Consider the following 72,089-nt stretch of genomic DNA (forward strand, 5'->3'; position numbering starts at 1 on the left):
GAGCTCTGCACCGCACTCTACACTTCATTTTTTTAAAAATAATTTTTTAATTAAATTATGCTTAATGAACAGTTACAAATGTAATAAAGGTAGATATTATACAACGATATCAAATAAGTATTCTATTACAGATGGCCTATGACATCTTTCCAATGTTTACTACCTATAAAAATAGTTAAATAAATGAGTAAATTTTTTCCAAAGGCCTGACATTATCCAAAGGCCTGACATTATTATTATTATTTTTTAATAATAATTTTCATTTTATTGTATTTTTTCATTCAATCTTACAAGCAGTAAACGTATTGTCATTAATGTTTCAAGAACTATAAGTGATATCAACAGTTCAACAATATTCAACAGAAGAAAAGAGAAGAAAAATAGTAACAACAGCTTTTTATGAACGGCTTCACATCTCTCAATTGCAATAATACCGCGTCTTCTAGTCTGCACTTAAAAGATTTAAGATACTTGTTTACGTGAACTAACATCGTATAATTAGAGGTAAGCCATTGAATAGTAAAGATCTTGTTTCACCTTATTATTTGTCCAATTGTCATTCTTAGTCAAATAGTCTAGTATTGGGAGCCATTGCTCTAAGAGATAAGATTTATGGTGTATATTTTCTCTCTGAGCTAGTTGATCTGTGATTTTCTTCATGATAAAATGATCCCAAATGTGGGCTCTCCAATTTTTGACTGAAGGGACTGTTTTTTGTTTCCAGCATGCGGCTATCGTCATTTTAGCTAGTGTCAAGAGAGAAAAAATAATATTGAGGCTCACTTTCGGTATTTCTGAATTCTCCCAAAGGCTTAACAAGATTACTTCGGGAGATTTTGGTATGGAATATCCTGTTATTGTTCTTAGTTCTTCAATTATTTTGTCCCAAAATGAACCTATGTGTTTGCATCCCCACCAGCAATGTAAGTATGTGCCCAGTTCCCCACACTGCTTCCAACAGTTGGCTGACGTAGTGTGGTTTATATGATGGAGCTTGACCGGGGTCATATACCACCTAGAGATCAGCTTTATTGTCTGCATTTTTATATTTACTATATTTGATCTGAAATTTGACGATTTCTATATTGAATTCCAATCCTCGCCTGATATATCTAGATTGCATTCTTTAGTCCAGATCTTTTGATAAGATAGCATTTTACATTCCTGTGTTTTTTCTAAAGGATTGAGTAGATCTTAGAAAGTACTCCCTTTTGCTGGTCGGGTTTGTCAATCAGAATCCTTTCAAATTTCGTGAATGGTTTGTCCAATGAATCTTTGATTTTAGGTGATTAAAGATGATGTTGGACCTGTAGATACTCTAACCACGGAACCTGTGACCCTGAATTTTGTTCTAATTTTGCCTTTTCTTGTATTTTGCCCCTCTCTATGACATCTAGAATCCGGGTTTTGCTATTGAGTCTCCACCACTTAAATGAATGGGGACTAAGAGCCAGTACAAACCAGTGTTGCCCCACAAAAGGTGAGACTAAAGATAATGATTGAGTTAGTTTGCCTCTGTATTTATCCCATGTCTTAATATCGCTCAACAAGAAAGGGTTATTTTTTAAGCTGGATGGGTGTTCAGATTTTTTATTCCATAGGCATTCCTCTATTGGACTGTCTTGCAGATAAGTCTGTTCAAGGTTTTTCCAGTCTGGCCTCCATTGATTGTTAGATATAAACACAAGATTCTTAAGATGAGTGGCTTCGTAATAGGTTCGCAGGTCTGGTAAATTTAGGCCTCCCCTGATTGTGGGTCTTTTAAGGGTTTCCATTGAGATTCTGGGCTTTTTATTATTCCATATAAATTTACTGATTTTTGATTGCCATCGAATCATAGACTTGTCTGGTATTATTATGAGAATGGCTCAAAACAGAAAGAGGAATTTGGGAAATAGAAATGATTTGATAAGGTTAATTCTTTCTAATAAAGAAAGAGCAGCTTTACCCCATTCCTCCAACAATGAATTAATATTTTGATTAATTTCTGAGTAATTGGTGTTCATTAAATCATTTAGATTAATAGGTATTCTGATTCCTAAGTATTTCCAAGATTTTTTGACCCATTTATAGTTGAATTTGGTTTTAAGAATATTTGTAAAGCTAGACTGTATATATATTGGATAAATTTCACTTTTTTTTACTATTAATGCTGAGGCCTGACACTTTTGAAAATTCTTTAGTTATCTTCTCTAGTTCTATTATAGAGTTTAGGGGATCAGAGATATATACTGCCATATCGTCTGCAAACATAGATAATTTATATTCCTTTTTGTTGATAGTTATACCTTTGGTTCCGGGGGATGATCTATTATGGTTGGCAAGGGGTTCAATTGCTATTGCAAAAAGGATGGGGGAGAGCGGACATCTTTGTCTTGTTCCTCTTGTTAAGTTGATTTTTCCTGATTTGTACCCGTTAATTTTGATTTGGGTTGTGGGGGTGGCATATAAAGAATTTATTGCTCTTAGAAATTTGCCGCCAAAATTCATTTTAATCAGTAGCTCTTTGAGATAAGGGATTTCCACTTTGTCAAAGGTTTTTTCCACATCAAGGGCCAGAACAAGGGAATTGATCTTATTTATTTTACCATACTGAATAATATTTAAGGTCTTCCGTATATTATCTGTTAATTGTCTGTTTGGGATGAATCCGGCTTGGCCTATATTTATATAATTAGAAACAAATTTGTTTAATCTGGCCATCAAAATTGCAGTGAAGATTTTCATATCCTGGTTCAACAAGGATATTGGGCAATAAGAAGCAGGATTAGTGGCATCCTTTTCAGGTTTTAAAATAACAACCATATTCGATTCTGTCCAAGAGAGGGGCATTTTCCCCTCTTCTAGGATTGCGTTACATACCTTAGTAAGGTGAGGGGCGAGCTGGAAAGAGTATTTCTTATAAAATTCCGCAGGAAATCCATCATTCCCTGCAGACGTTGTTTTTAAAATTTTTGATTATGTCCTGCATTTCTCTAATTGAAATACTTTGGTCCAGCAGTTGTCTATGAACTTCTGCTAGTCTATTATGAACTCCAACCCTATCTAGGTAACTATTAATTGAGTTCAAATTTGGGGAGTCCGAGGTGTATAAAGTTATGTATAGGGGTGTGCAAGCCAAAAATTTTCGGCTATAGCCGAAAGTAGAAAGCCGAAAGAAAATTCTCTATCGTTAAAGCTGAAAGCCGAAACAAGAATCTCTTTCGGGATTCGGGATTCGGGATTCTTTCGGCATTATTTCGGCATTCTTTCGGCTTTTTTCTATGGGAAAATGCCTCCGTCTTCCAGGACGCCTGGAGGAGGCATTTTCCCACCGAATAAGCCCAAAATTGGTGGGGACCTTCCTCTAACCCTTCTCTAACAACCACCCAAGTTTCAGACAGATTGGACTTTGGGGGGCCATGTTATGGCCCCCCAAAGCAGGTCCCCCCATCCTCCCATAAAGGAGCATCTTCTTCATTATTTCCTATGGGGAAAAAATGAAGAAGCAGGCTTCCTTTGCCAGGGGTGGCATTTTGCATGCAAAATGCCCCCTTACCCTCAAGGGCCCTTCTCCCACCCCTCCTCCCACCCCCCACCAAGGCTCAGCCTGCTCCCACTTGGGGGGGCCATTTCATGGCCTCCCCAAGTAGGTGCTCTAATCTCTACCACTGACAGCTGGGGGAGGCTTGTGTTGCCAGGGGTGGCATTTTGCATGCAAAATGCCCCCCAGCCCTCTGGGGCCCTTCTCCCACCCTTCCTCCCACCCCACACCAAGGCTCAGACTGCTCCCACTTGGGGGGGCCATTTCATGGCCTCCCCAAGTAGGTCCTCTCAGCCCCTAAAGTCCACCCCTTACAGCCCCACACAAACCCAATTCCCCCCCAGCTGCCGCACACAGACCCAAATCCCCACATTAGCCCCTCACAGACCCAAATCCACCCCCACCTGCCCCACACCCAAAACCCCAGGAACAGGCTGGCAAAGGCCAGCCCTCTCCCTTTGTTCCCTATGCTGGGAACTTCTAAACTCTCTTTCCCTGGGCAATTCTGCACAGCCCAGGGGTGCCACAATGGTGGGCACACTTCTGAGTGCCAGCTGGTCCCTGTGAAAGAACACCTGAACCACAGACACCCTCCCTCAAATTCCCCCACCACCTACAGAGATAGCTGGCCAGCCAGCCCCATTGTTCCCTATGATGGGAACCAACTGCACAACAAAGAATAAAACAAGAACAACACAAAATAAAGTTTTTAAAAAATTATTTTCTCCCTTCCAAAGTACAAGTAGGCAAAGCATTATGACACATTACACCAGCAGTCCCCCACACAGAAAAATAACACAACTCACTTAACATCAGAGAATCACAAAGCACGATTCCTGTCAAAAACACTTTATTTCTTGAACAGTTTTAGGTTACACAGCGGGGGGGGGGACACCAAAGGGCATGGAAGCAGTATCTTACACAAAAATAACACAACTCACTTCACATTAAAGAATCACCCCAAAAAATTGCTGTCAAAAGCACTTTATTTCTGTAACTGCTTTAGGTTACACAGTAGGAAGGCACCACAGAGCAGGAAAGCAGTGTACTACACAAAAATAACACAACTCACTTCACATCAGAGAATCACACAAACACAATTGCTGTCAAAAACGGTGAAGTGGGTTGTATTATTTTTTGTAGTACATTGCTATCATGCCCTTTTGTGCCCTCCTACTGTGTAACCTAAAGCTGTTCAAGAAATAAAGTGTTTTTGCCAGGAATTGTGTTTTTGTGATTCTCTGATGTTAAGTGAGTTGTGTTATTTTTGTGTAAGATACTGCTTCCATGCCCTTTGGTGTTCCCCCCCTGCTGTGTAGCCTAAAGCTGTTCAAGAAATAAAGTGTTTTTGCCAGGAATTGTGTTTTTGTGATTCTCTGATGTTAAGTGAGTTGTGTTATTTTTGTGTAAGATACTGCTTCCATGCCCTTTGGTGTTCCCCCCCTGCTGTGTAGCCTAAAGCTGTTCAAGAAATAAAGTGTTTTTGACAGGAATGGTGCTTTTGTGATTCTCTGATGTTAAGTGAGTTGTGTTATTTTTGTGTAAGATACTGCTGCCATGCCCTTTGGTGTTCCCCCCCTGCTGTGTAGCCTAAAGCTGTTCAAGAAATAAAGTGTTTTTGACAGGAATCGTGCTTTGTGATTCTCTGATGTTAAGTGAGTTGTGTTATTTTTCTGTGTGGGGGACTGCTGGTGTTATGTGTCATAATGCTTTGCCTACTTGTACTTTGGAAGGGAGAAAATAATTTTTAAAAAACTTTATTTTGTGTTGTTCTTGTTTTATTCTTTGTTGTGCAGTTGGTTCCCATCATAGGGAACAATGGGGCTGGCTGGCCAGCCATCTCTGTAGGTGGTGGGGGAATTTGAGGGAGGGTGTCTGTGGTTCAGGTGCTCTTTCACAGGGACCAGCTGGCACTCAGAAGTGTGCCCACCATTGTGGCACCCCTGGGCTGTGCAGAATTGCCCAGGGAAAGAGAGTTTAGAAGTTCCCAGCATAGGGAACAAAGGGAGAGGGCTGGCCTTTGCCAGCCTGTTCCTGGGGTTATGGGTGTGGGGCAGGTGGGGGTGGATTTGGGTCTGTGAGGGGCTAATGTGGGGATTTGGGTCTGTGTGTGGCAGCTGGGGGGAATTGGGTTTGTGTGGAGCTGTAAGGGGTGGAATTTAGGGGCTGAGAGGACCTACTTGGGGAGGCCATGAAATGGCCCCCCCAAGTGGGAGCAGGCTGAGCCTTGGTGGGGGGTGGGAGGAGGGGTGGGAGAAGGGCCCCTGAGGGTAAGGGGGCATTTTGCATGCAAAATGCCACCCCTGGCAAAGGAAGCCTGCTTCTTCATTTTTTCCCCATAGGAAATAATGAAGAAGATGCTCCTTTATGGGAGGATGGGGGGACCTGCTTTGGGGGGCCATAACATGGCCCCCCAAAGTCCAATCTGTCTGAAACTTGGGTGGTTGTTAGAGAAGGGTTAGAGGAAGGTCCCCACCAATTTTGGGCTTATTCGGTGGGAAGATGCCTCCCCCAGACGTCCGGGAAGACGGAGGCATTTTCCCATTGAAAAGCCGAATGAAAGACGAAAGAATCCCGAAACGTTTCGGCTTTTTTCTTTCGGCTACCCGAAACGTTTCGGGATTCCCCGAAACGTTTCGGCATTCCCTGAAAGAAGCCGAAACACTTTTGTTTCGGCATTCTTTCGGCATTCTGAATGCCGAAACGCACATCCCTAGTTATGTAAAAGCTTTGGAACGTTTTAAGAATTGCTTCTGAGTTTGATTGGATCAGTCCCTTCTCGTCTCTTATTTGGTTTATAAGTCTTGTGGCTTGTTTCTTATTCACCTTCCATGAAAGAAGTTTCAGATTTTTAGGGTTATTGTGCCAAAATTTTTGCTTTAAAAAAATTAAATTTTTCCGGATAGTTGTGGTTTCTAGGGTTTCTAACTTTTTCCTTTCCAGTAGGAGTTTTTTATAAATTCTCTTATTGCATGTTTTCTTATGAGCTTGCTCTAGATAGGTGATATTTTCCATCAATTCTGATTGGGGTTTTTCTTTCTTTTTCTTATAGGCTGAAGCTATGACTATACATCTACCTCTTACTACAGCTTTCATTGCGTCCCAAACTATTTCACTGGAGACTCCACAATTTGAGTTTTGGTTAAAATAATTTTGTATTTCTGTTAACAGATCTTTTTGAGCTGCTGTATCAAATAAAAGAAATTTATTTAAACTCCAGTTTGGCTGCCTGGTTTTTTGTTCTGAAAGTTTTAAGGAGCACTCCACCCAAGAGTGATCTCACCACCTCATTGGGTTAATTTTTGCGTTGGAGGTGTGATGCAATAAATTTAAAGATACTAGAATATAATCAATTCTAGTATATGTTCCAAATCTGGGAGAATAATAGGTGTAGTCTTTCTCGTTGGGATGCTGATTTCTCCATACATCAGTTAGATTGAATTGATTAAGGATATCTGCAAGTTGTCCAATACTTGAGGGTTGTGGTCTAGTCCTATTTCCTTTTATCTGTTTTGAGTGGTCTAGATTAGGATTAACAATTAAATTTAGATCCCCCCCAATTAAAATGTCTCCCACCTGGAAAGTTTTCAATTTAGACAGAGTGTCTTTTAAGAAAGAATTTTGATTAATGTTTGGAGTGTATATAGATGCCAATGTCAATTTTTTTGAGTCAAAGATGCCTTTAAGGAATATATATCTACCTTCAGTATCAATTTCTACTACCAGCTCTTCAGTCCTGACATTTTTTGAGATAAGCACGGCCACCCCCCTAGATTTTGAGTTCCCTGGGGCTAAGCACTGGAAATCCCACCACTTTGATTTAAACACCTGTTGCACCCATGATGATAAATTAGTTTATTGTAGAAAAAGAAAATCAGGGCATTGTTTCTGCAGCATTGACTGTACCCTCTTGCTTTTGATTACATTATTTAGAGCCCTACAATTTAAAGAAAGAACTTTGTACTCCATTACCTGGGGAATATACAAAAGCAACAATTCAAGAAATTAACTATTTATACTCTCTGCACAAATACAGTATATATTCTTTTTTGTATCGATGAGCGATCTGTAGTTATCAGTAAACTGTTTCTTATACTTTATCAAACGCTGGTTTACCAAGTTTAGTAATAGACATAGAAGATAACGTACAGGAAATATAAAGAGGTTTGAGAAAGAAGAGTAGATTAGAAGAGAGAAGAGAGAAAGAGAGAGATCGAAAGAAAAATAGAAGGAAAATAACAAATACCTCTCTCCGTAAGTTTCCTTAGGGAGGGACCCACCAGAAACCCTTCTTTTCAGGGAAGGGTATATATATTTATTTAATTGATGTGTTAATAAACTTTGTTACTCTCCAAGAGATATTTCACACTCACAGTTTAAAGCGCCTTTTTTTTAGCAACCGCAGTGGCATCAGCTTGGCGCTGATCCTTTCACACTTCCCAGCAGTTTCGATTTGGCCTCTTGTGATTCTGCCTGGAAGCCTCTGTTCAGTTTCGGACTTTCGGGGCATCACAGTGCACGTCAGCTTTTTTTTTTTTTAACTTTGAGCATGCGTGGTAATGACCCTGCCTTAGGTCATAGGACAGACAAGCCTCCTCCCATGGTGCCCCTTCAACCACACCCTCCCACCTTACTCTTCCCGGGGTAAGGCAGGACTTGCCTCCCCAGCGGTTTTGCATGGTGTGTGGGGGGGAGCACACTTATACCTGCCTCTGGCTCTGCTGAGACGCGTTGAGCCGGGGCTTGGCGTGCTTTCTGAGGGGCTGGAAATTCTCTCGTGTGGGGATTGCACGTGCACACTCCAGAGAGGAGAGGCTGCAGCAGCTCTTGAGCCCGGAACAATTTGGCTGAGCTTAGCAAGTTGGCTGCATGAAGTTGAGAGCCTGTGTGTGTGTGTGTGTACGCCTCTCTCTCTTTCCCTTTCTCTCACACCAGTAATGTAACTTTAACATCCCCGCCACCCAATCCTCCGCCCCCACCTCACGCTCTCTCGCTGGCTTGAAAGGGTGGAGAGGGGACATGAAAGAAAAGCCCCGCCACTCTGACTGACAGCGTTTTGAGAGACGCTCTTGAGGGAGGGAGAGAAAAGAAAATTGATCCACGCTGAGGAGAAGGGGAGGAAAACAACCCGGCTTAAAGAGTAAACAGGCAGCGCTCGCATGAAACGCGCTGGGGCACAGAGAGAGCACATAAAGTGGAGAAAGGGGAATGAAATTAAAACAACCCCCCCCCATCCTTTGCAGGTCCCACCCAAAGGAAAAGTATCTCAGAGTCGTAAGAGAGACGTGCAGCCAAAAAAATGGCGGAAAAGAGGAGTTCAGAGAGCTATTATGTGGGTGTGGTTAATTTCACAAAATCCAACCAGCAACCAAGGAAAAGAAGAAGGGGGGAGCGCCGCAAAATGTTCACATTGGCATTAATCGCGTCTGCCCCGACTGGGCGGCTGATTAAAAATTAACATCGGGCTATATCAGCAGGGAGAAAAATCGAAGTAATGGGGTAAAAGAGCGGCATTGCGTCCTATGACCTGCTTGCAAATGTGAAAGCCCTGAAAACATGGGATGCGGAACAGGTACAGACACGCTTTAAAACCCGAGTGCGAAAAGTCTCCAAGACTGGGCCCTAAATTACCAAAAGCAAAAAGAGCCCAGTATCTGGGGTCCAAAACCAACTTGGGGACCAAATATACCTCGTATCCACACCCACCCCCTCCCACCCATCCCAGCCTCGTTTGACATCATTTTTCTCTTAAGCAGTGGAGAGTGGAGGAGAGAAAACAACAGTAATATGTATAATGTGGTTAAATTGTCACTTTGACTTACTCAGTCCTATTTCTTCATTTTCCAAGGGGCAGTCTGTAGAAGGGAAAAAAATCTTTTCCCCCTCCTTGCTTCCCTTAGGTGCCTTTACAGTGAATCCACCTGTATCCCTCTTTCATCTTTCTTTACTGGGATCTTGCTCCAGGTAGCCGGCGATGGTCTTGCTCTGTAAGGGAGAGATTTGCTAGGGGAGATGGACTGCCACTCTAGTTGAAGGTCTTTAAGCAGTTTGGTGCCAGACTTCAGGTCGTTGGCTTCATATGACTTTCCTTGCCAGTGCACCAGCACCCTGGTCGAGGAGGCCCAACGATACCTAATATCAGCTTCAGTCAGTTTATTTGTGATAGGTTTTAAGTCCCTTCTTCTTGCTAGTGTCTCGGCTGAAAGGTCTTGAAATATATAGATTTTTTTTTATTTTGAAAGGAGAAGTTACCCCTCACTCTAGCTTCCTTCATAAGTTTTTCTTTTGTTCTATAATCAAGAAGGGTTATGATAATGTCTCTCTGTAGTTGCCTAGATCTTAAGACATTTAGTGCTCCAACTCTATACGCATGGGAAATTACAGGGGTGACACCAACTTCTAATTTCAGTTCTTTTCCCAGCCATTCTGCAATAAATGCAGTGAGTTCAGTGTTATTTTCTTCATACTCAGCAAAACCCCTGATCTTAATATTGCTGGATCTTAGTTTGTTGTCAAAGTCAATAACTTTCTCCTGGAGCTGATCATTTTTTGAGTGCAATTCCATTATTTCTTTTTAATTTTCAGTGGCTAATTGCTCAGCCTTTTCTGCAGTCTGTGCAGCTTGTTTGATCGATTCCTTCAACTCACTTGTTTGATCTTTAATTATAGCTTCCATTCTTGTCACTATTTTGTTTTCCAGCTTTTCCAGTGCAGCTAATATTCCCTCATCAACTGCATGAGATTTCTCAGGCTCCCTTGCAGGCTTATCAGCATTTTCGGCAACCATTTTAGCTGGGGCCTGTCTGCCTCCCACCGGGGCTTGTTTAGCTTCTGCCTTCTCCAGAAATTTTTTTAAAGAGGAGCTACCCTGCTCAGCTTGTTTAGCTTTCCCCCCTCCTGCTTTGCCCATATTATGGGGGGGGGGGGCTTACCACTTTAAGAACGCTTAAAAGAGGCCGCGGGAGATCAAGGAGGCATGGAGCGAGGTTTTTATGCGTCTGCCATTGTCGTGCTGTAGCGACCCTTCACATTATTATTGAAAAATCTTTATAATGATATAAGGCTCTATTTATATATTGATGATACTCAGTATATTGGTAAAGATAATGTATAAAAATAGATTCTTTTATAAAGGTGATTAAATAAGGATTGTCATAGCACCAGATCTTCTTCAGTAGATTGGTTACCGAAAATGATATATAAAAAAGAAAACAATAATTTGTCACCATTATTCAAACACTTATTAACCTGCTTAACTACTCCCTCCTTCCCTTCCCCCATCCCTCTCTTAACTCTATTCCTTCTTAAAAGAAAAATATTGATATGTAGCTTTTATTAGAACTCTTATTAACTAAGATAATTCCTTCATTCATTCCCCCCTCCCACACTTAACCCTAATCCCCCTCTTTTTCAATGATATTAATACCTAGATTGGTTAAATAATGAATATTTTACATACTGATAAATAAAATATGGTCTAAATTATGCTAAACAGTTCCTTGTAGCCTAAGAGATACACCCTATAGACTATTGGTATCTAAATATATACCAAACTTAAAGAACTGTAAAAAAATAAATGGGAGCCCTATATGGGCTCTGCTCCCTCCCCCCCATACCTCTACTCCTATATGATTTTTAAAGATTATACGGTCATCACATATTTACATGATATTAAATTTTGCATTTAACTTGCATTGTTACATCACATTTTGTTACATCAAATTTCATTTGCTCTTGACTTGCTGGCTGCATCTCACTGGAATCCTGCTTCCCCTGTGTGTTGGCAAGAGATTGGGTTCTTTTCTTTTCTGTATGGTACTGTTACAGTTCTTAGGAAACTCAATACCAAGGTTTTGCAAAAGTAATCTTCCAGATGTCAGGTTCGGAATACTGTTATGTACTGCTTCGCTTAACCGACTCCATTTTTAATCCTTTCAGTGTTTTAGTGCTCTGTCTCCACAGGTGCCAAGGTTCCCAGGCAGCTATCTCACAGAAGAGGATTGTTTTGGCTACCGACGTTCCACCAAGAACCGGCCTTGGGAACTTTTGCTTTCCTGACTTCAAAGGGGTTGTTTTGAGAACTACGGGGGGAGGTTGGGCCTACTGTGATCTGTTACTTTGTACCTCATGCTTTGCTAGTCATTGGTAACAATGCATATGTACCATCCTGAATATTGCATTCAGGCTAGTGGACTATAATGAACTTTTTATCCAGTAAAAGCCTTTTGGAAACAATGGACTGTTGTCTGATTGCAGAGGGTAGTCTGGAGTAAGGACATTATCTAGCCACAGTTCTGACACCAGATTCCTGGTCTGTAATTTGATAAGTAAAGTCCTGTGTTTTAACATGAAATTTCGTATAGTTGGTCCATTTATATTTTATCTGAGCTTTCCTCAATGCTTCAGTTATTGATCTAAGAGCAGAACCACAAGTGACAAAAGGCACAGATTGGACACTTGTCAGCTTCCCTCAAGTTTTGATGGGAAATGTAGGCAGCTTGGCGGAATGTTGGACAAGTGACAGTTGAAAAGTCCATTGGACCGCAGTCAGAGAGCGAAGCTGCGAGACCAGGATGCCTACATCAAAACTTGAGGGAAGCTGACAAGTGTCCAATCTGTGCCTTTTGTCACTTGTGGTTCTGCTCTAAGTTTTCTTCTTTTGTTTAAAACTGAAGATGGCAAGTCTGTAAGTATTGAGATAGGTGTTCCTTTATAAGGGATTGAGCCTTTCTTCCTTGCTATTTCCAGGATTTTTCTACGTGTTTCCCCGTCTGGAATTGTAGCTAAGATATCTCTAGGTTTCTTAGATTCTGGATTTTTTTGGGTTCCCACTCAGTAAGCTTTGGTAATCAAAGGGGTTGCACCTTTTTTAAGTTGTAAGTGTGATGCTAGCCATGATGCTAGAAAAGAAGGCAGATCAACATTTAAAGTTGGTTGCTCTTAAAAATTTCTAAACTTCAGATTTGACTTTTTTGCTGTTATCTCCATATGTACAATTTTTTCTTGTAGTTGCTTGTTCTCTTGTCGTAACTCAGATAGTTTAGACTGTAATGACGTGCTTAATGCTAGTGTTTGTCCAGCAATCTGTGCTGTTTTATCTAAAGCTGATTTTATTTCTGTTAGCTGATGTATCAATGGTTGAAGCAAAGTTGACATTTTGTTCACTATTTTTGTGCCATATGGGCCAGAAATTCAATAAGCGTGGGATCAGCAAGGCTAGTTAAATTGCTCCTACCTTTGCTGCTTTCGTCCACCATTTTGATTGCAGCACACTTTTCCTCTGCTGCTTGCTGCGAGTTTGGGAAGAAGTCTTGCAGTCTTTTTGAGACATTTAACTTTCCTTTTTTCTTCCCCATGCCTTGTTTGCCGATATTCTTCTCTTATTTTGATTTTTAGTTTTTTTATGACGATGTACAATGAGGAATTAGGGGTGGGAGGGACAGAGCTCTCTTCTCAAGCAACCTTCTCCTTCAGAGCTGGTGCCACGCCCCACGCTACACTTCATTTGACCAGGCAGTGAATCTGGTGTGTGCCTGCGGCCACGGGACACTCATAACCAAGTGTGACATCCAGTCAGCCTTCTGGCTCCTGCCAGTCCACCCTCAGGACTGGTACCTGCTGGGGTTCAAGTTCCAAGACAGACAGTACATAGACAAGGCCAAGCCTGTGGGTTGTGCTGTGGCCTGTGTGGCCTTCGAGAACTTCAGCACCTTCCTGGAGTGGGCCCTGAAAGACAGAGCTAGCTCCCCTTTCATTACTCACTACCTGGATGATTTTTTCACAGTGGGCCCAGCAGGCAGTGATGAATGTCAGAGGCTCCTTGACCTGTTCCAGGAGATGGCTGCAGAGTTGGGCGTCCCGCTGGCCCAAGAGAACAAGGGTCTCTCCACAAGTTTAGCTTACCTGGGGATACAAATAGATACTGTGCAGAGCTCCTGCAGCCTGCCCCAGGACAAGCTGAGAGCTCTGCAGGAGAAAGTAACTGCTGCACTCGGGTCAAAGAAGAAGATGCTGCGGGAAGTACAGTCCCTCCTGGGTAGTTTGAACTTCACCTGCAGAGTGGTTGCGCCTGGGAGACTGTTCTGCACTCGCCGAGCCAGGGCAATGGCAGGAGTGACAGCACTCCCATCACCATATTCAGATCACCGAGTGGTTGAAGGCAGACTTGCGGATATGGCACATCTTGCAGGGCTACAATGGCATGTCTTGGTGGTGCGAGCCCTTCAATATGAGGGCAACTTTCCAAGTGCACTCAGATGCCGCAGGGGGCATGGGATTTGGAGTGTACTGGGAGGGACAGTGGTGTGCACAAAGATGGCTGGAGGCCTGGAAGGAAGGCAGCATTCTCAGAGACCTCACGTTCTACCAATCCTGGTCAAGGTAGTCCTCTGGACCGACCAGTTCCACAACAAGAAGATTCTTTTTTGGTGTGACAATCAGGTGGTGGTGCCAGTGGTGAACAGGCAAACGTCATGCTCAGAGTGAGTCATGCAGCTGGTGTGTAAGCTGGTACTCCTTTGCTTGCAGCACAATATTGTGTTTGGAGCTCACCACATAGCCAGGGTGAACAATGACATAGCTGACACCCTTCTTTGCTTTCAGAAGGACAGATTTTGGGACATGGCATCAAATGCCAAACAACACCCAGACCCCTTCCTGGAGGAGCTGTGGGAAACTGGGAAATTGGATCATGCATGGAGTTCTGAATTCGCTAGCACCAGCCACCAGGTGGGTGTATGAGGCAGCTGGTTCTGCATTCTCAGCCTTCCTCTCTGAGCAACTTGGCTGGGCAGAGGACGAGGTGCCAGAGGAGGCATTATTGGAATACCTAGCACAGATGGACGAGTCTGGGTATGTGCCCAAGACCATCAGGATGCACATGGTGGCCGTCTCATTTTTCTGCAAGGCAACAGGTCGGGCTGATCCAACCAACAGTTTCCTGGCTTGGCAGGCCATGGCAGGCTGGGCCCACTGGGAACCCCCCCCCTTGCAGGGATTCCCGGCAGCCAATCACAGCAGACATTCTGTGGGTCATCCTGGGGCACCTTTCTGGCGTATGCCATTGATCCTTTGAGACCAAGCTGTTCAGAGAAGCCTTTTGCCTCATGTTCTATGGGGCCTTTCGAGTGGGGGACCTAACAAGCAGGGCATTGGCAATGGGTGACATCTCACTTGAGGATGGTGGGTTGCAGATCAAGGTCTGGCGCTCCAAGACAGACCAGCAGGTGCATGGAGTGGTGGTGCAGCTCTGCCCACCAGGGCATGGGGCCCCCTGCCCTGTTCTGGCTGTAAGGGAGTACCTGGACAGGTGACCTGCAATGACCGGCCAACTCCTGGTTCATGCCAATGGCAGCTTACTCATGAGGTTCCTTTTCACAGCTGTCCTGAGATCAAGCCTGAGAGTGGCAGGCCTCCCACTGGCAGAGTACGGCTCTCGCTCATTCCACATTGGGGCAGCTACCACAGCAACCAAAGTGGGGCTGTTTGCAGACCGCATAAAAGCGATTGGCAGGTGGGCTTCCAGAGCATATGTGGGTTATGTCAGAAGAAAATTGGCAACGGTCACCCAGCAGGGCTGGCGGCGGCAGAACACTTGCAGTGGTGTTCCAGCATGGGGCTGGTGGGATATGCATCGGGCAGCAGGCGGGCCCTCTGATGCCAATGGGAATCCATGCCCAGATGCCTGGCCAATGCTCCATCCAGCTGTAATCAATAAAGTTGTGGCTATTTTCCAACCCAAAAAGGTGTCAGGTGTGTTATTTAGCCGGAACTCAGACTGATATAACACATAAGTGACAACAGCTGCTTATGTCCAAATTTGTGTGTATTTGTTAAAAAACATTTATGCTGCCTCATGGAACATTTCATGGGAACCCAGACAGTCTACAAACAATCAATAAAACAGAACACCAACATCCCTTTTAAAAGTGCTTTAAAATGGGTCTCCTGATGCCCCCAAATAGTTGCACAGATGAAGTGTACTCCTACTTTCTGGTATGGTTAAACAAATACTAGGGAATGGTATGAAGATCAAACAACTTCCCTTGCCTGTCACCGGGCGGTAAAATAGAATTGTATATAAACAGAAAGAGGAAGTGTGAATACTTTAACTCGAAGGGTAGCACAGAGAATATTGCTGGCACAAGACTATTGCAGTAACATCAGTGTGTGTTGAAGGGGAAGATTATTAAGTTATTATTTTTTTTCTCTAATATGAACTACAATGCGTAGTTAAACAGCTTTGATCTACATATAGTCCAAAATGCCCCTACAATATTCCCTTTTTTGCAATCCTGAAGTTTTTCCCAAACAATGGTGCCAGCTTGATTACCAGAACCAAAAACTGTACTAAAGAAGACAGTATTTCTTTTAAACTTATTTCTTTTCAAATTTGTGAAGGCTTATCATAAAATTACCTTGTAACACTTATGTCCTTTTTAATAATGATCAAGCATGGCACAACTTTGTTGTACCTCAGAACAGAAAATGTAAAGACACAAAGTGATGCATATTTGTTTCACAGGCTTCTGATCATGTTTATCAGCAAATATTAAGTGTTCTCCATTGCATTTCAGTCCTAGTATTGAAGAATGCCACAATTATGAAAAAAAAAACGGTTTAGGTGGTTAATAGAAAAAAATAGGTTTGCATCTGTGGGTCTGTTGGTCAGCAGGATAGGCATACCTACCCTGACCAAAGGGCGCTCTGCTCCCCTCTGCTCGTAAATGCTTAACAATGCGAAGTTTCTCTCAGCTATGTGCAGTTTCGCTGGTCCTGTCAGTTACTGGTTAACTGGATGTCAGCACAGATAAACATTTTGTCCTTGGTCATCAGTCCTTGTGTATGCATGCTATGTTTAAATAAAAGAGCCACTGCCTGGCTAGAAAGGATTGGCCTTCGCAGACTGATGCTCAGAATCTTCAACCCTGTGTCGTGTCATTCCTACAAGTGGAGCAGCCGAACAGGGACTCCGCTCACCAACGCCTGGCATAGGCCCCTTGAGTGCACTCCTTCGTCGCTGTCTCAGTGACCCCTTCATTGGTGAGTATGGGAGGACAATTTTCACATGCCCAGCGCAGGCATATAGAGGAACTCCGGTTCCTGGTTCAGAAGTCCGGCGGGACCGTGACTTCTAGTCAGCTTCACTCCTTGTTTCAGGAGATCAATAAGTTGTGCCCCTGGTATCCTGAGGAGGGGTCTCTCTGCCTCAAGGACCAGGAGAAAATCGGCCGGGTTCTCCATGCCCCGCCATGAGCTCATGTAGAATTGTTGCATACCTGGCATCAATGCAGGCATGCAGTGGAGAAGTTTACACCTGTTCCAATTGCTCGATTGTCCAGGGAATGTCCACCAAAGTATGCTGATGTGCAATTGCTTCCTCCAGCACCGCTCAGCTCTCCCTCCCCTCCACAACCTTCTGCGCCCCCCAGTAAAGATTTTAATCCTCCACCTTCTGCTGGAGGAGTCCCAGGGCGACTTGTGAGGGAGGTTCTGGAACGTGAGCTCTCAGGCAGGCAAAATCCGAGGATGTGGCAGAATTAACTGAAATGCTTGCTATCTGCCCAGTTCATCTTACTGACCAGGTGGATGCTCAGGGTCGCTGGTCATCAGGGTCGCTTGGTCATCAGTCCTTGTGTATGCATGCTATGCTTAAATAAAAGAGCCACTGCCTGGCTAGAAAGGACTGGCCTTCGCAGACTGATGCTCAGAATCTTCAACCCTGTGTCATGTCATTCCTACATGCATCCTCTTCTGTTTGGAATGGGGAAGCCATTAAACATCTGTGAGCAAACTAAATTCACAAGCATACTGGTCATTCTTCATTGCAAGAGGTAGCAGCTTCTCTCAAGAAGATTCTACAAGTCACTGATAACTGGAAAGGTATGCTACCAACCTTTATAGGGTAACATGTGTCCAGCATTATTCTCCAGGAATAAACACATTTGCCATTGGCTCATGGTAATTCTAATTAGTGGTAGAAAAATAATATTAATTGGCTTATTCATTGAAGTCCCAGTGTCAGGAAACAGGAGGTATACTATATTGTCCCCTTCCATGGAGACCATTTCATAAATGGGGAATCTCTAATTCAAATCACTACTGCATCACAACAGCTGTGCCTTATGGTAACTAGGAAAAACAGTCTCCTCCTCTTTTCATGTCAAGCATCCTAGGCCATGTTCAAAATGCAAGACATCTCAGTTGTATCTCAAATAGCAACAGAAGTGCCTGGGATGTGAGAAAGGAAAGCCTCCTGTCTGGCTGGGCTACGCTAGCAGCAATACCAGCCCAGGCTCAGAAAGCAAGTTGGAAAAGTTGGGAGTGGAAAGTAGGGAAAGGAAAAGAATGGTATTTAAAAATGAATACAACAAAAGCAAGGAAGTATTTCTGAAATAAAAACAAAATAGAAAATAAATTTGAATCCCCTGATATCAGGGAAGAAAAGATAGACTCTTTCTGTCCCTGCTATTGCATTCCCTACCCCCACCCCAAAATCTATGCATTTGTATCACATCCAGAAAGCGACCAGCTTTGAATATCTTGTGGAACAATATTTGGAAAAGGAGGTTTCCCTCCAGTTAGAGTCAAAACTCTACTAACGTGGAACAACTTTTTTTCCTATGCATTCCACATTAGACCTTTTGGGTTTTATGATATTCTTCAACAAAATATGAAGCAGCTGCTGTCCAGCCAACTGGCAGATATGTGAGTGGTGTGAATGGAAGAAGGGGTGTTTTTTTCCCCTCACACAAACCAGACAATTATGGAAATTGTGAAGTTACGGAAAAACATTAGCAGGTGACATAAAACATTTATTTGATTTTACATAGATTTACATGGTGCAGCTCCAAAGTCATTCTGACCAGCTCCAATCATAGTACGAAGGTTCAATAACCACAACTCTAATTAGTGAAGTACAAGAGCTAGTGTTCATTGGACTTATGCTTCCTAAGGGAATATTCCTGGCAAACACACAGATTTCAGCAACTAACACTAGATCCTCTAACCTATGTAACAGCAGTATAAAAGCAATGGGAAACTACTCATTAAGCCATCTTTTGTAATAAGTTCTAGGGGTATGCAGTCAGATATTGCCAAGGTGACAATATTGTTGTAGAAGACAAAGTGGTCCTCATGCTGGCCAATGCAGGGCAGCCTCTTCATGTCAGCAACATCAAACTCCTGGACAACCCCAGATGCAAAGAGGTAAGTCAGCTGAGAGCTGATCTAGCTGTCAGGGCAGGAACCTGGCAAGTAGGAGTAAGGCTGGAGGTCAGTAGAAAAATGAGCCAAAATGGAGGCTAGTCTTAGTACAATCAGGCAGTGACTAAAAAAGGAAGGTGCATGCAGATCAGGATCAAGGATCGAGAGGTTAAATCCTGAACAGGCAATGTATGCAAGGACTACAGTCTGGTCCATGGAACTGCTTGTGGTAGCTTTGCTTCCACCTCATGAGTGTGTCCCTTTCTGAGGGTCTTCATTAATCCTCAGTCTATTTGTGTCTCATTCTTTTAAGCAGGTAACAACATGCTGGTCGCCTTCTATGCACAAGCCATACACATGTTGAATGGATGAGCTTAGAGGGGGGAGAGGGTATGAGTTCACTGCCTACATGTGATTGCTGGCTTGTGGGCACCATCACTGCTGTGAGGAACATTGAAATAAGCAGGGTGGGGATCGTGGGGATGGCATATAGGCACATACGCTTCCTAGGCATGAAGACGCTGTGCTCATGAGCCTGTGATTATGTGTTGTAGGTTGAGGCCAATATGTTCAGGCCTGCTCCCCCCTCTATGCATGTTGGTTCAGAGCATGTACCAGTTGTGTGCACAGAGCCAGTAGAAATGCTGCTGCACTGAAGGCAAGATTGGACTTGATTGAAGACACAGGGCTGTTGCCAAAACTGACCCTTTCATGTCAAGTCCCCCCCCCCATCTGTATGATGTGTAACACTACTTAGCCCACTTCCTGATATTGTTGCTGTGACATCCTGGCTAGCCTACTATAATGTCCTCTGGAGCTGCCTTTGAAGATGGTTCTGTTAGTGCATCACACAGTGGCTGGGCTGCTGACTGGCATTAATTTAGAGAGTCTCTCTCCAGTTTTTCATCTGTGCTGGCTGCCCATTCGTCCCAATTCATGTTGTGCAATGTGTGTTCACTTGCTTGTGCCAGGGGTAGCCAAGGATATGAAATGGTGCTAGGAACATATAAGTGCGTAAAAGCTGAGTAAGTTGCACTGGTCTTTAACTAGGAGAAGAAGACTTGGTATGACAATGCCATTTTTACTGACAACTCAGGACTTTGGTAGTGCCTGGAGTTCTGCTCTGCAAGACTTTTCTGTTTGAGGGGAGGCTTTTATTGAAAAACCAACTGGGGATGCAGGATCTGGGAGTGGTATGGAAAGCACCATTAGCCACCACAGCTTATTTCCTACTGCTCCTCTCTTGTCATCTCTGCTATTTCTCTTCATGCATGTTCATAGAATCATAAAATCATAGGATTGGAAGAGACTTCCAGGATAATCTAATCCAACCCTCTTCACAGTGCAGGAAAATCACAACTATCTCTGCCCCCCCCCCAATTGTTCTGCTGCTGCCAAAAATGCACCTGAGCTCTGGCATTTTGGGAACCAAAATGAACGTTTTTAGATTGAGAGGGAACTGATTGTGAGGCTGCAGCTTTCTCCAGTGCTACGTTATGTCACAGAAGGTCACCGTCCTGGGGGGAATCCTTCTGCTAGAACTCTTAAGAACATAAGACTGATGCTGCAGGAACTAAATCTGTCTAGTCCAGTGTTTTGTTTCCAGCAGTCGCTAGCTATATGCTTCTGGAGTTTACAGACAGGGCATAAAGGTGATGACTTTCCTCTCTCTTTTCTCCCCCATATACCTGGAGGTTCAGCTCATATGTCTGATAAATTTCCTCTCTGTGATTTTGGCTAGATACCCCCCACCCACTTTTAGTCTTTACTGACTGTAAACTTGGGGTGATTGGACAGGAAGGATATGAAAAATTATTTTAAAGTTGAGTATGAATTTGCAAGGCGCTTCCAGAGAATTAAGTCCTGCAAATGTTTGTTGATGGAATTGGACATATCACTCAGGGCATTCTTGCAACAATAGCTGGTGTACAAAATGTTGGCTGGCAAAAGCCTTGGCAAACTTTTGGATTACAGAAACATAGTGTGCAGCTTCCACAGCATAACCTACAATTCTGTGTGTATTTGGCTGTAGGTGAATATGCTATTAATTGTAACACCAGCTGGAAAAAAACCCTTATTTGTGGAATACACTTGCTACAGAGAAGATGTGTTTAAAGGTGTATGAATGACCAAAACATTGGATCTTCTTGTGGAATGGCATTCACCCTCCTTTCAGAAAGAAGTTTTGGCAAAGGATTTGGGACTGTGGTCTGTACTACAGTGTGTACTAAGTAGTGTCTACTGATATAAGTATGATCCTTCTATGTATCTCTTGCAATGGTTAATGTGTCATGTTAATGCTTATGCTTGGTTTCAGCTGTTTTCAGATTTCTGCTCATTTTCAATTTTCTGCAGTCCAAACCTCTGTTGTATTTTTATTAAATATCCCATTCCTATTGATTTAAATTGTCTCAGGTAGTGTAATCCACCTTGAGTCTCAGAGCTAAACTACAAGAGATGAATTACACAAAGATGCTCACGTGAAGGGAGCCGCCATGTTAGCTGGGAAGCTAAAAGACAGATTGGAAGGCTTTGTCAATTTCCCCTTTTTACAGAGCCCGCAAAGATAGCTCCTCCCAGGGTTTGTTTATTTCCTCTTTGCTTGGGAGAAGGGGAAGTGAAACTGACAGAGCATTCTGGAGGTGAAGAGGAAATTAACAAATCTTCTGAGGAGCCATCTTTGCTGGCTCTGTAAAGAAGGGAAATTGTCAAAGCCTTCTGATCTGTCTTTTAAAACTCAGCTTCCCGGCTAGCATTGCGACTCCCATCATTTGCGCATCCTCATGTAATTCATCTCTTGTAGTTTAGCTCTCAGTGAGAAAGGTGGACTATAAAGGACATAAACAAATAAAAATAAACCCTCTAAGTTGTCCAAGTTACCTGGCATCAGAGCAGTTAGGCCATATCTAAAGCAATAAAAACTTTCCTAGAACAACTCCCAAATCTCTCAACAATGTGAATTCATTGTCAGGAATTTAATAGAGCCTGCCTCCCATTCCCCTGCTTCCAATTCCCCAGGAAACAGCATTTTTCCCTAAGCTAATCTTAGCCTTAGGACTATTCAGGAGAGCTGCCTTGGCCAATCACACAATCTTTTTTTTGAGAGGGAGGGGAAATTTAAATGCCAGATAACTGCCTGGATTATGCTGGACTTTTTTTCTTAACTGACTAGCTTGATTCATTTCTGTTATTATTTTATTAATACTAGCTAGCCTTTCCTCTTTTGGAGAGGGTAGGGGGTAACATTTGGTCACTACGGTCAGGTAGTTTGGAAGAGGTATTTTCATTTTTGTTTGAGTTCTTTGCAGATTAATCTCTAGTTGTTTTGATCTTCCTTTCCTTTTCTGTGTTTCTGAGGAGTTTATTTCTTCTATTGTTTAGTTGTTCATTTTTCTTGGTTTGCTGTCTTTTCTGTTTGCCCTCAATTAGTGGATTACCTGTTTTCTACCTTTTTGTAGATTAGTAAATGTCACAATTTTCATTGTTTAGGTTTGGATAAGTAGGCTCCCAAGGACATGAGTAGAGTTGCCAGGTCCCTTCACCTTCTAGGCAGGAGACCTGGCACTTACCTTGGCTACTGATTTAGCCCATTTGTGGCCTTAATTGGCCCACTGTGAAGTGCTGGAGCTCTTCAGGGCCCTCCCAGCAGTGCTCCCACATTCTGTAGTGAGTCAAATTGGGCCCTTTTTGTGGCCAAAATCAGCCTGCTGTAGAGTGCAGGAGTTCTGCCAGGACGGTGTGACAGGCCCTGGAGTGCTCCTGTGCTTTGCAGTCAGCTGATTTTTGCAGTGGGCTGATTTTGGCCCCAAACAGGCCCAACTGGGCCTGCTGTAGTGCCCAGGAGTGCTGTCAGGAGGGCCCTGGAGAGCTCCTGCACTTCACAGTGGGCCCAGTTTGTTTGGGGGAGTCACATTCTCCTGCCTTTCCCCCAGCCAACCAGGTAAGCAGGGGCAGGGGGTGGTGGGTGGGAGTGGGGAATCCCCTGCCCCCAGTGGGGGCCTGGCAACCCTAGACATGAGCCTTGATTAAAAGACTCTCCTAATACTCTATGATATGATTGGTAGGATGAGTGTTTGCCTCACTAGACAGACACTCTGGAAGGACTACATTTACTTGCAGTTACCACTCCAAAAAATGGAAGCCATTTTCTGTCCTGCTTGAGGCTGAGGTCCAGGTAGGGTTGCCAGCCCCCCTCAATCTCCCAGTGGGGGATTGGGACCTGGCTGTTACCTCTTTTTTGATGGAGGTGCGCGCGCACAAAATGCATGCGCTCTCCCACAAAGTGCGATGACATCACTTCTGGGAAGTGACGTCATCCCGCTGTGCACCCCCCCCAGCGCACCCACGCTCCACAGGGGCTTACATTGGGGGCTGCTGTGGAGCACAGGAATGCCCCTGCACTCCACAGCAGCCCAAAACATGCCCATGGATTGGGCCCATTTTGGCCCGGATTGGGCCCATTTTGAGCCGCGGTGCCTCAAAACGGGCCTGATCTGCGGGTGCGCGCAGCTCCACAGGGGAGTGTGCACAGATGCGTGCCCCCCCTCGCTGGCCAGGTAAGTGGGGGCAGGGTGTGGGGGTGAGGGCGGGGGATCCCCCACCCCCACCAGCGGTCTGGCACCCCTAGGTCCAGGAGTTAAGGCAGCAGCAGGAACCAACCGTGTATCATGTTCCAGCAAAGGCTGTGGGTGAACTGAATCCTTAAATACTACTTCAAGGAGATGGAGATACAGGCCCTTCCCTTCCAGAAGAAGGCTAGCAGAATTTAACAGTGCCATGCCTGGATACAGTGGCAAGTACTGTGATAGGGCTGAGGTGATTCAGGGTTTGGAGAGGCTTGATAAGCTGGTTGAAGCAAAACATCTGGTATGGCAGCAGATTCCGGGGTGGAGGGTTCAGGGTGCAAGTCTGAATCTGAAGGCAGGGCTATTTCCCAGAGTGAACAGGCTGGTTCAGACCTCTTGGGGCTCCTCCTGCACATCAAAGGGGGCTCCTGGAGGTGTCCCAACTGTCTACTTCTATGGACATGTTAGGTGCTGAGTTCAGCCCTCCTCTGAGTCTTCAGCCTCTTCACCTGAAGAGGAGTCCATATGCTAGTCAATGACATTTTTGTTAATTTTCCTGCTATGCAGACAGGATGGCTATGGGCAACTTATTGAAGGGGTTGTAGAATCAGACCCCTTTTCCTGATTCACTTAAAACTTTAGAATTTAGAAGAACCTTTAGAAGACAGAAAACAGTAATATAGATCTGGAAGGGTCCCCGTGGGTCATCTACTCCAACCCTTTGCACAATGCAGCATATCCACAGTTACCTTCCTCCCCGCCCCCACTCTCCCAATGACTGCCCTGCTCTATGCTCAGAGGAAGGCAAGAAAACCTCCTGGATCCCTTGCCAACCAGGCCTGAAGGAAAATTACTTCCTGACCCGAAAGTGACAATCAGTATTACATTGGGCATATAAGAGCCACAATACCCTAGCACTGGCTCATCCCTTCCTGCCCCCCCCCAACAATCTGCTTAAGTCCATACTAAAACAAAAAGTGGGAACCCACAATTGGAGGGAAAATAACCCAATAGAAAAAAAAATTATAGTTTAATGAATAGTAAAGTGGCAAGTGCTCTAATAAGTTAACTTTATTGATTGAACTTTAACCCGTTGGTTATGGTCCGATGCTCTGAGGCAACAGAAAATAACTGCTCCAGCCTCTATGTGACAGCCGTTCAAATACTTGATGGCTATCATATCACATCTCAGTTACCTCCTCAACAGCCTAAACAAATCCATCTCTTTCAATCTTTCCTCATAGGACTTCATCTCCACTCCCCTCACCATCTTCATTGCCCTCCTTTGGACATGTTCCAACTTGTCAATTTTCTTCTAAAAATGTGGTGCCCCAAACTGAACACAGTACTCCAAGTGAGGTCTGGCCAGAGCAGAGCAAAGTGTTACCATCACGTTGTGTGATCTAGACACTATACGTCTGTTGATGCAGCCCAAAATTGTATTTGCCTTTTTAGCTACCACATCCACTGCTGACTCATGTTCAGTGTATCATATACTAAGACCCCTAGACAAGCCATTTCTATCCTCTAATTATGCACTTGATTTTTCCCACCTAAGTGCAGAACTTTACTTTTATCTCTGTTGAAATTTATTTTGTTAGTTTTGCCCAGTTTTCCAACCTGTCAAGGTCATCCTGAATCTTGATGTCCTCTAATGTCCTCTAACGTATTTGCTACCCCTTCCAATTTAGTATCATCTGCAAACTTAATGAGCATCCCCTCTATTCCTTCAACCAAGTCATTTGTAAAGATGTTGGACAGCACAGGTCTGGAGGACAGATCCCTGAGGTACTCCACTTGTCTAGGATGAGGAAACATTTAGAAGCACTCTTTGGGTGTGATCTGTCAATCAGTTACAAATCCACCTAACAGCTGTAGAATCCAAACCACATTTTACCAACTTGTCAACAAGAATATCATAGGGGATCTTGTCAAAACTCTTACTGAAATCAAGATAAACTATGTCCACAACATTCCCATGATCCAACAAAGTAGTAACTCTAAAAAAAAAGATAAGCTTAGTCTGACATGACTTGTTCTTGAAGAACCTGTGCTGGCTTTTAGTAATCCCACCGATCTTTTCAAGAACTGACTGGTTGATGATTTGTTCTAAAACCTTTCCAGGTATGGACATCAAGATGACAAGTTGGCAGTTGCCTGGATCCTCCTTTTCCCCCTTCTTGAACATGGGGACAACAAGTGCCTGTCTTCAATCTTCTGGGTCCTCACTTGTTTAATTTAATTTATTTTTATTACATTTATATTCAGCCCTCCCCACATCAGCGGGCTCAGGGTGGATAACAAGAATTCAACATATTAAATATCACTAAAAACTTTAAAAACTCTACATCTAATCATTCAAATTACAGCTATGCAAATATATAAATTTCATATATATACATATAAATAAATAAAGAGGCAGCACATAATTTGAAATTCGGCGTTCCATACAGCGGTTCTTCCCAGAGCAAATATATGAAGTATAAAGTATGGACAACAGCATCTGCATAGGAGAGCATATGATTTAACCCCCTTTCCCCTCAACGGGGGGGGGGGGGGGCACCGCCTGGCATCAACCATATGCCTGGCGGAATAGCTCTGCCTTACAGGCCCGGCGAAATGCTAGCAAATCTTGCCAGGCCCTGGTCTCATAAGACAGAGCATTCCACCAGGCCGGGGCCAGGACTGAAAAGGCCCTGGCTCTGGTCGATGCCAGGTGGGCCTCCCTAGGGCCAGGGACCCTCAAAAGATGCTTCCCACCTGATCGAAGAGTCCTCCGGGGCTCATATGGGGAGAAATGGTCCTGTAGATACATCGGTCCCAGTCTACATAGGGCTTAATAGGTTAGCACCAAAACCTTGAAACTGATTCGGTACTCCACTGGTAACCAATGCAGCTGGTGTAGCACCGGCGTAATGTGCTCCCACACCGGTGCTCCAATGATGACCCGCGCCGCTACATTCTGTACCAGCTGTAACTGCCAGATCAGGCCCATGGGAAGCCCAGCATAGAGTACGTTACAGTAGCCCAACCTAGAGGTGACCATTGCTTGGACCACTGTAGTCAAGTCATGGGGCGATAAATAGGGGGCAAGCTGCCTGGCCTGCCGAAGATAATAAAAGGAAGACCTGGCAACTGCAGTGATCTGATCCTCCATCTTCAAGGAGGAAACAAGAATCACCCCCAGGCTCCTAACTCTCAGGGCCAGTGTAAGCACTGCCCCATCGAGTGTAGGAAGCTGGGGTCCCAAAGCCATCCCCCCATGACTCAAGTACAGGATCTCCGTCTTCATAGGATTCAATTTCAGCCAACTTTGTCTCAACCATCCAGCCATAGCCTCAAAAACACGCTCCAGGACATCAGGAGTCGATCCAGGCCGTCCGTCCAACAACAGATAAAGCTGGGTGTCATCCGTGTATTGGTGACACCCAAACCCGAAACTCCACACCAGCTGGGCGAGGGGGCACATATAGATATTAAATAATAGTGGGGAGAGTATCGCTCCCTGCGGCACACCACATACCGGTGGCCTACGAGACGATATTCTCTCTCCAAGCACCACCCTCTGTCCCCAATCATGGAGAAAGGAGACCAGCCACTGCAGTGCTGTCCCCTGGATCCCCACATTGGCAAAGTGGTGGGTCAAAAGCTCATAATCGACTGTATCAAATGCTGCTGACAGATCCAATAAAATCAGCAGTGCCGATCCACCCTGATCCAGATGTCTGCGGAGATCATCTGTGAGGGCGACCAGCAATGTCTCGACCTCATATCCTGGGCGGAAACCAGACTGGAAGGGGTCTAGGGCCGAGGTCTCCTTCAGGAAACTCTGCAGTTGCTTCTCAGCCGCCCACTCAATCACCTTCCCCAGAAACGGGAGGTTAGAAACTGGTTGGTAACTGAGCAGATCGGTGGGATCTAATGATGATTTCTTCAGAAGAGGCCGTACCACAGCTTCCTTTAGCACCTTAGGAAAAACCCCAGAGCTTAAGGATAGGTTTATAATTGCCGGCAAGGAATCCCGTAGTCCATCAACACTGGCTTTCACCAGCCATGACGGGCACAGGTCCAAGGGGCATGTGGTAGGCTGTACCACCTGCAGAATCCTGTCCACCTCTTCCCCGAAAAGAGGGCTGAAATGATCAAATATGGGTCCCGAGGACAGCCAAGGGGCCTCTAGTTCACTTACCGTATCAACTGTGGCTGGTAAATCACGGCAGAGAAGCAAGATCTTATCAGCAAAAAAGCTCGCAAAAGCCTCACAGCTTATCTCCGAATTCAAGTTTTGGTGGTCTCCACCTAATTGGGAGACCAATGAACGAACCACATTAAATAATTTAGCCGGGTGTGAGCTAGCTGATGCAATGGAAGCTGCATAATATTCCTTCTTCACAGCTTTCACCGCCATCTCATAAGACCTCATAAACAGCCTATAAGATGTTCTTGCTTCCTTGTCACGAGATCGCTGCCACACGCGCTCAAGTCGTCTTAGTTCCCATTTCTGTTGCCGTAGCTCCTCCGTATACCAAGGAGCCCGGCGATTCCGGCAGCGAAGAGGATGACAGGGAGCGATTTCATCGATGGCCTCATAGAGCCGGACTTGCCAGCACTCCACTAGCTCATCTAATGAAACACCGTGGAGCATTGGTTCCCGCAGAGCATTCTGGAACCCAATTGGGTCCATAAGTCTCCGCGAGCGAGCATAAATTTGCTCACCGCCCTTGCAGGGGGGGAGTGGCACGCCCAGTCGGGCCTTCAGAACCACATGGTCCAACAATGGCACTAACTCTACTCTATCCAGAACTACATCCAATCCCATCCCGAAGATCAAATCCAGCGTGTGGCCTGCTTCATGTGTGAGAGTCCCAGTGTTGCCATGGCTGACACCAGATCCGCAGCCTGTATAGAGGTGGCATCATTTACATGGATGTTGAAATCCCCCAGCACCATCAGCCTGGGGTATTCCAAGGCCCACCCAGCAATCACTTACCGTATCATATCCTGGGCGGAAACCAGACTGGAAGGGGTCTAGGGCCGAGGTCTCCTTCAGGAAACTCTGCAGTTGCTTCTCAGCCGCCCACTCAATCACCTTCCCCAGAAACGGGAGGTTAGAAACTGGTTGGTAACTGAGCAGATCGGTGGGATCTAATGATGATTTCTTCAGAAGAGGCCGTACCACAGCTTCCTTTAGCACCTTAGGAAAAACCCCAGAGCTTAAGGATAGGTTTATAATTGCCGGCAAGGAATCCCGTAGTCCATCAACACTGGCTTTCACCAGCCATGACGGGCACAGGTCCAAGGGGCATGTGGTAGGCTGTACCACCTGCAGAATCCTGTCCACCTCTTCCCCGAAAAGAGGGCTGAAATGATCAAATATGGGTCCCGAGGACAGCCAAGGGGCCTCTAGTTCACTTACCGTATCAACTGTGGCTGGAAAATCGCGGCGGAGAAGCAAGATCTTATCAGCAAAAAAGCTTGCAAAAGCCTCACAGCTTATCTCTGAATTCGAGTTTTGGTGGTCTCCACCTAATTGGGAGACCAATGAACGAACCTTTGTTCCTTCTAAATTCTCAAAGATTATAGACAGAGGCTCCACAATTACATCAGCAAGTCCTTTTATTACCCTAGAATGCATCTGGCCCTGAGTACTTGGTTTCATTTAAAGAAGCTAGGTATTTGCATACCACCCCTATGATTATCCTACGTTGCAACTTCATGTTTTGTTCTCATTTTGCCAAGATGAGTACAGTTTCCCTTGTATGAGAAGACCAAGGCAAAGTAGGAATTGAGCAGGTCTGCTCTCTCTTTATCCCCTGTTAAAATTCCACGTTCCTCTCCCTACAGTGGGCCTACCACTTCCTTGTTCATGTTCTTGCTCTGAACATAACCAAAGAACCCTTTTTGTTGTGTTTAGCATCTCTTGCTAGCCTAAACTCATAGTGAGATTTAGCCTTTCTAACAATCTCCCTACAAGCACCAACTATTATTTATATTCATCCTTGCTTATATGGTCCTCCTTCAATTTCCTAAACATGTCTTTTTAAAATGGATCTTTAAACAGTAGTTTATGGAGCCACCCTGGCTTCTTTAGCTTCCCCTCATTTTTCCTTCTCATTAGAAATTTTTGTGTGATTTTGCCTTCAATATCTCACTTTTTAAAAACTCCCAACCTTCTTGAACTCCCTTCTCCTAGAGCAGGGGTGGGCAATTGTTTTGGCTCGGGGGCCACTTTGTGGGAGCGGAGGTTAGCGGAGGGCCGCACCTTTTAAAATGATTGCATTCATTAGTTAACTTTGCATTTCAGAAAAGGTATAAATTGTATCATAAAAATCAATAAATATAAATTAAATAAAATAGTGGTAGTTTTATTCAATTTATTTATTGTGCTAATTTCATATCATCTATAGCTGCAAGCACATTTAATTTTAGAATCAGTTTAATGAGACAAATGTACCCTATCACCCTTTTCTACTGTCTTGGCGGGCCACAAAAAACTCTGTAGTGGGCCGCATGTGGCCCACGGGCCGCAATTTGCCCACCCCTGTCCTAGAGTATTTCTGACTATGGGATTCTACCCAGCATAACTTTGAGCTTGTTAAAATTAGCTTTTCTGAAATCCAACCTATACATCTATGTTCAACTTTCCCTTTCCCCAAGATCTTAAATTCCAAAACAACATGGCCACTACTTCTCAGGGTGCCCACTACTTACACTTCATCAACCAGTTCTGTCTTGTTTCCTTTTCCACCTTCTGGAAGATGTTGTCAGTACTTTTTTCCTTTCGTTTTACCCAGAGGCTCTCAACTAAATTTCCATGTTCAAATCTATGTATTTCTTCACAAGTATATACATTCTTGACATATAATGCTACTCATCCTCCCTTCCTTATTGGTGCACTCTTTTTAAATAAGTTGTACCCCTCAATCCTAATATTTCAATTGTGAGTCTCCTCCCGCCATCAATAATGCCAATTAGGTGAAAGTCCCTTTCCTGTATTAAGACTTCAAGTTCCTCCTGTTTGTTTTCCATACTCTCTGTGTTAGTGTAGAGACATTGGAATTTATGTTTTATGTGCTCTCAGTGCTTCATTTTTGTCCTTACCTGCAACTTAATAGGTACCTGCGTATGTGCCCCTTCCATGTTCATCATCATGGCCAGATTTAGGTTACCAGGCTGAGAAGTAAAGGCAACTAAGCATTCACATGTTTAAGAATTAAAATGAATAGACTAAAGGATGGTGGTTGATAGCTGACCACTAAGAAACCAAATGAGGCCATTATATGTTTATTCTTTTACTTTTTTAAAATTCAGAATTGTAACAGATTTGCAATAGAGGGTCCTAAGGGGAAAAAAACAAGACCTATTTTGCAAAGACATGGACCTTTTGCCTTATTATAAAGATGGAATGGAAGATCTTATATTTACGTTCTTGTCATTGGTATACAGTACAGTAGTACTAGCCATTATGTCTACCATGTAGAAATTACCATGATATAATATATATATATATATATATATATATATATATATATATGCAGGCACACACTCTTCTGCCTACACAGAAGTGCAAGCTGATGCACACACTCATGTATTCATGCAGACACTGCCTGTATTCTCTCACATACCCCTATCACACACTCCAAGATTCTGTAAATTCTTCAGGACTTGAGCAGGCCAATTTCCTTCCTTCCTTCCTTCCTTCCTTCCTTCCTTCCTTCCTTCCTTCCTTCCTTCCTTCCTTCCTTCCTTCCTTCCTTCCTTCCTTCCTTCCTTCCTGTCTTTAACAGATTCTCTCAAATGATTTTAATAGTCAACGTTCCTATACCATGTTCAGTCCTCATCAGGTCACTTTTGGGAATCTCCCCTCCTTCCCTTCTTTTAGTTAATTTACAATGTCACATATTCCTGCATACATGGGGAGTCCCTCAAGTATCCAGAAAAACAAGTATCTCAAGAAAGCACACCTATGTACAGTTCCCTCTGTGTGACTAAGAACCTGGGGGCCGGGGGGGAGCTATATTTTCCATACTCTGCCTTTCATTAGTAGACCCAAAGACACTAAAGGATTGCTAGTCTAATTTTTTCTTTTTCTTTTCCTGATAGAACCACAGGCAGAAATTAATTCAACAGAAGCACTGGCAACTTGTGAAGCAGAATTACAACTGAGTACTATCAGTTACTATCCCCAAGTATTGCAAATTGGAGAGGAGGGATTAGACCTCTTAGAAAAAGATCATCTGCAGAAGCACAAGTGCTGCTGCTGCAATGCTCTGCAACACTGCACAACTGTTAAGTAGCTAGTTACACCCAGGGAGGTTGCAGATATAACTAGGGGTGCCCAAACACCTGCCAGTTCAATTAATGTCCTGTTTGCTAGTCACAGACAGAGATATGTTTTTTTGATAATCAGTTTGACTGTTTGTCAAACCATTCATAGTTACTTGGCAGGTTGCTTCCCTGTATTCCTTTCTAGCCATGCAGTACAGCACTAGTTTTCACACGTTTGCTTTATTACACAGCGTGAAGGATTTCTACTACCCCCTCATCCCTGCTGCATAACAGCTAGATCAGTCACAAATCATACAAATAAATATTTTGATAAAATCCTACCCTTCATTATTTGTCTAAGTAGTCCCTAGTGACACTAATGGACCTGTAGCATGTTTGTACATGTGCAAAAACCAGATGCAAACCTATTCAAAACACATTTGCATATGTTCAGCATAACTGAACAGTCTGGGTGATTGGTTCACATCTGATCAACACCTTTGAACATGCTTGAGAGCTGCTGTAGCATAGTGGTTAAGTGGCCAAGATGTAAATTAGCACTCTGCTGGTTTGAATCCCACCACTGCCATGAGCTCAGCAGGTGGCCTTGGATAAACCACTCCTCTCAGCCCAGCTCCCCAGCTGTACTGTGGGGATAATAATAACACTGACTGTGTTCCCTGCTCGGAGTGGGACGCTAATCTGTTTAGAAGACCAGTATATAAGCACAGTTATTATTATTGTTGTTGTTGGTTGTCCTGAATGTATTGCTGTAGCAAGTACAATTTGATACTGGGAAAAGTTTGTCTAATGCAGCAATAAAAGGCAAAGGAGTGCTTCCCCAAAAAGAGTTGACAACCCAAATGTTGACAGTATCTTAGAAAAGCTATCAAATTTCTGAATCAGTTGACTCATACACCTTTAAGTGTGACTCCCCTCCCCTAAAAATATCTCACCCAAGGTAGGATATTTCTGTGCCAGATTTTCAATCTGGAACTTGTATGTGTGCATGTGCGCAGCCAAGCTTGCATTCTCTTCAAAATGAGAAGTGAGGGTAGTAGTTAGAATGGAAAGGTTGGCATGACTTCAGCAAGTATATGGCTGCCTAAAAGATGGTGTGGCTGTGAGTTTAAAATATGCCTGCCAACTTGCGCTGTCTTCAAAATAGGTAAGACCATGCTAAAACGATCGGCTGAGTCCTTTTTATATTAACCCCCCCACCCCCACCCCACACACTCACTTATTAAGACTCCTTTCAGTAACATAAAGAAAAAATTAAAAGAAAATATAAAGCAGTTTAGACTATTGTTTCATTTGTATTTTGTTTGCATGAAGTGGGATTTTTTTGGAGGGGGATAGGTTGGGAGCCACATTTTAATGTGACATCTGAAATCACTTTTCCTGATTCTCAGACTTTACCTTTCCAAAAGAAAGGAAGTACAGGCTGTTCCCTGAAGATAGTGAGTAAAAGTCTAAATATAACCAGACCCTCAAGCCTAGAATTGGCTTCTTAGCACCAGAAGCTTATAATAATATTGGGGTTGCTGCTGCTACAGAAGCAGATTGAGCAGGAAGGGGGAGGTTTGGATTGTCTTTCAATTCAGCCCTCGTTCTTTGCTGTTAAAGTTCCTAGCATATATATAAAAGAATGTGTGTGGGAAAAAAATCACTAGCCAAACCCATTAAAATTAAGGAAAATTTAGGACAACAAAGAAAGGCTAAAGAAATGGGGCAAGGGATGGGATTCCTCTGTACATTCTATTCTGGAGCATAATTTGAAAAACAGGTACAACTTCTTGTTTCTGAGCCTGTGTGCAAACTGCTTTTCAAAGGCTTGGCGCACCAAAGGCTTACCTACTATCCCTTTCCCTCAACATACAGCATTATTTATTTATTTGCTTCATTTATACTCCACCTTTCTCCCCAATGTGCACTCAGAGCAGATTACATCATCCATTTTATCCTCTAAACAACGCTGTGAAGTAGGTTAGGCTGAGTGAGTACCTGACCCAAGCTCACTCAGCAGTATTGTTCTTGGGTGCCTGCTGGTGGCAGGCAAACTCCTGGCAATTTGCTCCCCTGCCTGACAATTGCTGGCAATTGGCAGGTGGTGGCAAGCTGCCCAGTGATTGCCCTTCCATTTCCCTGGAAGGCAACCGGGGCAAATGCATGGTGTGTGCTCCCAGATGGGTGCAATGACATCACTTCTGGAAGTGACATCATAGCTCTGCACAAGGGAGTGCTCCCGCACTTCGCACCTTTTCTTTGCACCAATTTTTTTTAGAAAGCTCTCTGTGGCTGCAACGAGGCTGAAGCAAACATGGCCCATCAACCAGCCTGGTATGCCTTCATTTCTCTCCCCCTCCACAGCCTGCCATTTTACAGTCTCATTACCCCTACCCTGGCTGAGGAACTAAAACATACACTTAATAATAGAACAGAAAATCTTTGTTCATATTATGTTCAGAAAGGGTGTGTGTGTGTCCCGTTAATATTCCACAAGAATCTAGCAAAAGTATGCTTCCACACACACACACTTAGCATGCATTGTGATCTGTGTTAATGGTTATAAATGTGGAATGGTAAATGCCTTCATTCCAGTTTATATCAAAGCAAACCATAGTCTAGCTTAAATATGTGACTCCTAGCAACAAAGCCCGTTGTGGCAAAAAATACAACAGGCTCTAGAAAGAGCAGGGGGGCTGGGCCAGCAATTGCCCCTTCCCCAACACCCTGATATGGGGCAGGGGGAGGAGGGCAGGGCAGTCTGGCTGGGCACTTTCCCCTCCCCAGTGCCACAATTTTGGTTGGGGGAGGTGGGCAGGGTGGGGGGAGGAAGACAGGGCAGCAGGGCCAAGCATTGCCCCCTCCCCAGTGCCCCAAGGAGAGCAGGCTGGCGGGGGCTGGGTATTGCCCCCTCCCCAACACCCTGATATGGGGCAGAGGGAGGAGGGCAGGGTGGCCCGGTCAGGCATTGCCCCTCCCAAGCACCTCAATCTGGGTTGGGGGAGGAGGGCAGGGGGGAGAGGACATGGTCAGGGGCTGGAGGCTTGGGGGGTGGGCACACCTCCCAGCCCTTCGCAGCTGTGATCGTGGCCGCGAAGGGCTGCAGGCATGCCTGCCCATCTCCAGGTTCTGGGGCTGGAAGCTTGGGGGGGGGGATGCACCAGTCACCTGGCTCCTGCACCTCGAAGCAGCCTGTTCAGGCCCCATTGGGGTTGGAGTGGGCCACTGCCTGGATGCTGCAGACGGTGAGGGCTGGGGGAGGTGAAGCCAAGTGCCCTGACAGGCTTCTGCGCCTGGCAGCAGTCCCTGTTGGCAGCCCGTTCCAGCCCATCGGCACAGGATTGGGCTGCTGCAGGAGGGGAGTGACTCTTCTCTTATCCCTGTTGGGTGCGCACTACCACACCTGCACAGGGGAATCAAGGTGAGTCGTCAGGAATACGCTTACTCAATCATGTTATAAGATAATTTATGTTTTAAAATTCTTCTTGTTTAGACTTAGCTAAAGCACATATGAAATCTCAGATTAGAAGAACTGCTCCCTCCCCCAAATAATCAGAAGCAATTTTAATAGCATATTAAACACTGTTTAAATAATGGGCTGTTGTTGTTATAATTGTATTGGTGGGACATATGATACTTGACCTTTTGTAAAGGCAACTTTGGTACAGTAGGGATTAAGCTTGTACTGGAGACCACTTCATCTGATGTAAGAAGAGTATCCTGATTTATCATGGTTAGGTCGAATTGCCACAATTAAAATGAATGTATTGCCTAGAGTTATGTTCTTGATGCAAACGATACCAATTGTTAAAGACAAAAAACAATTTGGAAAATGGCAGAGGAAGATATCGGAATTTGTGTGGGCAGGAAGAAAACCCAGAGTCAAAATGAAAGTGCTCTGTGATGCCAAAGAAAGAGGAGGTATGCAATTACCTGATCTCCGTTTGTACCATGAAGCAATATGTCTAGTATGGCTAAAAGAATGGGTGCCTTTATTTAACTATAAACTGTTAACGCTGGAAGGTTATAACAAACTTTTTGGATGGCATGCATATCTATGGTATGACAAACACAAAATGGACGCAATGTTCCAGCACCACTATTTGAGAAGAAATTTATTTCTAACCTGGCTAACATACAAAAAGTTTATAGAACAAGAGAAACCAATGTGGATTGTTCCAGCGGAGGTGATTAATCCGAATTTGGAATATAAGGGAGAAGAATGGCTGACCTACAAAGAATTAATAAAAACTGAAAATAATGAATTTAAACTTAGACTGAATGAGGAAATACCATTTAAGTATGGCTGGTTACAATATCGACAAATTAAAGACTTATTTGAATCAGATCAAAGGAAGACAGGCTTTAGGAACAAAAATTCAGAGTTAGAACTTTTACTGGGGACAATAACAAAATAATTTCTAAAATGTATAAGTTACTGTTAAAATGGTATACAGAAGATGAGACAGTTAAAGTTCAAATGGTAAAATGGGTGATAAATTGCAATAATGAGATAACGATGGAAGCATGGGAGCAATTGTGGAAAAATACTTTTAAAATTTCAACATGTACCAGTATCAAAGAGAATGGCTATAAAATGATATATAGATGGTATTTAACACCAAAAAAGTTAGCCAATGCTAACAAACAGCTATCCAACAAGTGTTGGAAATGTAAGGAACATGAAGGTTCTCTATTTCATATGTGGTGGACTTGTGGCAAGGCTAGAGACTTCTGGTCTAAAATGTGTGCTGAAATGTCGTTAATACTCCAAAATAATGTTGCTAAGAATCCAGAAATGTTATTACTGTCTTTACATTTAGAGGACATTAATAGAAAAGACAAAGTATTATTGTACTATAAGATAACAGCGGCAAGAACTTTGTATGCACAATATTGGAAGAAAGAAGAAATACCAGAGATTGAAGAGTGGATACAAAAATTGTTGTACATGGTGGAAATGGACAAATTAACAAGAAAATTGAGAGATCAAGATCCAAAGGAATTTTTTGAGGATTGGGGGAAATTGAGAAAACATTTAGAGAAAAGATGGGACGTTAAAGGACTATTATGATCTTTTGAAAGTTATTAAATAAGATAAAGTATAATTTAAATCTTTACCATAATATTAAAATGACAAGTAGGAGATAGAATTAGTGATAAGAAACGGGGGGTTGTGATGTTGTTGGAAGTCAATAAAAGAAAGGGGGCAGGGAGGGGGTGGGAAGCATATAGTAGGTATATGGGGAACAAGTAAAATGTAGTAATATTATATGTATGTTAACCATCCAATAAAAATCTATTAAAAAAAAAAGAAGAGTATCCTGTACAGGTAGACAAGTGTACACGTGCACGCACATGCATGTGTGAAAATATAAAATTACAAAATTAGGCACATGGCTATATAAAGAAATAGTAAGAGGCTCAAGTTTTGCAAACTGAGTAGTCGATATAAGGAATATTCAAGGACTGATACAATGAGAACAGAGGAGTTATCAGAACCTTTAATAAATAGAAGGGGGGTCATTTTGGGCAGAAACTGTTCAGCTGGAAAGAAGGGGGGGAACTGCCCATGCTTCTTTTACACAATTATGAAGGCTTATATATAGAGATAAACTATGTAAATAGAGACTTATAAACTACAAAATGATGTGGAGATTAAAAGTGGAATTTTTTTCCTGCCTTACTGCCAAAGTTAACTTGAGGCTCCCTCCTCTTGCACCATTTTTGGTGAGAGAGCAGATTCAGAAAACTCTTTGAGACTCATCATTTCTGAAGCCTGAGCAGGCTATAAAACTCCAAGGCACTCTTTTCCTTTAGGAGAGGTCTCTCAGCTGCTGTAGCTAAGCAGGCAGGACAAGTTTTCAGCTGCTTGCTTAGTATAGCTGAGGAGGAGGAGCCTTGGCTTGGGGTCCCTGGGTACAAAGGGTGATTTCTGCTAGCACTCTTTCAAAGTGTTAACGGCTCGACAGTGGAAGCTGGATGTAGACATTGGACAGCCACTATGGGGGAAAGTTCACACTCAGAAGCTGGGAGCTGCAGAGCAGTTGATTTAATTTTCCCTTCTCGGCAACCTATTCACACTGGAAAATACAGTATTTAAAAAGACAGGCATTTTTTTCTGCCAACCCAGCTCCTTTCTCTGAGTTGGGGTGTGTGTGGGGGGGGGACGCCATTCTGTCTGTGAGCTAAGTGATAAAATTCCCATGGTAAAGATTTGTGTCCTGCCTTTAGTTTCCTCCATGTCCTGCTGACACAGTGATCTCACAGGGAAAAAATAAAGCAGCCGCCACTTCACCCCCATTCCTCTCCCACCCTCCCATAGCAAAAATCAGAGAGAAGGTATCCAATACATGCTTTCAAAGGTAGCTGCTCTCTTTCAAAGTAAAAGAGAACTCCAAGAAGAATTCACTGATCTGTCATTCCTTAGTCCTGACTTTATTATCTCAGGTAAGATTAGGGTGTAGCTTTAATTTTCACTGAGGATTATTCCAAATGAAAGAGACTGATATTTATAGAATGTGGGACGAGTTCTGGGAAAAGGGAACTTGGGAAGGGAGAGACATAAAAAGTGGTTCATATTTGCCACTGGGTAACAGATGGGTGCGAGGAGGCAGATTAGAAATGAAGCCTAGTTAGTAGACTTACCTTGTATCTCTTACAAGCCCTCACTGGAATTAGTTATGAATCCATGTTCTTATTGGACACCTATAATCATAAGGAGTAACCCATAGAAATGTGTTTTTTCAACATGAATTCAAGGGATTCTGTATTTGCCATCAGAAAAATAAGTCACACAGTTGTTCTGATCTAACAAATGGCCAAGTGACAGGTAGTTTCATGTGCTAAAGGGAAACTGTGGATACAGGAGGCTAGGAGCTGGGCAAGGGCTACTAAGCACAAGTTGATGCTGATGTTCAGCTATGAATTCAGTGGCTAGGCGCGATGAAATAATAACTGAAAAGGGTTCAATTATTCAATCTATTCACACTGAAAGCAAGCCATGTGACTTGTTTCATACAATGTTTGGGTTGGGCCTGGGTGGTGTGAGGAGCTACAGAATCATTGTCTGAAGTCATGATGGCTTTCAGCAGTCCTACAGCCAAAGGACTGGTGAGAGAAGGGCAAGGATGCAATAGTATGGTTGAGCCTGACACAGAAGGATGTTTCTGATTTTGTTGGAAGTTTGGAGGTTCCCCATGCAAGTTGGAAATGACCAACCACAAAAAAGAGGGGCTTACACCTTCTTATCTTGGTCTAGAATATCTTGAGTATCAACATTTGACTCAGAAAATTAAACTGGTAATTCTAAAGCACTGAGATATGATCATGTTTTCTTAAACAGATCCATCTTTTGTGTAAGAAAACCGTAAATTAAAAGCAGAATTTGAGTCCAGCGGCAGAGACCAAAAGAATTTTCAAGGCATAAGATCTCAAGAGAAAGCTTGCTTCTTCAGGTGCAGGGAGGAGTGGAGATCCCTAAGCCTTTATATCCCAGTGAGGAGATGGGAGGGGTGGAGCAAAGAAAGAAGTCAGGATGGCAGCTGCCCAAAAGCAATGTAAAAATGGGTATGCACAAAATATTTGCAATACAATTTGAACAATCTGAAGTGCTCAAGGTTTGGGGAGCTGAGGATGTGGCTTTTAATTTGTGATCAAATTGTGATTCAAGCAGAAATGTTTTCATATATAATTGTGAAGGAGTAAAAGCACAGGCACCCAGTCTGCAAATGCCTCAGTCATGTAGATTTGGAAAGCCCTCCTTAAGGAGGTCTACTCAGAAACCTACTCAAGTCTATTCAGTATGATTACTCCCAGGAAAGTGTTTTTAACTAAGATGTCACTGCCAGTGTACTTCAAACCATGAAAGCAAAGCAATCCCCGCCTCTCCCCCACCTCCCCCCCCCGCTCCCACAATTAAGACAGCCGGAGAGATGGCATGATTTTACATCATTATTATTTTTTGCTCTTTCCTGAAGCCATTTCTTTCACCTTCTTTTCAGCATATGCTCTTCTCTTCATCCATGGAAGCTAGACCACATTGCGGCTAGAATATAGAATGTTATTTCATAAACAGTAATCATAAGCCATTTTAGCAACATGAAAGCAAGTGAGAGCATAAACGTAGTGCCATCTAGTGGGGTTAATATTAGAACGGAGCTTCCAAAGAAGATTAGGTTAGCCCCAAACCTCAACATTTCTTTAGGTGCATATGAAATCTTCCTTATTATAGAAGGTGTGTTTGTTTGTTTACATTATTTATTTACATTATTTATAGTCTGCCTTTCTCACTGAGACTCAAAACAGATTACACAGTCTAAGACAATCAATGCAAGGGACATTCAATAAACAATGTAATAGGGCATACAAATGCAAATTTACAGAGATTTGAAAACAAGCAGAAATCTGCAGCATCTAGAAAGTTTCTGTTTCAGTTTTGGTTCTGGAGGTTACAAAACAATCTTGTCTCATTACTGGTTTGTTCCAGCTGAGACACATAGCCTCCAGAACCCTTGTCTCACAGGGACCCCTATTTTGAGCCCCCATTTTGGTTCTAACATGGGCTTCATAGAATCATAGAGTTGGAAGGGGCCATACAGACCATCTACTCCAACTCCCTGCCCAGTGCAGGATCAGCCTAAAACATCTCTGACAAATATTGATCCAGCCTTTTCTTGAAAACTGTCAGTGAAGGGGAGCTCACCACCTCCCAGGCAGCTGATTCCACTTTTGAACTACTCTGATCGTGAAAAAGTTCTTCCTAATATCCAGCCGGTACCTTTGTGCATATAATTTAAGCCCATTGTTTTGGGTCCTACCCTCTGCTGCCAACTGGAACAGCTCCCTGCCCTCCTCCAAATGACAGCCTTTCAAATACTTAAAGAGAGCAATCATGCCCCCCCTCAATCTCCTCTTCTCCAAACTAAACATTCCCAAGGCCCTCAGCCTTTCCTCGTAGGGCTCAGTCTCCAGACCCCTGATCATCCTCGTCACTCTCCTCTGCACCCTCTCGATTTTGTCCACATCCTTTTTGAAGTGAGGCCTCCAGAACTGCACACAATACTCCAGGTGCGGCCTGACCAAGGCAGTATAGCGAGGGGCTATGACCGCCTGCAATTTCGACCCTATGGCCCCTTTGATACAACCCAGGATTGAATTAGCCTTCTTTGCCACCGCATCACACTGACTGCTCATATTTATAGATCCAGAGGAGTTAGCCGTGTTAGTCTGTAGTAGCAAAATCAAAAAAAGTCCAGTAGCTCCTTTAAGACTAACCAATTTTATTGTAGCATAAGCTTTCGAGAACCACAGTTCTCTTCGTCAGATGCATGGAGGACAGAAAGAAACTGGTCAAATATAGAGGAGGAGAGGGGAGGGGAGGAGGAGAGGAGGGATGTAAACAACTCCTTTGATATGGAGATGCAAACAGCTCCTTTTGATGTGGGGATCAGTTTGCTTGTGTGAAGGTTCAAAGGTGTTAGTCTGTAGTAGCAAAATCAAAAAGAGTCCAGCAGCACCACCAAGACCATACAATTCCACTGCAGCACAAGCTGGTTATCGAAGGCTTGTGCTGCAGTGGAATTGGTTGGTCTTGGTGGTGGTGCTGGACTCTTTTTGATTTTGCTACTACAGACTAACACGGCAAACTCCTTTGAACCTTCACACAAGCAAACTGATCCCCACATCGAAAGGAGCTGTTTGCATCTCCATATCAAAGGAGTTGTTTACATCCCTCCTCTCCTCCTCCCCTCCCCTCTCCTCTATATTTGACCAGTTTCTTTCTGCCCTCCATGCATCTGATGAAGAGAACTGTGATTCTCGAAAGCTTATGCTACAATAAAATTGTCTTAAAGGTGCTACTGGACTCTTTTTGATTTTGCTCATATTTAGTTTACAGTCAACTCTTACCCCAAGATTTCTTTCACATATACTACTGCCCAGAAGTGTATCCCCCATCCAGAATTTGTGCTTTCCATTTTTGTGGCCCAGATGTAATACTGTGCACTTGTCTTTGTTGAATTGCATCCTATTCACAGCTGCCTACTTCTCCAGAGTATTCAGGTCTTGTTGAATTTTAATTCTATCTTCTTGGGTGTTTGCTACTCCTCCCAATTTGGTATCATCAGCAAATTTAATGAGCAGCTCTTCCACTCCTTCATCCAGATCATTGATAAAAACATTGAAAAGTACCAGGCCCAAAACCGAGCCCTGCGGCACCCCACTGGACACCTCCCTCCAACCTGATGAAATGCCATTGACCACTACTCTTTGAGTGTGGTCCTCTAACCAGTTCCCTATCCATCAAACTGTCCTATAGTCCAGTCCACAGTCTTCCAGTTTGCCTATCAGAATGTCATGGGGGACCTTATCAAAAGCTTTACTGAAATCCAGGTAAATCACGTCAACAGAGTTCCCCTGATCCAGTAAGCTGGCCACTCGATCAAAGAAGGAAACCAGGTTGGTCTGGCAAGATCTATAAGGGACAAAACCATGCTGACTTCCCCGGATCACTGAGCAGTCCTTCAGATGCTTACAGATTGATCCCTTGAAAATCTGTTCTAATATCTTTCCAGCAAGAGAAGTCAGACTGACCAGCCTGTAGTTTCCCGGGTCATCCTTCTTCCCTTTCTTAAAGATTGGGATAACATTTGCTCTTCTCCAATCTTGTAGCACATCCCCAGTCCTCCAGGAGGTCTTGAAGATGATGGACAGAGGTTCAACAAGTTATTTAGAAAGTTCTTTGAGCACTCTTGGGTGCACACCATCTGGTCCAGGAAATTTGTACTCGTCCAGTGCAGCCAGGTGCACCTCCACAACCTCTCTGTCAATGTCAACTAGCCACCCAGGTGTCCTGTCATGTCTTCTACCATCTCTTGATGTGCCTGAGTTCTTCAAGGAGAAAACAGAGGCAAAAAAGTCATTAAGCCTGTCTGCTTTTTCTCTGTCCTGCATCAGAGTTTCTCCATCTACTCCCAACAGCGGTCCAATTGCCTCTTTTAGTTTGCGTTTGCTTCTCACATATCTGTAGAAGTTTTTCTACAGGCATTCATTCCCACATGAATCGGCTCAAACAAGTACTTATCAGCAGGCTTGATGAGTTTCAGCAGTCGGTCGGTAATATCCTGAATTCTGGCCCCCAGCAAGTAACACATCTCTCGGAATAGGGGATCTGGTCCAGAAACATGGCGTTCCATACCCCTGAGCAGAGAGTCCCCAATGACCACCACCTTCTGTTTTTTTTTCACTTCCGTGCGGCCCCATGTTCTCTACACACCCTCTTCCAGGTCTTTGCAGTTCTCCTTCCACTCCCATCTTTGTCACCATCTCTAGCAGTTCAAAACGATTCTTGAGCTCAAGTGGACCAGAGTGTCTTCTTCGTTGACGTCTTCGGGTTTGTACCATAGATCTGAGAGGAGGCTCAGAAGGGAGATCGACTCATTCTTCTTCTCCTTGACTTTCCTCTTATTGGCTGTGCAGAGCCCCCAGGCTCTTGTCAATAAAATCCTCCCCTTCCTTGATTTCCTGAAGGGTGGTGATCCTGCCTGAAGGGTGGTGATCCTGCCTTTTGCCTTTGCTTAGGGCCACTGGCAGCGCCAGGGTTTCTGGTGCCCGCAGCCACCCCTACGTGGCCCCAGACTGCATGATGATGTCACCACATGATGATGTCATCACACAGCAAAGCCAGGCCCATTGGCCGGTGGGTGGCTGGGGCGGCGTGCGGAGGCTGCCCACACTCCGCACGCCGCCCCGGCTACCTGTCATACCTGGCTCGCAGCTGCTGTGCCCGGCTGGGGGTGTATGGCGGTGGCAGTACAGGGCTGGCTGGCTGCAGCAGCTGCGAGCCAGCCATGCCAGCTCCATGGCACGCACCTCTGCCCCTGGCACCCCCTTCGGCACCACCTCCAGTGCCCTAGCACCTGCAGCACCCACCTCACCGCCTCAATGGTGGAGCCAGCCCTGCTTAGGGCTAGAAAATGCAGTCTGCACCCTGTTGAAGTTAACAGCAGTAACTTGTTAAGCAGTAGCAAGCCTTGCCAAGGGCAAGGTGGTAAGTTGTTAAGCAATAATGGAATGCAGACCTGCTCCTCCTTAAAGACCACCTCAGGCTGATTTCAACTAGAGGGCCATTCTCCCCAAGGACTTTGGAGCCTCCTCTCTGAATAATCTGATCCTAATGAACAATGTAGGTTTCCAAGACAATAAGCAATGGACTGACCCCAGCTAGTTCCTCCCCTTATCTTAGTGACTGTACAGGAAGATTTCTGCCCTCTCCTTAATCTTGTTATTCACCTAGCCTTAGGTCTGTGTTTCCACAAGCCTTCTCCAGGAAGCATTTTTTAACTGTTATGCAAACTAGGAAAATTGCCTTTTCAATATCAAACTCAAAAGAGTTTATTATCTATAGCCATAGGCCGCCACAATTCACCAAACATTGACTAATAAACATTTAAATCCCTTATCACAGTTTGTACTTTTCAATATCAGTCTCCTCCTCACTTAAAATTTGGGTGATTCCCTAGCATTAGGTTTTCTGATAGCCTCACTGGATGGGCATGAACTAGTTCCACATGCCTGGGACTTCCTAGATCTCCATTAATAATTGCTTTTTCTTTCCAATTTTCTCCTTAACCTGCATAATACGAGACTTTTGAGGCAGCCAGGGGCTCAGAGGCTGCAGGAGATCCCTCCCTCCTCAAATCCACATGTGCACACCTGTGTGAATGTTGTTGGGCTGTCCTGTCCTTGTATTTTGTGTAAAAATAGCTTTATGGATTATCCTAAAGCTTTCTGCACATAGACACAAGAATTAATTAAAGAAAGGCTTTGCCCAAAAAATAAATAAATACAACTGCTAGATTTCTGAAGAAGGGAGCTCTGCCTCTCAAAAGCTTACACTCTGACAATCTTGTTAATCTCTAAGGTGCCACTGGAATTAAATCCTGTTGTCAAACTGTTAGGGATGCTCAAGGAAATCACACTAAACCAAAAATAATTTCTGCAAACCTACCAATGAGTACATTAATGATGCTTGCCCCAGTGGAAACAAGGAGAAGACAGTGGCTGGGATCCATTTAATTGTGCTCAAGGGTTTGGGTGTGTCTAGTAGAACTTTTTATTTCTCTCTTAAAATAGCAGAGTCACACAGCCATAGTATATAGTAGTGAGGAGGGCTATTCTTTGAAATACCAAATCCATGCCTCCTTGGGCATGGGGAATTAGTTCCATTGCTCTTTGGAGCATAGATAACTATTAGTTGAAGTGCTGACTTTTGATTGCTCTATGAAAATAGCACTGTTTAAAAAATAACAAAGCCTCAGAGATGCAGCACAACTCAGATAACTGTAACAGGGCATCTCCTTGCTTCCCAAATATTATAAAATAAATATTGGATGTGAAATTTATTTTATTTATTCGATTTTTAGCCCGCACTTCCTGTGGACGGGCTCAAGGCGGGGTACAATAAAATGCTCAGTAAAAAACATAAATACTTTTTAAAATCCAAAAACATGAATACATAGAACAGCATCTCAAAATGGCGGTCCCCTCCAATTTCCCCTCAGGGATGGGGCCACAGTTAATATTCTAGTGTCTATGTTCATAGGGAGGGGCGATGATTTTGTCATCCCCTCTGGTGGGAGACCAGTAGGGAGGCTCCTAAAATGATCAAAGGCTGGCCTCAACCATATGCCTGGTGGAACAACTCCGTCTTACATGCCCTCCAACAGAGACTTCCACCAGGTTGGGGCCAGGACTGAAAATGCCCTGGCCCTGGTCGAGGCCAGCCAGGCTTCCCTGGGGCCAGGGACCACCAGTAAGTTCTTATTTGCCAATCTTAATGCTCTCATTAAGTTCTCATACCCAGAAATTATGGGCATCTACATATATTCTATAAAATAATGGTTCATGGGAAGAAACCAAAGGCTGTTTGTTTGTTTGTTTGTCTGGCTGGCTGGCTGGTTCATTTGTTCATTTGTTTGTTCATTCATTCATTCATTTTTGCTAAACTCTCAGGTTGAAAGATGGTCATGGCTCACTGCTCAGTATTGCTTCATTCTTCATTCCCCATCAAGAATCACAGAGAAAAATAGGCATGTGATGGACAGAAGATTCTGCCCTCTTTTCTTCCCCATTCTGCTTGGACCAATCAAATTTGAAAGGCTGAATGGAATGTTGGAGTAAGGGAGGGGGGGAGAACCTGAGAGGCAGTATAACTCCCAATGTCCGACTGAAAAAAAGGTTGTTGGGTTTTGAAGGAAGAATGGACAGGAGGTATCCTGAATAGGCAACAAGTCCAATAGGGACTTTAGAGAGCTATTTAGACAGACAGGGCTTAGGCTTGCTCTTTCAATAAAAACAGCAAAATATTAAAGCTTGACTGGTTATTGTTTCTAAATTTGAGACTCATAAAGCACATAACTTTGTAAGCATTAATCACAAAGCACCTTCCAGCTCTTGTAACTTGTGTCATCTTACATACTAGAGTGGGCAGGCATTAAATTCCTTGCTTATTTAATAAATTTCATAGTGTATGTTAGCCTTGACTCCAGTGTTCTCATTATCATATATAACCCATGGCAAACTCTACAGTGTCCAAGAAAAAGGAGTCCTGATTGGTATTTGCAATGATGTCTGGTTAAGAAAAATAAAAAAATAAAAGAAATCCACTTTGCCTCATGTTCCAAGATTTGAGGTGTGGGTGGTGAGATGGTTCATAGCACTCCAGCCTGAGGAAGATGTTTTATGGTAATATAAATCTAAATAGAAAATATAAAATAAAAGACATGTATCAGGGATCGTGACAAAGCATATATCAATTTTTTTGTACAACATCAAGTTAAACTATTTGGTATACACAGAAAGGGATCACAAAGCTATACAGAATGACAAAGAACATGAGTAAAAAAATGGAATTAAATTCAGGAATGCATAATCTTGCTTCTATTGTTGTTGTTGTTACTTTCTCTCTGATATTCAGGGCAGATTACTCTGTGTATTATGATCTGGGATATCCAATGGCTGGGATATCCAATGAACAGTGCAATAGGGTTGGCTGCCTTAATTTGTTTTTCTAGCACGGAGTCCACTATAACACCTACGATCTTAACTGAGACTGCAAGGGTCAGAAAAATGCCATCGAAAATGAGGAGTACAATGTCCTTCAAGATCTCTGCCTTCCCAACAAGCATCACTTCCATCTTGTCTGGGTTCCATTTTAAGTTGTTCGTTTTCAGCCATTTAACCACAGCTGTCAGGCCACAATCCAAGATTTCTACTGTATCCTTTGGGGACCTGAATAATGAAACATAGAGTTGGGCACATTGATGACATTCAGCTCCATAGCTGAGAATGATTTCTTCTAAAGGCTTTATGTAGAGATTGAATAACATGGGAGTTAAGATTGCCCCTGAAAGAATTTGGTGTAGTGGCCAGTTTTAAGGTTAATAAGCAGAAAACCAAAGTCTTAACTAAAAATATGAAAATACAAGATCAAATGAAACTTGAGAGCAAAACTGGGTTTAAAGTTGAGAAAAAGGTAAAATACTTCGGTATTACTTTGTCAAATATGAACTGTATGTTATTCCAAAATAATTATATTAAGACTTGGAAAGAAATTAAAAGGGATATTCTAAGATGGGATAGCATTCAATTATCGCTGTTGGGAAGAATAGCTACAATTAAAATGAATGTCTTACCTAGAATGTTATTCCTATTTCAGACAATTCCTGTATTGACAACAGAGGCACCATTTAAGCACTGGCAAAAAGCCAAGGGTTAAATTTAAGGTTCTACAGGATGCAAAAGAAAGAGGAGGTTTGGGCCTCCCAGATTTGAGATTACATTTTGCGGCTGTTTGGTTTGGATGAAGGAATGGATACTGTTAAAAAATAGACGATTACTGGACCTGGAAAGGCATGATCTAAAATTTGGGTGGCATGAGTATCTATGGTATGATAAAGTTAAAGCCAATGCAGAGTTTAATAATAATTATGTAAGGCGTGCAATCCTGAGAGTATGGAATAAATACAAACTTAGATTTTGTTCAAAAATACCTCTCTGGCTGTCATTGCAAGAAGCTCATTTTAGAAGGGAAATGGTTAGTCCGCCTAAATGATTAACTTATCAGGATTTATTGGAATTCTCACAGGACCAAGTTAAAATTAAATCAAGAGACGACTTAGTGCCAGAAGGGCACACCTGTCAGTGGTTTCCATATATGCAAAATTCTGGAAAGATTCAAATTAGACAAGAGTCATTATGACTTTGAGAAATCTAAAACTGATTTTGAAATAGCCCTTTGTACAAATGATGAAAATGTTATTTCTAAAATGTATAAACTTTTGTTGAGGTTTGAGATGGAAGAAGAGCAAGTAAAAGAATGTATGATTAAATGGGTGAAAAATTGTGGACACAATATATTAATGGAGCAATGGTAAAATATGTGGACAAGAGGGCTGAAATTTACATTAAGATCCAGTATTAAAGAAAATGTTTACAAAATGATGTATCGTTGGTATATGACTCTGGAAAAATTGGCTAGAATGTATAAGGGGGCGTCAAATGTATGCTGGAAATGTGCCAAACAAGAAAGGACATTTTTTTCATATGTGGTGGACATGTAAGAAAGCAAAGAGTTTTTAGTTGCAGATACAATCATCGATTCAGAAGATTTTGAAGATTAAACTACAGCTGAAACCAGAGACTTTTCTGTTGGGAATAACGGACAGCCAGTTGGAAAAAAGCTTTAGAACACTGTATACTTTATAGTTTATTACAGCAGCAATAGAAAAAGAGGGGGTTTGTGACTAAACTAGAATAAGTGTGATTCTAGAAATGATATATACTTGTTGAGGAGAAAATTGGAACTCAACCTGTAGAGTAATCTAGGGCTTTTGTTTGTCTGTTTTCCTTTTCCTTTTAATCATATTGATATATGTATTGTTAGTGTGTCATGTTTAAAATTGTGTTTTTTTCTCATTCTCTATTATTTATTATGTTATGGTGTATAGTTTATAGTTTAAATAAAGAAAATTTAACCATTAAAAAAAAAAAGATTGCCCCTGTGGAATCCCGCAAGATAGTTCAAGTTCTAGAGATAGCTGATTTCCAGTGGCAACTATTTGCATTTGTTCCATGAGAAATGATTTAAACCAGATTTAAAATAATTCAGTTTTGCTCAGTTTGTAGAAAGCCAGGCGAGTGGGTTGTTCCTAATCTTATCAGGCAGGCCATTCCACAAGGTGGAGTCCACGCTTAGTAATTTTAATTATCTTTAAGAATTGAAACTGAGACAGCTGTAGGGTTGCCAACAGCCTGGAGAAAAAATGCCCTGTTCATTTAATAGAGTCTTAATGGGTGCCCTTTTCCTGGTAATGTTATTTACCTCCATGCACAAAAAAGCTTCAGCGGCTCATTTCCATAAATTAAGCATCTATTAAATGAATAAGATATTTTTCCCAGCCTCTTGTCAACCCTATACAAGTATGAATAAAGTTACAGGAATAAAGAATATAGCTTATCAGCAGAGTTTAAAATAACTTGGCATGTTTAACTTGGGGGAAATGATGGCTGGGAAAGGATTAGTCAGCTCTCTGCAACTATTTCAGCATGAAACAATAATGCAGAAGAGGAAAACTTTTGATAGCAAAGCTAAGTGTGGTAGTAGACACACTTATGACAGTATGAAGGGAAACATTGAAGTGTAGTGTTTAGTGTTTGTAGTTCATTCCTCCCCTTTTTCTTTTTCCACCCCCCTTTGCCCCTTCCCTCTCCCCTTTCCTTGTGATAGTCTGTAGTGTTTTGTAGTTATGAAAAGTAAAAAAAATTATCTAAGTGTGGTAGTAGAATTTATTGCCACAAATTAGCAATTAATGGATTTAAGATGGAAATGTTTAAAGCTGGAAGTAATGGAATAGTCTCCTGAAAATAGCTGAAAAGAACAAAGAAAGTTGCTAGCTTCAGAACAGAAATGAAAAACATCTTACAAATTCTATTGAATTGTTTAAAGATCAAGAAGGAAATTTTCTTTGAGGGTAAAGACTGCTTTCCCCTTCCTCAGTAGAAATGGGATAGGATAGAAATGGGATAGAAAGGATAAAAAGTAGGTTCCCTATTTTAAAATCTAGATGATTTTTTATTCTTTTTCAGACTCTGTGATGCTATGGAGGGATGGAGGGGGAATCAGCCTCATCTTTACCTCAGAGACTCTCCTCACTGAATATTGTGTGTCTACTCTGCCTGAACTTATGTGACCCGAAGAATCTTTCCAGCATCAGGTCCTAAAACTTCTGCTTATTAATCAGTATACACTTAATATAACAGTGTTCTTTTCTTGTAAATTCTATATATCTGTTCGGCCTTACATGCTATAAGAAGCTTTCATAAAATTTTATTGAAGTAAGATTTAGAGACCTTATAAGGACAGCTTAAGTCAGTTGACCTTTCAAAACAAGAAGCTACAGGTGTTGCAGGGTTGCTCCCCATGATCCACAATATTCTGTGTTGCAGTTTCCATGTTTTTTTCCCCAACTGAAAGATGAAGCAAAGCCTGGATAAAGTTAGACCAGGCAATCTTGCTTGCATTTTAAAGCTTTGAACTATTTTGACAGCAATTTTTTTTAAAAAACAGCACATTCCCCCTAAGGATAGGAAACGAATCCGCATATGAACACTAAAAGAAAATAACGCTGATGAGGTAAAACCACAATACACTCAAGGGGTATTTTCCATCCTGCATGGCTGAGTATTCAGTATTTAGTCTACATAATATATGGTTACTAGAATTACCGTGTTTTACTGTAGACAAACATAAAGTGGACTGAAGTGGATGCTGCCCCGTCATTTAAAATAATAACACAGAAGTCTACCCACCAAGGGCACGTGTGCCCTATTATATCTCAGTGAGTATTTTGCTGGATTCCCTTAGCCGGGTATGGTTAAGTCTGCTTGTTTGCTAAGGTAATGGGATAGTTTTGGTTTGAGGTTGATGGTGACATTTGAAAAGAATTTGAGATGATAAATTGCTTGAAGGAAACCATCATGTATAGCCAACCTATGGGGAAAGCAAATCATTGTCCAAAATAGCCAAAGTATTCTAGCCCAAGAATGGATTTGTCATCATGCTAAGTAAGCTATAGCACAAATCCTCAGCCAAATTGGAACCCCCATTATAGTGCAGTTATCTGAGAAATCCTCAAAGAATGCCAGTTCTGTTTCCTGCACCAAGCTGCTATAATATGCCAAGCAGAACACACAAGATGTTCCTTCATAAGATGACACAGAAGAAGTAGCCAAGTTATCAGCTTTGGGAAAATTCACATAAAGCTAGACTGCCTAGCATGAGGAATGGTGCAAAGAATGTTAAAAACTGGATCAGACAATTGTGCCACTAAATACAAATCCAGCCATGGCCTTTATTCAGCAGGAGTTGCTATGGCTTAGAGACAGCACATATGCTTTGCAGGTTGAAGGCCCCAGCTTCAATCCTTGGGATTTCTGTTTAAAAGGATATGGTAGCTGGTGACATGAAAGTTCTCTACCTGGGACTAGAGGTGGGCACGAACCTGGCATTTTCACGAACCAGGAATCATGAACTTCCACAAACTAGGGCAAGTTCATGAACCAGTTTGTGGTTCATGGTTCATGGGGTTTAAATGCCCCTTTCCAGCTACTTAGCAGCAGCAGGGAAAGGGGCATTTAAACCCCCGGATCAACTGCCTGTCAGGAAGATCCCCGACAAGCAGCTGATCATTTAAACAGTGGTGCTGTTTAAATGGCCGCTCCAAGTGGCGGGGAAATGGCCATTTAAAGAGCAGGGCTTGGCTGGCCGGCCAAGAACTCCTGACCAGGCAGCCAAGCCCAGCTGTTTAAATGATCAGCTGCTTGTTGGGGAGCTCCCCGACAAGAAGCTGATCTGGGGGTTTAAATGCCCCTTTCCCTGCCACTTTGCAGTGGAACGGAAATGTACATTGTTGTTTAAAACGAAACAAACGAACCAGTAGACCAGTGCGTGGAAGATCATGGAAACGAGCTTTCATGAACTACTGGTTTGCGAACCACAACCCAGGCTAGTTCATGGGGGTGGGGGTTGTTTGTATTCTGGTTCATACCCATCTCTACCTGAGATCCTGGGGAGCTGCTGCCAGTCAGAGTAGGCAGTACTGGCCTTGACAGACTTAAGAGTCTGGTTCAAATAAGGCAGTTTCATATGTCCGTATGTTGTTCATGCATCCATCTGTAAACAGGAGGAATAATGAGTAACTTTATAGAGAAAGTGTGTGTGTGTGCGCGTGCGCGCGCGCGCGTGCGTGCGTGTGTGTGCATGTGCGTGCGAGAGAGAGAGAGAGAAACACTGAGGAGCACTGCTTACAAACTATTCTTTATATGAGTGCTGGCAGAAGCAAGAACAAGCTTTTCCCCCACCAAATACTATTAAGTGCCCAGATTCTTTAATGTAACCCTGCTTAAATAATAATTCAGGTATACGTGCTATGGAAAAGCATGATGGGAAGGAGTGGACAAATCTAAGCCTATCCTTATCACATGAAGCTTCAGACATAGGCTTCAGACTAGACAATCCTTATCACATGAGGCTTCAGACAATGGCTCCTGCAGAAGCCATTGCAACTGCTTTGCCCTGTGCAGCTCATATGGGAAACACATGTAGGGCCATATGTTTTGGCCATAGACAGTGGTGCCTCCTATGATTATAGTAGTGATGCATCTTCATTAAGTCTTTAGATGCAAGGCAAAGTTTGCCACAAACACGTGAGCTCAGTCATCTTTTCTACAACTACCAAATCCACTATGTATTTGTAAGTAAGATGTTGGTTTAATTTATTTGAGTTGGGCTTATCAGTTACACATCTGAGTACAGAGAACCTATTTTTTTTCGTTTAGCTTTCATAGACTTGACATTCCAGCTTTTCCACTGAATATTTTTCTTCATAAGGTCCACTTATTCAATCATATTTACATCTCACCAACACAGCTTAATAGCTGAAGTGATTAAGTCACCACACTGGACCAATATCTGAAACTAAAATGATGAATCATCCGTCCTTGAGCTCTATAGCTCATCTCTCCATGGTGCTGGTGTAAGAAGCCTTCCTTATATCAGGACACAGAAATAGTATGGCTCCATCACAGAGGAAGATGTGCTTAATCTTGTTGGATTGTAGCTTACATGTATAAACCAACCTAAATCCTGTAATTGTTATGGCTCCCTAGAAAGAACCCTGAAAACCAGAGTTCTGAGAAGGCACCATCTAATCTAACAAATCTAACAAACAGTCTTCACTACCTCCCCAGTAATCATAGGCCCAGTTTTGTTTGGGGAAAACTATGGTAAACTGTTTTGAAATAGGCTTCCTTACATTTGTTTTATGTATGGGCCTTCAATGTTGTGGTACATAGACAGAGGTACTTATTACATCCATATCTGGAGGGGACTCCCACTATAAAACCGAATACACCTGTAATACAGTAGCCTCTACTAGACATGGGCACAAACCGCATTACGAACGCAAAAAACCCATGAACTGCCTAATCGCCTGTTCATGATCCGGCGGTTCATGAGGGTCCATGGCCAATGAACCAACGTTCGTTGGAAGCCCGGTTCGTTGCATTCGCCCACAGTTCGTGAAGCCAGACAGTCAGGCACTATCAATCAGTTCCCTTAAAAATGGAGCCAGGAATGCCTGAACTCTGTCTGCACTCCTTCTGTCACCCTGGAAACCCGAATCAAAGCCCAGCTTACCTTGATCGGCAAGTCTTCCTTCCAACCATGGAGCTGCAAATTGGTTACAACTGGTTACATGGGAGAAGACATCCGGAAGGAGGGAAGATAGGCAGTTCTGATGGCCAACCACAGCCCTCCTGCATTGCTCTATGGGACCTTATAAAAAGCACTGGGCTCCCAGGCTGGCTTTCACTTTCAGTGAGCAGTAGAGTGTGACAGAGCTGTTGCTTGCTACTTGCTAGCCTTTGGGGAGAGAGACAGAGTATAACTGAGCTGGGATTTTTGGGATAGGGATCTATCTCATCTGGTTCCAGGGCTGCTGTCTGGCTCTGGGGCCAAGCTCAGTGGGCACCTCAGCTGAGGGCTCACACACTATTATTATTGCCTGATCTGGTCAGGTCTGTGGGAGTGGTGGGCTAGGGCTCTTGACCAAACTTGGGTGCTGGCTGGAGGAGAGCCTGCTAAACACTTCCTGTGAATATGGGCCCTCTAAATGCAATGGGGGCCGTTCTGACGCCCATGAACCATGAATCGCGAACTGGTTCGGTAACGGGAAATGTTCATTATGGTTTGTTTGTTCAGGTTCGTCGGCGGCACCGAACCACAAACCGCAGGTTCGTTATTTTTGTTTTGGTTCGTGCCCATGTCTAGCCTCTACACATAAAAGGTTGACTGTCTCTGTCAGAACAAGTTCTTGCCATTTGAACTGTAACATCACTGGGATGCTAACTCTTTATTTCTCTCACAGACATTGACCCAAGCCATATGTGTTCTGGAAGAGGCGTGGGACTCATAATTACAGCTGACCCAAAATATTTCTGTTAAGATCCTGTTATTTTTCATCCAAATTTTGAAGGAAATCCCTAAACTTGTTGGATTAAGCTCAGGAAAATTCCCCAACCCACTGATCTAAAACATAGTTAGACTCTTTGTGTATCCTCTTTGTAATCCATGTTACTGTTGACAACTGTCCCAGCCTTTCTTAGATACCTTGCCTATAGCTTCATTGGTGGTGTCTAAATTTTAGCTTGGTCTGGTTGTTGAACTTCTCCAAATTTTCTCAGACAAATTCAGGATTGCAGAGCTCCCTTTTTTCCAAGGTTCATGATAGGGACCTCAGCAGGATATGATGCCATTGAGTCCACCCTCCAAAGCAGCCATTTTCTCCAGGGGAAGATAGATAGATGGATCCAAATGATGAAATTCAAGAATATTCAGTTCAGCTAATCTCATAATTGTTTATCTCATAATTCCACCTTCCGGGAAAAGATCTACATGAATACTGGCACATTCTGAGTTATTCTTCCTGTGGCCCACCCTATCCCAGAAGTCTCAGAAAGAACAATCCATTCTCTGGCCCCAGATTACTGAATGTTCAAATCACCCTGGATGCAACTGGCAGGCAAGTTGCTTACATCATCATTGGCCCTTTTGTATGCCTTATTGGTCTTTGATGCCTTTTAACACGTCTTCCCTAGCCTTCTGCTAAGTTGCTTTCTTCTCAGGGGCCACAATATTTGACGCATAGCTTTCTTCTGTGGCACATGGTTAATTTTATTTGTTTTATTGTATTTGCTTCATTTATACCCTATGTTGCCCCCCAATGTGCGCTTAAAAGCACCTTACATCTTTCTCATTCCTCCATATTACCTTTGCAACATCTCTGTGAGGTAGGTTAGGTTGAGAGTGTTTTACTGGCCCAAAGTCAGCCAGCAAGCTTCCATGGGAGACATATTTAATTCCTAAATTGCTAACAGACTCAAGAGTGGAAAATTTACTCATTTTAGCCAAATTTTTAGTTCAGGTCATGAGAATTTGGGCAACTTATAAGAATCAGCCTTTTTGCAGTTTACTTACTAACCCACTCTGGCCTGAATTCTTCCTTTCTTCCTCATATGTTTAGTTATGTTTGAAGAACACTACTTGACTTACAGGTCAGAAGAGTAGAGAAAGAAAGAAATGGCTCAAGAGCAAGCTCTAAGAAAAACTCTTAGAATACATAGTGTGAGGTGATTACCTTTCTAGCTACTGTTTCCCCTCTCATTCTTCTCCCCCTGCCCATGTGATGGCTTTAGTTCCAGTTTCTTCCACCCTCAACCCATCCTCCAGGTACCATTTTGAGTTCATATTGCAATTTGATTTATTCTTCCCACCACCACCACCACCCACTCCAGTTGGTTTCTGCACATGTGCAGCTATCCCTCTTCAGTTTTTTAAATACATATTTTTAAAAATCCTAATTTTCTGGAAACCTGATATTACAAAGCTCTCTGCAATATCATCAACTGTGTCACTGAAGTAGCTAATCCAAAAGGCATGATGTTTATGAAGTTGTAAGAGTAGCAAAGAGGCATTGTGTCATCCAGTTTCCAAGCTGAGACAGCTGATCAAGGTTTTCTGGCTCTAGAGTCTCACTTGGCAAGAGCAAGGGCAAGCAGACCGAACAAACAATAGCCAAGTGGTATTAGAGAGAGGTGGGTCCATGTAACCAGCCATACTTGGATGTTATCAACGAGCCTGGCTCATTGATGGACATCATAAATGACTTCTTTCTGTGTTCACTCTTATTTCTGAAAGAATTTAACTAATTTGCCCGCATTTAACCCCTTCCCTCCTAGTTTGGTAACTATCTATGTTGGTTACAACAGTTATATGCCAGAAAATACTTATCAAGCACAGGCTTCCAGCCGCTGAATTCCAAGCCAGACTCCAGCTGTATATATCATGACTATATAAGAACATGTTTATTTTTTTCCTCAACAGAACAAATGAGAGTGAAATCAGATGCTTGGCAAGAGGGGGAGGGCAGACAGCATTTACTCCCCTTCCCCACTGCTGAATGACAACATCCAGTTATTATTAGTTTTATTCTGCTTAGTAAGAAGAAGAAGTGTGTAGTAATAAAATGGTGTTCTAGCATGGAATTTACTGGTCATCTCCTGTCTATCCCTGATCACACCCACTTCCTAGTGTCCAATAATTACAATGCACCAAGAGGGAGAAAGCTTGCTTGACGTGTCTTTGGCAGGAACCTCCATCCTCTTCTGCTATAGGTTGTTTAGAGCAGAGATTTGACACCTCCTTATGCTGGGAAGAGAACAGGGTGAGTTCATGCAAAGGACATCACAGCTTGAAACATCCATCAGACATCCACTAACTCAGGCACCCTAATTTTGACTACTAGAATTCATGCTTTGACTCTTCCCTTGAACTCTCTGTGCCTCCCTGGTGCAGGATTGCCATATTTTTTATTTTATTTTAAATATTCTGGCACTTGTGTGGATCTAGGGCTGGGTTGGGGAGCACTGCAGACTGGCAGATAACTCTGCTGTGGCCTTGACATTTTTGGGAAATGTGGATTTTTTCCCCCTCACATCATATCATTAGTTGAATGATATGGGAAAATCCACATTTTCCAAAAAATAATTAATAAAGTGCATAAAAATCCTTATGTGGTTTACCCTCCAAACACTGAGGATTATTAAGGTCATAGCAAAGTGTATGAAGAGGACATGGTACAGAAACCTTTACACAACTGAAATGCAGAAGAACAGTTGCATATATATTTGCACTGATTCAGCACCAGGAAACAGAGGAAATAAAGACCCCTCTCCTCTACTTAAGATTTTCAGCCTCTGTGTAAGGGCTGGACATCTTAAGGAATTACAGCTGGTCTCCAGCTGACAGAAGTCATCTAAACTGGAGTAAAATGGCTGCTTGGAAGTTGGACTTTATGGCATTATATACTGCTGAGGTCCCTTCCATCCTCAAACCCCACCATTTCCAGGTTCCACTCCCAAATCTCAAGCATAAGTTGGCAACTCTACCTCTACCATGTCTCACATTGCCAAGGCACTTAGGTTGGTGTAATTTTGCGTGACTCCATTCTTGAGAAAGGCTGCTATTTTTAACTCACCCTGAGTTAAGTATATGCTTATTCACTAGTGGAGTAGGAAAATAAGGGAAATGTTGTCTAAAAGGAAAGTAGGTGGTTGCTGCTATAGATAAAGAAGGAAACAGAAATATAGACATATAAACATAAAAACAAAGGGCTGGAAGGTACACCAAGGGACATTTAGTCCAGCTAGCTCTTCCCCTCACCTTGCCCAGTGACCTCTGCTCTATGCCCAGAGGAAGGCAAAAACCCTCCAGGATTTCTGGCCAATGTGGCCTGGAGGAAAATTCCTTCTGGACCCCAAAGTGGAGATTGGCATTACCCAGGGCATATAAGAAGGGGCCATGGGAGCCTAGCAGTGGCTTATCCCTTCATGCACTCCTTGTTCTGATCTGTGTACATTCATATTAAGTCATAACTGTTAGGTGACCATCTAACCTTTTCTTAAATCCAAGGAAGGAGAGCCCACTACTTCCCAAAGAAACCTGTTGCACTGATGATCTGCTCTAACTGTCAGAAAGCTCTTTCTAATGTTCAGCTGAAAACTGTTTTGACTTAATTTTAACCTTTTTGTTCTAGTTCAACCCTCTGGGGCAACAGAAAACAACTCTGCTCCATTTGCTATGTAACAGCCCTTCAAATACTTGAAGATGGCTATCATATCACCTTTTAGTAGTCTCTTCTCGAGGATAAACATACCCAGCTCCTTCAACCTTTCCTCATAAGGCTTGGTCTCCTGACACCTCACAATCTTTGTTGCCATCTTTGGACCCATTCTAGCTTGTCAACATCCTTCTTAAACTGAGGTGCCCAAAACTGAGCACAGTACTCCAAGTGAGGTCCAATCAGAGTAGAGTAAAGTGATAACATCATTTTGCATGATCTGGACACTGCATTTGACTTTTTAGCTACTGCATCTCACTGCTGAATCATGTTCAGTGTATGATCTACTATGACCCCTCGATCCTTTTCACAAGCACTACTGCCAATATGAATCTTCCCTATCCTGTAAGTATGTCTTTGATATTTCCTACTTAAATGCAGAACTTTACATTTATCTCTGTTGAAATTAATTTTGTTAGTTTTAGCAGTTTCTTAGCCTGTCAAGATCACCTTGAATCTTGATTCTGTCTTCTACTATGTTTGTAACCCCTCCCAATTTAGTATCTTCTACAAATTTAATGAGCACCCCCTCTATTCCTTCATCCAAGTCATTTATAAAGATGTTGAACAACACAGAGTCCGGGACAGATTCCTGAGGCACTCCGCTTGTCACTCCCCTCCAAGAGGTTGAGGAACCATTCACAAGCATTCTTTGGGTGTAATCTGTCAACCAGTTACAAATCCACGTAACAGTAATAGGATCCAAATCACATTTTACTAATTTGTCCACAAGAATATCATGTGGAACCTTATCAAAAGCCTTACTGAAATGAGGATAAACTATGTCCACAACATTCCCATGATCCACCAAAGTAGAACCCTTCGCAAAAAAGGAGATATGGTTAATCTGACATGACTTGTTCTTGGAAAGAAGAAAGAATATGTAAGAGGCCTTCACTCACAAATGAAATAATAAAGTAGAGCTCTACACGTGAAGGACAATCAGGGAATGTACATCACCACCAAAACAATGTGGAAATACACTTTGCCACAACTATGCAGTCACAATTTCCCCTTCGTCAAACACATGCCAGAAATGAGTCACAACTCAAGATAATCATCAAAATATGCCATCTATTGCAGTTAATTTAACATAACTAGACAAATTTCCTCTAATGGTCATAATGCATAATGCATAATGGTCATACAATGCATATGTCTTATTGAAATAAGCTGTGCACTCTTTCCCCACTAGTGTGCACTAAACCTCAGTCATACAATGATTCCAAGTTCATCAAAAAAACCATAATAGGTAAGTCTCTCAAGTAAATGTCCAAAACAATTATCTGATGTCAGCCTGTGGCTAGATAAGGCTCTTCCTACAGGTTCCCTTTCAAAAGCAAACAAGAGTCCATTGATTGAATAAGGAAACTTTACTGCAGAAAAGGTCCATTATAGTCCACTGTCCTGAATAGAAGACTCAGGATGGTACACAGTCATTGTTACCAATGAAGGGCAAAGCATGAGGTACAGAGTAACAGTTCCCATCTGAATCAGCCTCCCCCGACAGTTCTCAAAACAACATCTTTCAGTCTTGGGAAGCTGCTCTCCTTCAAGGCCAATGCTTGGTGGAACGGTGTTAGACAAAACAGTCTCCTCCGGTGGGAAAGCTGCCTGGGAACTGGTGCACCTGCGGGGAAAGCACTTAGACACTAGAAGCATTAGAAAATGGAGTCAGTACAGTTTAAACACACACTGGACCTGACAATCTGAGATGTTTCTTCATAAATAATCAATGAGTAATATCCTTTTCAAGTATTGAAGAAACCACTGTTGAACGCCAAAGAGGCGTCCTTGGCCCAACAATCAGGGCCGGCGTCTGTAGCCTGTTGTTTCGTTGTATAACCTCTTCCAGGGTGATGACTTCAATACAATACTGTCAATAAACATCACAACATTCAATAATGTGTACAATCATTGTTACAGCAAATAAAGAATTTTTTACATAATAATCATCCAAACATACCTGTGTGTCTTCTGCTCTGATTCTAATAAACCATACCTTGCATTGGTGCAGTAACAGCTGGGGAATGTGAAACCCCACAGATTACTTAGTCCTAAAAAGGCTGCTAGTTGTTCACTCTTAAAGGAGCCATACGCTATTATAACTCTTTACAAAAAGCAAGTCAAACTAAACTCATGATTCAGACCCTTGGGTTTCATAGACTTTAATTTATGGATCCAGAATGATTCTTTCTGAAGTAACACCCTTTTTAATCTACGTTCAGAAATCCCTTGCCCTGAAAATAAGACAGTAAACTTGAAATCCTGTGCTTCATGATTATGTTGTAAAAAATCTTCCACAAGGGGAGCTTCCATCACTCTATTGTTTATACGTGATATGTGTTCTAATATCGATGTCTTTAATGCCCTTGTAGTACTACCCACATAAAGCATATCACATTCACAAATAATCAGGTACACCACTCCCACAGACTGGCAAGTGGTAAATTGTTGTAATTGTATTTGAGAGTCTAAGACTGGGATGGTAATCCTCTCACCTGTGATTGCTTTAGGGCATAAATGGCACCAGCCACAGTTAAAGTGCCCTACCGGGAAGTTAGAAGAATTACTGCCTCTCCGAAAGTCAGAGTGTACTAATAAATCTCTAAGATTCTTCGTTCTACGATGTCCAATGATGGGAGGACACTCACAACCAATTAGGGACCAATGTTTATGTACAATGTTCCTGATACGGTGTGATAGAGAGGTAAAATCCACTGTCCATATCAGTTGTTTCTTATCCTCCCTATTTCTCTGTGTGAATAAATCCTCCCTTTTGACATTCAAAGCCCGTCTTACTGGCAATCTCTTTGACTACAACACTTGACACAACTAGGAAAAGACTTTGACATCTGTGTGGCTGCCTTGCATAGTTTACTTATGCTCAGGTGTATGCCCAGCTGGGGTCAGGGTTAGAGATGGGCACAATCAGCATTACGATTTGGAAAAAAAAACGATAATGGCGTTCACGCCATCGGGACTCAGCTAATCGGTGCTGTCCATGGCAACCGGTCCAGCGGTCAGAGGTTTGCTTGTTCGTGGCTTGATCAGATCAATTGGTTTCTGTTCAGGATTGCAGACACTCAGGCGCCAGTAATCTATTCCCAGGGCAACAGAGCTAGGGGAATGCCTGAGCTGTGTTTGCCCTCCTTCTGTCACCCTGGAAACGTGAATGGAAGCCCAGCTTTCCTTGATCAGCAGGGCTTCCTTCCAACCATGGAGCAGCCAGCAACACATCACCATTTGGGAGAAGAGAGGGGAGGGAGGGGGAAGGGGGTGTTCTGTAGCCACCATGGGCACTCCAAATGTTTTTTGCTTTTTTAAAAAACTGGGCTTTGTAGGAGGAATGGCTGTTTTTCTGTCTGTCACTCTCTGTTTTTAACCTGCTTTTAAAACACTGTATTTTGTGGGGAAACCTCATTCACGGCTCTGTGTGTGTGTTTAAAAGGGAGTGGGTAAAAGCTGGATCCAGACACTTTTAAACGGATCCTCATGAATTCATATGATTTTTATATTGAAACAAAACAAAAAGGCTGTCATATTATAGATCATGTCCTAGTCTACAGACAGCAACAAAACAATCATGCATCCAGTAATCTGTGGCGCTGCCACGGCACAAAAACATGCTAAAAAAGCACGGATCCGCATGGATCCTCTTGATTTTTAAGTGGGGCCACCCAAAATCCACCACACAATCACAGACCATGTCTGTTGCCACAAATGGGACCAAAAAATTCAGCCATCCACTACTTCGTGGAACCGCCACGGCGCCACGGATCCTCGTGATTTTTACATGGGGCCACCCAAAATCCACCATGCAAAACCAGATCATGTCCATTGCCACACATGAGACCAAAAAAACATTCATCCACAGCTTTGTGGCAGCGCCACGGCACAAAAACATGGTTCAAAAGCACGGATCCTCTTGATTTTTACATGGGGCCACCCAAAATCCACTATACAATCCCAGATCATGTCCATTGCCACACATGAGACCAAAAAAACATTCATCCACAGCTTTGTGGCAGCGCCACGGCGCAAAAACATGGTTCAAAAGCACAGATCCTCATGGATCCTCTTGATTTTTACATGGGGCCACCCAAAATCCAGTATACTGTCCCAGATCATGTCCAATGCCACAAACAGGACCAAAAGATCTAAAATATGACAACCTTTTCGTTTTGTTTCAATGTAAAAATCATATGAATTCATGAGGATCCGTGTCTCAGATTCATGTTTTTTCACCGTGGCAGCGCCAAATATTTTTGGATCTGTGTTTTTTATATTTCAGTCTGTGGACCTGGCTGTGATATGTGATTTGATGTTTCATTTGTGTTTTTCCTATTTATAAAACCATAGGATCCGCGAGGATCTGTGTGGATCCTGGTTTTACTTCCTTCCTGTTTAAAATATGCTTTTGGAAGACTGGCTGCTTGCTTTTAAAATCGGGTGGGGAGGAATGGAGGATTCTATCCCTGCTTTTTTAAAAAAGCTGGCTGAAACATGTTGACGGGGTGTCTCTCTCTATTTGGAGAGGCAGGGATGGGTTAAAAACTCCCCCCCCCCCGCTCTAAGTGCGTGCGTGTGTGAAAATGTCCCCTCCCTGAGGGGAGGCAGCTAGTCGCCGGGTTAAAAACGTTTTCCCCCCTCTGCTCTAAGTGTGTGTGGGGGGCACCCCTCCACTTTGGCCTCCCCGATCCCTGATCCCCGATCGGAAATGGGACTTGTTCGGTGTGGATCGGTGATCTGGGGACATCACCAGCGTGGATCCATGAACAGCTTGATCGGTATTTTTTTTTGGATCATGCCCACCTCTAGTCAGAGTCTGGAAGTCCTTATGAAGGTTATTCATACCAGAGTGTATCCAAAGCCAGCGAGTCTGACTTCACAGTGTATGTTCCAGAGGCCTAAGAGCACAAAATGTCAGGTGCTTAAGGTCCTCCTAGACTAAAAATTTTAAACGGGCCTATACTCTGAGCCCTTTGTCTCTACCCTGAGCCATTCTGGCAATGGCAATACATTTAAATATTGTATATAAATTCAATCAAGCAAATCAAATGTTTGTTTCTAAGAAGGTAACAAATATACCTTGATGTTATATAGGCTTGTAGGCTTTCTCTTTATGTAGTACATAAAATAGTTTCAGGGGCATATTGGTGAATAACTATCATCCCACATAGAATTTGTATCATCAAGGCACAAGAAGTTCTGTAGACTATATTTGATGTTTTAAAAATGTTGTATGTAAATTAAGAAATAATCCAAAGAGATCAAGATGAATTGTACATTTGCTGATTTTTTTAAAAGGTCTCAATCTATGACAAGTCTTTATATTATTGGTGAATTTTCCTTAACATTTTGGACTCAAAATCTGACAACAAATGAAACTCAGAAAGCAAATGAGGAGCATTGTAAAGAAACTACTAGAAGGAGCAAATTTTCATAGAGTGTACAAAAAGAAACAAGAATACTTTCTCCCATGATTTATATAGCCATCATAAAATTTTAATATGCTAGATAGTTGTTGAGAGGACACGAGTTCAAAAATTTTCTTTCAGTATGGCATAAACAAGAGTGTTATATTTCAAGTGGACATAAACCACCATACTCCTTGACATTCTGACTGTGACAAGTAATTGCTGTACTGGCTACGGATTTAACACTGCCTTCCTTGTGCTTGGAAAGCCATTTCTTTTACAACGGAAAAACCTCATAAAAATCACATTGTCCTTGGTGAGCAATTTGGTGGTCTCCACTTAAAGAATGGGATTTCTCCTGTCACACCAAGTCCTTGTGAGTCCACCTCTTGTCCATTTATAGTTACAACTATGTATATTTATTTGAACATGCCTACTGGGTTTAGACTGGCTGAACTTTGTCAGAACCATTTGATGAAAAGCGACAGTATTTACTAGGCTGTTTATTAAAAATGCTCCACATTAAAGTAAGTTCATTGTTAGTTCAGAAACTTATAAACTTGCTCAACAAAGTTTTAGTCTTTGATGCAAGTACATTAATGTTAGCTAGCAATATTGGTCCTTTGATTTACACATAAAGATATAACTAGCTTGATTAAAGCCATTTTTTAACCTGGAAATGGATCTAGAAATACAGTGTAATGTCACTTATCCACATGGGTTGTGATTTTCAGAACATCTGGACATAATTTGATATAGCAAAACTTCTGTTTGAACTGAGCTGTACAAGGATACAGCTGCAAAGGCTAGCAGGCATTTCCTTTCACACTTTCCTCTGCCTCTGTGTTCAGTGAAATGTCTGCCAACTGATACCTGAGCACAAATGCATAAGTTTCTCATCAAGTTTAAAAGGCATGCACATGTAAAGTTTGGTATCCCCAGCCCAATAATCAGAAATTGCAACTGGACAAAAAATTGGACAACACCATCCATATATGCCACCCTGAGCTCCTTGGAGGGTGGGACAGGAAGTAACAGGCCCCCGTCTTCTAGTATGTAAAATAGGCATACAAGGAATTTACACACACATGCTTTTCAATTGCACCAGATGCTTATGTGTTTTATATTCAAATATGGATATGCAAATGAAAATGCAAAGTGAAAATCATCTCAGGATATCGTGTGAATTACTTGCTTGTAAGTGCTTAGGATTTAATCTACTTATATGAATCTGCTCTTATATAATCAGACAACTGGTCCAATACTGTCTACTCTAACAGTACTGGGTTGCATCCTATTAACTTTTCCACTAGTGAAAGAGGTAGGAGGGGCCCTTTTGACCATAGGCTATACCAGGGATCATGTGGACAAAACCACAAGACAGTGGTTACAGTGAGAAGGGGGAATCAGAAGAGATCAAGTAGAAAAAGATGGTAGAATCCAACCCATCGTATTGTGATCTTGTGGTTTTCATGGGTCTTTTTACCCCTCTAATAGAAATTACATACATAGTTAAAGTGAAATGGATATATCAAATGGATCCATTCCATTTTTTCCCTTCCCCCGAAGGCCATTGCAATCTTCTATGTCCCACAAAATGCTGCTCCTTATGGTCAACTGTACATCATATTGGACTTCCTATGGACTCAGCACTTTGGTGCATGACTTTTGAATGCTGACTACTGGCAATTTGCCTTGATGGAATGAATTCATGTCTATTGCACCTTAGGCAGGCTTTTGCAATACTGAATGTTGGAATTTAAAAATGTAACATATAGGTTTCTCCAAATCAATTATTGAATCTATGCACTAGCACTTTTGTACAGTCTTGTTGTTTTTGTGTGTGTACAGGTCTGAGAGGTAGTTGATGTTTATGAATACATATCTCTTTAAATGATTCAATTACATGCTTCAGAAAATTCCTAATAAGTAAAAAAAAAAAAAGGTAAATGTAGTCCCCTGTGCAAGACTGAGTCATTACTGACCCATGGGGGGACATCACATCATGCCTTCCCCAGTCATCTACACTTTACCCCCAGGAAACTGAGTACTCATTTTACCAACCTCCGAAGGATGGAAGGCTGAGTCAACCTTGAGTCAGCTGCCTGAACCTGGCTTAGCTGCAGTACTGCAGCTTACCACTCTGTGCCATGGGGCTCCTTCTTAATAAGTAGTTTTATGAATATATGAGTTTATTGTGTCTTTCTTAGTTAGTCTTCATGATTATCCTTGTTATTTGCATTTCTTGTGATACTCTCTGTTTTGTCATAGTGGAACTTGTGCAAAAAGGGAGGAGAAGGATTTCCCCTAAACCTATAGCCTCACCCCTCCTACTGAATCCCACTCTGTTACTAATGTCCCCCGACTATTTTGAGAACTCTTTTTATTCACAGTTATGCTCACTCAAACTATTTCTGAAGCCCTTTTCACAAGTTAAAGTGGATGAACATTCAATTACAGTGCATATTTAATTTTTCTTTATACACACACTGGACAATTCTCATGGTATGTTCAATGTGCATATAGCTGAAATACAATTTAAACACATCATTGATCCAGGTGCTGGTCCTCCATTTCATTTGTAAAGTGAACATGCTTTGGCACTTTCTTACAAACAGATGTATTCACATACATGCAGGATGCATGAGTGTTCTCTGTAAGGTGTGATTGAGAAACTGGCTAGCAGATTTGCAGCCAAATGGAGATGAGAGAAGAGGCAATGTTACCAAGAGATATTGCATGCTTTGGAGAAGAATGAGAAGGGTTTGAAAATGGATCCCTCAAATGCAAACTTAAAACATAATATCAAGAGTCTTCAAAATCAAATTAATTTGTTATTATCGGAAGAAAAGGCCAAAAATGTCAAATTTGTCAAACAAAATTACTTTGAACATGCAAATAAATCAGGGCAGTGGTTAGCCTATAAACTTAGAAAGGAAAGAGAAAAGAGACTGATACATTCTCTGTACGATGATGCTAAGAGGGAAAAGACACAAAAGGAAGAATTAAAGAAAATTGTGGAATCTTTTTCTAAGCAACTATATGGGAAAGTGGAAATATCAAGGGAAGATCAAAAGCAATATTTACGAAAGCAAGATCTTCCCAAGCTGTCCAAAGAAAGCAAGAGATGCCTTAATGATCCCATAACAGTGATGTAAATAACGGAAGCCATACAACGCCAAAATATTGGGAAAGCTCCTTGTCCTGATGGCCTACCAACAGAATATTACAAAGCTTTAGAAGATGTTATCCTTTTACCTTACAAGAATACGATTACTACAGTGCTAGAAGAAGTGGTTTTACCTGAATCCTGGATGGAGGCCACTATTTCATTGATCCATAAAGAAGGAACTGAGCCAAAGGAAATTAAAAATTACCGGCCTATATCCCTACTTAATTGTGACTAAAAAATATTTGTTTCTATTTTAGCCATGAGATTGAAAAAGCATTATCAGATATAATACATCAAGATCAAGCAGGATTTCTTCCTAAAAGACAATTGAAGAATAATATTAGAACAGTTTTAAATTTATTAGAATATTATGAAGCACACCCTGGAAAACCTATGGCCATGGTGTTCTTGGATGCTGAAAAAGCCTTTGATAACGTTAGCTGGCAATTTTTTGTGGAACAGATGAAAGAAATGGAATTTGGGACGGATTTCATAAGAGCAATTGAAGCTATATATAATAAGCAGAAAGCAAAGATAGTTGTTAATGACAATTTGACAGATACCATTTTGATAGAAAAAGGGACAAGACAGGGCTGTCCCCTTTCACCATTGCTATTTATTTTAACTTTGGAAGTACTGACAAGAGCCGTTAGAAAAGATCCCATAATCAAAGGTGCCTCGATTAAGGGGCGTAAGTATAAGCTACAAGTGTTTGCTGATTATGTAGTGTTTATTTTAGAAGATCCTGTAGACTCAATAGAGAAACTAATGTATTGCATTAAAGAATATGGATCTATGGCTGGGTTGAAAGTAAATTATCAGAAGACAAAAGTTATTGCCAAGAATATGACAGCAACCCAAAAAATGGAATTGATCAACTTAACAGGATTCCAATTAGAGAAGAGAGTAAAATATTTCAGGGGATATCTAACCCCAAAGTGTAGTTCTTTGATGAAAGATAACTACTTGAAATTGCTCCAAGAGATTAAGAAAGATCTAGAGAGATGGGGAGGTCTTCAGCTATCATTGATGGGAAGGCTTGCACTATTAAATGAATATATAGCCATGAATTATTTTTCTGTATCAGACTATTCCTATTTGCATTAATCAATCCTTTTTTGATGAGTTAAATAAATCAATATCTAAATTTATCTGGAAAGGAAAAAAGCCAAGAATTAGGCTGAAAGCACTGCAAGACTTTAAAAAAAATGCTGGATTCGCTCTGCCAGACTGGAAAATGTATTATAGAGCATGCTGTTTGGTTTGGATGAGGGAGTGGATCCTACTTGAAAACCAAAGACTTTTGTTCCTTGAAGGACATGATTTAAAGTTAGGTCGGCATGCCTTTGTATGGTATGGGAAAGCGACTGGACATAAATATTTTAAAAATCAATTGTTAAGAAAAATCAAAAAGAGTCCAGTAGCACCTTTAAGACTAACCAACTTTATTGTAGCATAAGCTTTCGAGAATCACAGTTCTCTTCATCAGATGCATGGAGGGCAAGAAGAAACTAGTCAGATATATAGGTGGATTGGGGAGGGAGGAGTAGATGCAAACAGTAGTTTCTGATATGGAGATCAGTTTGCTTCTGTTAAGGAAGTCAGTTACTTCTGATAATGAGATAACCATTCATAGTCTCTATTCAATCCCAGCTTGACTGAGTCAAATTTACATTTTCATTCATATAGGCCCCCATCAGAGGGCAGGCAACCCTGCCAGGGAGGGGGGCAGAGGTGACAGTGAAGGTCCGGATCGAACACCCCCCCCTCACTTGTCCAGCCCCCATTTCTGATGAGGCACTCGGTGTGCCTGCACATACCTGCTTCCACTGCCACCCCCCCCCCCAAAGAAAAAGGTTTCCCCCCCCCGAAAAGTAGGGCCAGACAGTAGGGAGCTAATCTCTGTTGCCTGGGGAGCAGTTGTAATTTCGGGAGATCTCCAGCTACCACCTGGAGACCGGCAACCCTAATTAGTCCCCAGGTTCTGGAGAAGCAGGTGGGGGGGAGGCGGAGCTGGAAATGAGTGACAGGAATGCCCATTGGGAACCACGTGGGAGGCCGGGAGGCTGTTTGGAAACGAGGGGAATGAAAACGGGAACGGGAACACATCACTGCATCTCTACAAAGTGAGAGTGGGGGCTGGACCTTGATAGCCATGTCCCAGTACTGGGGAGATGCCCGCCCCAAGCCAACTGACAGACCCTCCCCATGCCAAGCCCATCCCTGCTTCTGCAAACACAACCCCCACCCCCTGGCAGCAGCTTTCCACCTGCACCCCGTCTTCCTGGCTTATCAGATGCCAGCCCCTCAGCCTATCAGAGAATGAAAGTCCTCAGTGCCTCCCCCCTCCCCAGAGACATTCATGGGCCACAGTTCAATTCCCACCCCTCTACTTGACGTTACTTTGGGGGGAGGAAGGGGGCAGAGAGGCTGAACAGGGTCCATTTGATACATTTGTGGGGATGTGCGATTGGACATGTGTGACAGGGTGTTGGGGGAGGAGCTAAGGACAAAGTCAGTCAGCCATGCAAAACACACAAGTTTGTTGTTGTTCAACTCATTTTATTAAACTGGAAACAGTGCCATTGTTTCTAGGCAGGAAAGGGGGCCAAGGCATTTCACGCAGCCCTCTTTCTAGTTCCCAGGGGCGCAGCTGAGATGCGGACTGCTGTGAGATATTGCTTCCTGGGCTGGATCCGGATGTCACTCAGAGAGGATTCCAGGGGGGGAGAGCAGACATGCTCAGGACATGCCTGCAAGAGAAAGACACACCTGTGGGCTTTGCCTCGGTCCACGGCCGAGGCAAAGTCCACACTCCAACATCTGAGGAGATGCGCATAGTAGGGGTGTGCAAGGCCTGCCTGTTTTGGTAAACCTAATTCGGTTTTAACTGAATCAGGAAACCGTTTCAGTTTTCAGGGAATACCGAATCAGCAAGCCAATTCGGTATTCACATTTTGGTAATAGTTTCGGCTTTTCAGCTTGATTCGGCCATTGTTTTAAATGAGAAAACCTTCTCCTGGCTTTCCGGGAGTCTGGGGGGGGGCATTTTCTGTCTGAATCACACCAAACTTTGTGGAGACCTTCTCCTAACTCTCCTCTAACTACCCCCCAAGTTTCAGAAAGAATGGACTTTGGGGGAGCCATGTTATGCCCCTCCAAACAAGGTGCCCCATCCTCTTACACTCTCCATGGTTCTCTATGGGGAAAAACAAGTCATCTTTCTAGGTGGCTTGGGATGGGATTTTGCAAGCCAAATGCACCCAACTTTCAGGGGACCTGCTCCCACCTGTCCTCCCATACTCCACGAAGTTTCAGGCAGATTCCACTTTGGGGGGGGCATTTTATGGCCTCCCAAAGAAGGTGCCCCTATCCACCTCCACTCCACTATTCCCTATGGGGGAAATAAGAGAGGCTTGTCTGGCTAGGAGTGGCATTTTGCATGCAAAATGCCCCCAAACTTCTGGGGTCCATCCTCCCACCTGTCCTCCCACCCTCTACCAAGGCCCAAGCTGATCCCACTTTGGGGGGGGCATTTTATGGCCTCCCAAAGATGTTGCTCTTAGCCCCCCCCCTTTCTCCATTATTTCCTATGGGAGAAATAAAGACAGGCTTGTCTGGCTAGGGGTGGCATTTTGCATGCAAAATGCCCCCAACCTTCAGGGGCCCATCTCCTAATGGTCCTCTCACCCTCCACCAAGGCTCAACCAGATCCCACTTTGGGGGGGGGCATTTTATGCCCCACAAAGATGGTTCTCCTGCCACACCACTTTGTCTTTCTACTGTGGGGAAGACTTCCACACCGCAGAAACACATGGGATTGGGGCTGCCAATGGCCACAGCCACAGTCCACCTGCACCCAAACTGCCAAATACCACACACACCCTCCCCAAAACCTAACTTCCCCTGTCCTGTGGCCAGCCACTTTCTATTGATTCCTGTTATGGGAAAATCTCCCACAGCAGGAACCCACGGAATGTGGCATCTATGGCCACAGGCATAGTCCTCCTTTTAAATCCACCCCCCCACGCACAGCCCCACACTGACCCAAAGACATCCTCCCCAACATTCCCACACCAGCCACTACCCCAGGAGCAGGCTGGCCAGCCGTCCCCCATTGTTCCCTGTGATGGGAACTTTTAAACTCTCTTTCCCAGGGCAATTATGCACAGCCCAGGGGTGCCATAATGGTGGACACACTCCTGAGTGCGAGCTTGTCCCTGTGAAAGAGCACCTGAACCACAGACACCCTCCCCCAAATTCCCCCACCACCTACAGAGATGGCTGGCCAGCCAGCCCCATTGTTCCCTATGATGAGAACCAACTGCACAACAAAGAATAAAACACAAACACACACTGAATAAAGTTTAAAAATATTATTTTCTCACTTTCAAAGTACAAGTAGGCAAAGCATTGTGACACATTACACCAACAGTCCCCCACACAGAAAAATAACACAACTCGCTTAACATCAGAGAATCACAAAAACACAATTCCTGTCAAAAACACTTTATTTCTTGAACAGCTTTAGGTTACACAGCAGGGGGGCACACCAAAGGGCATGCCAGCAGTATCTCACACAAAAATAACACAACTCACGTCACATTAAAGAATCACCCAAAACACAATTCCTGTCAAAAACACTTTATTTCTTTAACTGCTTTAGGTTACACAGTAGGGGGGCACAACAGGGCATGAAAGCAGTTTACTACACAAAAATAACACAACTCACTTCACATCAGAGAATCACCCAAAACACAATTGCTGTCAAAAACACTTTATTTCTTTAACTGCTTTAGGTTACACAGTAGGAGGGCACAACAGGGCATGAAAGCAGTCTACTACACAAAATAACACAACTCATTTCACTGTTTTTGACAGCAATTGTGCCGAGCCTCACCTGAAGAAACTAGTGGTCAGGTGGGTTCAGGTGATGGGGTAGTTAGCACTAATCAGTGGGATGGGTTAGCCGTCGCCCCATCTCCTTCTTACCTGTCAGCACTCCCTCACTTCTTACCGAGCTGGAACTTCAGAGTCAGGACACCTGCAAGGAAACAGGAGTGGCTGTTGTTAGTTAGCCAGACATTCTGGACTTTGCCTTTCTTCCCTTCAGCGAGTGGACAGTTCTCCCACTTTCCTTGCAAAGTCTCCAAACTGCACCCAGTGTCTGCCACCGTGGGCACCCTCTCTCCCGCCTCGTGTTCAAAGTGCCCACAGCACACAGCAAAGGGGCAGAGCTTCCAGCCATGTGCTCACTTACCTGGGGAGCGGGCATCGCTGGCTGGATGTTTTATAGGGTGCGTTTGCAGGTGATTGGGTGTGGGGAGGAGGGCTCGTCCACGCTGGGAGTGCACGCTGATTGGTCCCCATGATAGTTCCCATCCTATGCTCCATTCGGGCCATGGGGGTGGGGTGTGGCGCTCAGAGAGGGAGCCGAGTTTTCGCCATTCAATGGGCGCCTATGGGCTATGCCTTGTTCTTTCGTAGTGTAGCTCTTTTGCGCCACTGTGGGCATTCTCGCTTCTGGGAGGGCTTAGGGAGCAAACTAACTCTGGCCCCGCCCTCCTCCCCGCCCCCTCCTGCGCCGATGCAGGGCTCTACACCACTCCTCCACCTCCGCCCAGCTGCCTCTTG

The sequence above is a fragment of the Eublepharis macularius genome, chromosome 1 (genome assembly GCF_028583425.1).
Source record: "Eublepharis macularius isolate TG4126 chromosome 1, MPM_Emac_v1.0, whole genome shotgun sequence".
Taxonomy (NCBI): Eukaryota; Metazoa; Chordata; class Lepidosauria; order Squamata; family Eublepharidae; genus Eublepharis; species Eublepharis macularius.